Source organism: Leopardus geoffroyi, chromosome B3 (genome assembly GCF_018350155.1).
Source record: "Leopardus geoffroyi isolate Oge1 chromosome B3, O.geoffroyi_Oge1_pat1.0, whole genome shotgun sequence".
NCBI lineage: Eukaryota > Metazoa > Chordata > Mammalia > Carnivora > Felidae > Leopardus > Leopardus geoffroyi.
The window spans coordinates 32159609-32219254 of NC_059337.1; the positions used below are offsets into that span (position 1 = coordinate 32159609).

Sequence of the window (59646 nt, forward strand, 5' to 3'; positions counted from 1 at the left end):
TCCCTTCCACACAAGTTTTGCTACATCTGTGTTCCTTCTGAGATTGTAGTTACCTAATATATGTTCTTAAATTAGACCTTTAAATAATCCCAGTTTAGCGTTATTCTGAGCATCTATATTCCAGAAATCACGGTTTTGATATGCTGGTCGTATTTTTTTCTAATAGCTGTTAACAGAAGCACAACATGGTTAACGTTTTTGAAATGTTTTTCCACGCACCATCCACCTAAAGCTACCTCACGGACCACCGGAAGTGCGGGGGGTGGGGGGCGCTCAGGGAAGGACTGAGCTGCTCGGGGCCCAAGCCCCACGCACCTTCACTCCCCACCCACGTGGAGCCCAGCCTGATTGCGAGGCCCCGCGGGGCTGCAGCGCCCCCTGCCGGCCGAATCTAGGAGCAGCTCTAGCTCGGCTCCCTTCCCTCTGGGCGGGGTTCACGACGTGCTACTTTCTCTGACTTGCCATTTGGTGTCATTAACTGTCGAGTTCCCCTGCGAGGAGTGAAGAAAGGTGAGAGAAGACCCCTCTACTCTAGACTCAGGGGCTGGGGACACCTAGGGTGTGGGGTGCAGACAAGCCTGAAGTCAGAGGATGCAGGAACCTTGCAGGGGCTGGGCCTGCGGGGAGGTGTAGGGTGAAGGGTAAACTCTGAGATAGGGAGAATTGTCAGGGTTGGGACTAGGGGTCAGAGTGAGTGTGGGGGAGGAATAAGGATGAAGTGTGGCAGCCGGGACTGGAGGAGGAGGGAAGGGGGAGGGCGACAGCAGAGCCAGGCACCAGCCGGGTGTTGTGCAGGTAGAAGGAAGAGCAGGCTTGGAGTTAAAGCGGATTTCTGAGGGGCTCCTGGGTGGCTCAGTCGGTTGAGCAACTTACTCTTGGTTTCAGCTCAGGTCATGATCTCACGGTTTGTGAGTGCGAGCCCCTTGTGGGGCTTTGTGCTGATAGTGTGGAGCCTGCCTGGGATTCTCTGTCTCCCTCTCTTTCTGTCTCTTCCTCGTGTGTGTGTGCGATCTCTCTCTCTCTCAAAAATAAATAAACTTAAATATATATAATATATAATATATTATATATTATTATTAAATATATATTATTAAATATATACATAATATATTATATTATATAATTAAATATATACATAATATATATTATATATACATTATACATATATATTATATAATTACATATATAATATATAATACATATATTATATAATGTATAATACATGTATATTATATAATATATAATACATACATAATACATATATATATGTATGTGTGTATATATATACATATATATACATGTATATATGTATACATATATATAACATATGTGTGTGTGTGTGTGTGTGTGTGTGTGTGTGTGTGTATATATACACACAAGCAGATTTCTGAGTGATGATGTTCCTGGGCGTGTGAGCCCTTGGATCTCAGAAGGAGGCCCTGGAGCAGGCAGGACTGGCCATGGCTGAGCTGGTTTCTCTGCTTCAGGTGTGTGTGGTTGAAATCCCCCATTTGGCTGTGTTGGGGACACAGAGCCACCCACTTGTCAGCCACTGCAAGGTGGACTCCCCTGACTACCTTGGACCCTAGGACCCCCCACAATTGTCTGCTCTGTCCCAGATCTTGTTCTGTATTGCCTGAAGCCAAGCCCATGTATACTTTTTTGCTAAGATCTAATATCTGTTCATTTTTATAACTCACGAAGCAGTAAAGCTGTTGTCTTGGTTGTCTGTAAAATAAGATCTTATATTCGTGTGGTTCTTCACATATTACATTGTTTTTGAGGTTTATTTCTTCTTGGGGGGGGGGGAGGGGCAGAGAGAGAGGGAGACGCAGCATCCGAAGCAGGCTCCAGGCTCTGAGCTGTCAGCACAGAGCCCGACGCGGGGCGTGAGCCCATGAACTGTGAGATCATGACCTGAGCCGAAGTCGGACGCTCAACCGACTGAGCCACCCAGGTGTCCCTGTGTGGTTCTTCACATATTAAAAAGCTATTTGCACATTCTCTCATTGGTTCATGCAAGCGCCTGTGAGGTAAAAATGATCTGTATTGTCCCATTGGATAGAGTTGGAGCCCAAGCCTCAGTGAGTTTGACATACCAGACCAGTCAGAGGTTATGGAGTGAGAATTGAAAACTCAGTGCCCTGACTTCCAGCCCAGCAAGTTCATGGTTAGTTGACATGGATGAATCTGAGATAGCATTCAAAGATGAAGCACAGGAAACACATGTGGACTTGCTCTTAGAAGCTAAAACTCCAGGGCTGGAATCTGGTCATCTGGGCCAGGTAGGTGGGGTTACGGGTGATGGCCTGTGCCGTGGGAACCCCTGCAGGTACTAACGTGCATTCCATTTGGGACACCCCAGACAAGACAGCCCGGACAGCGACACATTAATTACACATTGCTAACATCCTGGGCTCCCCTCCCTCTTGTTAAGGGTTTTACCACCTGTGACTCTGGGGACACAAACAGGGGTGTGAGATTACCCGGCAGGGGGCAGAGGTGACGTTCTTACAGATGCTGGTCTCTGGCTCCTGACTCCCTCTAGAGGGTAATTCTTGAAACTGGCGCCTCTTTTCCTCCATGTGCCTCTCCTTTTGGGAGAGGATCCCTGACGGGCCCACCCTGGGTCTTCTCTTTTGGAATAGGGGCGGGGAGGGGCTCACAGATGTGAGCAACAAGGAGCTCTGGGCTCTGCTAAGCCCTGACAGGACTTCACAAAGTGCAACTCCCCCATGTTCGGGAACCGACCCCCCCCCCCCCCCCCCGCAACCCCCGCTCCCCGCCCTGCTTTAACACAGACAAGAAGCTGCTCAGTGGCTCCCGGGTGGGCTGAGCAGAGTTTGGTGCCTCAGACTTTGAGCATTCACATCTTTATTAAAGGCTGCATAAATGGAGAGAGGGCAGAAGAGCCCTTTGTTTTAAAACCTGTGGTCAACTACATCTGCAGATGGCAAGCACAGGAGGGCTGTAAACCAGCGGGCACTGCCTCGTTCGGGGGGAGGCTGAGGGAAGAAAATACGGGTGGTGGCCCAAGGGCTGCCTCGCATTTGCCAGGATGGTCAGCACAGCCAGGCTGGGGCCCAGCCTCCTCTTCCCCTCACCCATCAGCCTGTTCCCACAGCTTTTGAGCCGGCACTCGCTTTACACTCGAATGCTATTTTAAACACGTCAAAGCTCACGGTTAGAGTTGACACCCCCACTGTGGTAGCTGGTTCCCATGTAATCCCTTCGTGGATCTATCTCCAGGGCACCCAGCGGACGGGGGCTGAGGTGTGGGCACACAGACTTCACTCCTGTGAAAGCTCAGGCAATAGGGGCAGGAGGCCCTGGGCTGTGGCCCAGCGGCAGGAGCCAAGGGAGGGGGAAGGGAGAGGAGATGGGGAGGGACAGGGGTCCTGCTAGTCAGAGGGAAGGCCCTGACCTTGCTGTGTTCTGCTGCTGCCGTCTGGTGTGACCACAGATTGAGGACCTTAGCTTAGGTTAGGGCTGAGAGCTAGGGTTTAGGTTGAAAACCATCTTGTCCACTGGCTCGGTGGCTGCCGTCCATGCCTAAAGTCCCAGAATGGAGGAAGTGGAATGGGAGTTCTGAGCCCATCTGGGCCAATTGGCCCATTTTACAGTGGAGACACCAGGGGTCATTTCCTAGGTCACAGTCAACGTGCCCAGTCGGGGCCAGGACTTTCTCTGCTGCTCTTTCGGGAAGCAGTCTATCAGAGCACTGGTTCTTAGCGGGCATCAGAACCAGTTGGAGAACGTGCTAAAACAGCTTGCTGGGCCCGCCTAAGAGATGCTGATCCCAGAGGTCTGGCGTAGCGACTCTCAGGGGATGCCAACGCTGAGGGCTCCTGGTGTGTGTGGCGGGCAGCCCTGGGCTAGAGGACATTCCTAACGGGGCTGAGGGGGGCGGTACAGAGAGAGCAAAAGCCACACTGAGAGGGGCTGATGGCCCGAGGACCAAAGAGAAAAGCCCGACTAAAGGAGAGGCGTCTGGGTGGCCAGAAGGCAAGAAGCAAGCTTGGAAGGGTCAGACTCTGGAAGGTGGGACAGACATGGGGCAGCAGATTCTGTCTCTGCAGACAGAAGGCCCCGTGGGGATGAAAATGCATTTTTATCTCCAAAGGAGAAGTGACCAGGGAGCCGGCCTTCAGACAGGCAGGTGGTGGGAAAACCCAACTCATGATGGCGGTTTGGTTGAGAGGCACTTTGGGTGCCTGTGGGGTGTCGCCGGCAGGCAGTGTCCACGGGGGCTGTTGGCAGGTCCCCCAGGGCAGTGGCCGGGGTCAGGGAGGAACTGCAGGGACACTCGTGGAGGTGGCGAGTTGGGTGGCTGGGGGCCTTCTTCACTCAAAACCTCCCTGGTTTTGGCTCCTGGAGGAGAGGGGCCAGGTGTCTGGTGAACCAACCCACTGGTGCTCCCAAAGCCGGAATGGGGATTTGGTGGCCCCTGGGGGATTAGGACTTGGACTTAGAACCTTCTCTGTGGGGCTTTTCGAGAAGGGGAATTTGGTCCGAGAGAACTGATTCTGGACCAAATGACAACTGCGTACTGGGGCCCAGGGCCTGGAAATGCGGTCATGGGTGGGGCCTGCTCAGGCAGGCCTCATCCCTCTCGGCCCCCCTGAGATTCCAAGCCGGTCATCGCCTCCTCTCAGCTCTGCTGGGGCGCCTTTTCTGCCAAGCTGTGACCAGCGATGTCTTCTGCCTGTGCCACGGCGGCCTCCTCCGACAGGCCTTTGAAGTAGCTGCTCAGAGCCTGCAGGTTGACAGCGCGCTGCATGGGGGGTGACGAGGCGGTCTGCAGGCTCAGGTAGCGGCTGTACTTCTTCAAGCCCCGCTCTGGGTCACGGCGGTGTGCGGTCAGCAGCTCGGTGAAGCTCACGTTGTGGAGGGCCAAGAGGCGGGCCTCGGCCCGGAGCAGGGCGGCCGCCTGCACCAGGGGCTGCAGGGACGCAAAGCACTGCAGGCTGCTGAAGGAGTAGACGTGCTGGGCCAGCTGGGGGCCCGGGGAGACCTCGAGGAGGCGGCACAGGTCTCGCATGGCCAGCACGGCGGCCAGGGCGCTGCGTTCGCTCATGTTTCTCGCCAGGTAGGTCTTGGCCAGACTCTTGAGTTTGAAGCTGCTGGCCCTGGGCACGCGCTCCCGGATGAGGGGCAGAGCGGCCAGGAAGCCCGAGATGACCTCCTGAAACTCCCACAGCCTGTTCATGTCCTCCAGGGCCCGGAAGAAGTTGGGGAGACCGGGCCCCCACAGCTTGTAGCAGGCCAAGATGGGGCGGCGCATGGAGCCCAGGAAGCCAAGGAAGTGCTGCAGCCCTACCTCCAGGGAGACGGCCTTGGAGTAGATGCTGAAGAAGGCCTCGGGCTGGATGAGCACGCGGAACTCACTCTCCCGGTTCACGGCTGCCAGCTGGCTAATCTTCTGGGCTGGGCAGGAGAGAAGGGCAAGGTGAGGCCCCAGGGGCGGGGTGGGGGGCCCAGGGCGGGAGCAGTGGAAGCTCTAGGACCCCACCTCAGGGCCTGCTGGCAGGACCCAAGCGTCAGCCTCCAAATGCAGCTCTATGCTGGCTCCAAAGGGGACAGGGGTCAGAAGGGGAGGGCGGGCTGCTTTCCAAACACCCCCTACTCACCTGGTGGGAGTCCAGCTCCCCCCTGCCCCCCTGTCCCCAGCCCCAGAGTTTGCCAAACAGTTTAGATCCAGGTCCCTCCTGTCCGGCTTCTTGTTAGCCTTACCCGCCTACACTCGGGACCCTTTGTTGTTTCCACCGCATCCTCTCCCCCCTGCCCCAGCCTCCAATCCCATCGTCACTGAGCCGACATTCCCAGCCCAGGCAGACAGCACACCTGCCCAAACTACTCCACTCAGAACATGGCTCACAGCTGCCCTGTGAGGCCTGCGAAGGACTCCCTTGTCCTAGGGAAACCCACTACTTCTGTCCGGCTGGGCTGGCCCCATGCTGGGTCTGTGCCACAGGGCAGGCCGGAGCCTTCTGGTTCGGGGAAGGGCATTGCGAGGCCAGGGTCAGCACCGTGGAGAGTTGAGGGGCTTCTGGGAGAAGGGGTCATCTTTCTCCGTGACCTGGGCTTTGTCGGCCTCCCTGTGGAATGAGCTCTGTACTCAGAATTCTGCAGCCACAGCTTAAGGCCTTGCTTGGATCGCTGGCCTCCTAGCAGTGACTTCCCACATCGTGTTCTGTTTACAAGTGTGTTGCCAAAGGTCTCTAGAGAAGCGCTGGTCAGGGGTGAGCTCACGGATGCACCTGCCTCATGCTTTCAGGCCCTGGAAGTCCTTATTCAGACAACCAAGTGTACACCTGGAGTCCCAGGGGAGGCTGGGACTCAGGGACTGCCTGCTCTCTGGCTGCAGTCATTGGCCAGAGCTCTGGGCTCTCCCGGGCCCAGAACATAGCTCTGCCTGCACCTACTTCGGGGGCTCAGAGACTAAGCTAGAAAGGGGTGGGGGGGGGCCACTGGAGAACCCACTTTCACTGTCAATCTTGAGGTCAAAGAAAACCAGGGGCCTGTCTTCTGCTTGGGGGTCGGCGAGGCTCTCATCCAGGACCCTCAAAGAGCTGGGACCCTCCAGTTGGAGGTCACTGGACTCGCTGCTGCTGTCGTCCAGCTCCCGGGAGGACTGCAACACAGAGAAACCAACAGGTCAGGGGCCCGGAGGGCGAGAGGGGGGCGTGTTGGCAAGGTGAGCATGTGCCCACGGGCCGGTGTGCGTGTGTGATGTGAACGTGGGAACAGGAGCAAGCTGGTATGGTGGGGGGGGGGGGCATCCGCACGCACATGCAGGACAGAGGGGAAGGGGAAGGTGTATATCCGTCTAAGCGAGTGCGTGTGCACGAGGATGTGTGCGTATGAATGGATGTCAGTGTGCATGTGCATGTGCATGTGTGAGGGCCGTGTGGGAACCACACGTTTGTGAGTAGGGGTGAAAGGCTGAGATCACGCAGATGAGTGTGTGTGAAAGCACGAGCATGGGAATGAATGCAAATGCGAAATGTGTGTGTGCACATCGGGTGTGAATTTATGAACCTGTGTTGACAGGTGTGTGGGAATGTGAGCATGTGTGAGTGTGCACATGGGCGCATAGCGCCGGGTCTGGAAGCTCAGGGAAGGGGCCAGTGCTCTGGTGGGCAGGGCCGGAGGGGTCTGCTGCTCCCTTCTCTCTGAACAGACTCAGAAGAAACACTTCTTGGGACGGGAGGAAGGAGCCTCATCTCAAACCTGAGGTTTCTCTGGAAGGGGCCAGGAGCTTGGCTCTTCTTGTCCCCATACCCAGCCAAGGCTCCGGTGTCTTAGGGGGACCGCTCGCCTCAGGAATGCCACATCTGGGTGGACACACGAAGCCTGGAGGCCCTCTGTCATTTAGCATCCAGGAGCCGGCTGCTTAGGGAAGCCTCAGGCCCGGGGCTCCTCTAGCCTGGGCACCCAAGGCCCTGTTCTTACCAGCACCAAGGCAAAAAATTTGAAAGGCCTCAGGGTGGGGGAAGGGCTCTGTCTCCGTGAGCCCCAAGGGGCTGCGGCTACAGAGGTGGTAGAGGCTCATCATCTGCAAAGCTGCCAAAGCCAGCCGATGTCTCGGGAGGCCTGCTCAGAACTTCCTGTGAATGCCACCTGTGGACGTGAGCCAGCGACCAGGGGGAAAGGACATGGCCAACGTCACACGGCCAGCTGGGGGTACTGCTGGGACAGAGTCCAGAGCAGCCCTTGGGTCTTTCCTACTTACAGACTGCCTCACCCGGGGTTATCTGAAGCCTCCAAGGATGAACGCTGGCCTCTGGCTAATGTCCTTGGCTCGGCAGGTAATAAGCATGGGCCTTGGCCCTTTTATTCACCAGGTGAAACATTTTAACAAAACTTCAGCCAAGAGCAAAGTCCTTACTAGCCACAGGTAAAATGTGCTGGTTTTCCCCAGGAGTGGCCGATTTTCACTTCATTGGCTTCTCATAGCCCTACCCCAGGCTCACCAACTTCCTCCCGGTCACTGATAGAGAAAGACATTCACCATGAATCCGTCTACAGCTGGTCTTGCTTAGAGAAGCCTGGAGCTCGGGGATTCTATACATAAGGTCCCAATAAAAGTCTTCGTCAAACGCCTCGCATATCTGGATCCTCGATTGGCCATGCATCAAAGGTTTATTTTGCAAGGGTTGCTCTGCATCTTCTGTCTCACTGTGGCAGCTCCCTTTCCTCCCTGTGAGGAACCTTCTCCAGGAATCTTCCTCGAAGTTGCTAGACCAGATACTCCACCTTCTTTCCTTGAGGGAAAACCCAGCTGGTTTTTATCTTCAACCTTCCAGACAATGCCCTGGCACCTGGGGTGGTGGAAAGAGCTGGGCTCTCCTTGCTGTGTCCTCCCCTGGACCGAAGAGCTGTCCCTTTGGCTGAGGCCTCTCTGTCCCCACCGACACGGCACCCGGAGCTGTCTCATCTTCCTTCCTCTTTTGGCTCCCAGCATGACTGCAAGAGCCCGTGCAGTGGCCCTGAGTTCTTCCGCCTGCCTCCTTCCTTCTGGAATGTCTTCTCAGGCCTTAGAGCCTTGGTCACCTCTTTGGATATCTTCTTTCAAGACTTGAGCTCCCGGGACAGCAACACAGCTGCATCTTTGGGCTAGCTCCATTTCCATACCAGGTTGTTTATTTTTTTAAAGTTTATTTACTTCTTTTGAGAGAGACAGAGTGTGTGAGCGGGGAAGGGGCAGAGAGAGGGAGAGAGAGAATCCCAAGAAGGCTCGACACTCAGTTCAACGTGGAGGCCTATTGTGGGGCTTGATCCTGCAACTGTGAGATCACGACCTGAGCCAAAATCAAGAGTCAGTCGTTCAACCAACTGGGCCACCCAGGAGCCCCAACCAGGGTCATTTATGATGGCCATCAGAATCTCATTTTTACGCCCTCCCATTGCCCTGGGGTCATTTTCTCTTATAGTGGCAGAATGTCTTTTGTCCTGAACTTGCTGAAGAACTTGGTGGCTCCCTTAATAAAAGGACACCCCCTTTCTGCTGAGCTTGTCAATGGAGAGAAGGCTGGAACTTCCAGCTCTGACTCCTCTCCCTTTCTGATCCTTCCTCACCCTTGGGGCTACTGCACGGAGATGATCTTGCCAGCACGCCTTCCACTCAACTCCAGCCAGCTGTACACCCCACTCCCTCTCCCTGCCTTACGTCCCAGCAACGTGGCCAGGAAGTGCCCGCATGCGTAAAAAGGACTTTTCTCAAGACCCAGGTTTAGCAAAAGGGCAATCAGCATGAGAGGCTCTGGGGCAGGAAGGCTTTCTGCCCCCTGCTCACTACCCGAAGCCCTATGTTCCAATGCCCATAGCGCTGCCCGCTGGGCGAGCGTGTGGGCGGAGAGTGTAGACGGAGAGGCACAGAGACCCGGGCCCAAGCCAGGCAAGGGCCTTTTACTGGAAAAGGCTTGAGATGTCCTGGGAAGGGAAAAGGAATGGTGGCAGAAGGCAATGGAGTGGGGAAGACTGGAGCCCGTGTGCTCGGCCTGGAAAGTGAAAAGTGGGGAAAGCTCCAAGGAAGTAGGGAGTGGACACAATGGGAGCTGAAGAAAAGAGGAAGAGGAATTGAAGATGTGCTGCTAAGAGCTGGAGGAGTCGAACTCACTTTAATATTCTTTAAAAGATGCAAGTAAATAATAGGATTCATTTCTCTCTTTTTTTTAAATGTTTATTTTTGAGAGAGAGAGAGAGAGAGAGAGAGAGAGCATGAGCGGGGGTGGGGCAGAGAGGGAGACACGGAATCTGAAGCAGGCTTCAGGCTCTGAGCTGTCAACACAGAGCCCGAGGAGGGGCTTGAACTCACAAACTGTGAGATTGTGACCTGAGCCAAAGTCGTCCGCTTAACCAACCGACTGAGCCCCAGGATTCATTTCTTTATTATACTTGGTTAATGGACTTCTTTGACTGCAAAAGTGTGCTCAGACCGAGCCACAGGGGACCTGGCAGTTTCTCAGGACCCACATGTAACTAGGATACACGTGCAATCTGGCTTGTGAGCTTTAGTTCACTTGGATTCAACACAGATCAACTTAGCAGGGCAAGGGCATTCCACCTCCGCACTCCACGCGGCAGGCTGCATGGCCGTACCAAGCACACCCATACGGCTGGCTTGACATTTTAATCACCTTCCCCAAGTCTAGGTCTCTCTGGGAAGATCCAGCACCCCCTCGCCCCCGCCGGATCATATCCCAGTATGTACAGGGCACCCCCATTCAAGGCTGATACACACAGATGACAGATATACAACTGAGTCCCCCCCATCCGGTGGTTCTCTCTTTTTTGGCTGGGCATTAGCAGCCTCAAAAAATCCAGATGCCCAGGTTGCACCCCAGACCAGTTCGATTACAATCTCTGGGGCAGGGGGAGTGACACCCAGGAATCTGTCGTTGGTAACCCCCCCCCCCCCCCCCCCGCAAGATTCCAGTGCGCAGCCAGGGTAGACAACTACCGTCCTACTGATTAACTCCATGTTTGGGCATCGGCCACTCAGGAGCTGAACTCTGATATTTGGCATCCAGTCGCCTGAAGTTGTCTCTGCAGTGCCCGACATCAATTCTTATCAAGAGTCCCCAAGTTCCCGAGGGACTTCCTAAGCACCCACTCTTAAACAACAGCTGGGGTCAGTTTGGCAACACACACAGATTGCCCTTTTTTGCAGACACAAAATCCCAGCTCTTGCAACGTCTGGAAGCCCCGCGGTACCTCATGCATGTCCGTGAGCCGGACCATCCTGTTAGCTAGCCTATGGCCCCTGCTGCCCCCTGCGCCAGGCCCTCGGGGGACAGGGCTCCCATCTTCTGTTACACACACTCACCAGCATCCCAGCCCCTCCCCTGGATTGGTTGTTTCCCTCGGGCCCCTCCTCCTACTGCTGGTCACCACTGCCACTGCAGTCAGGGACTGTCCCCTCCTGCTTCCTCTTGGTCTTGCTACTGCCGGATAGTGGGGCGAGTCCTCTGTCACAAGAGTAGCTGAGAGCATCTATCTTTTCCTGCCTTGGACCCTAACCCAGGGCCCAGGGCAGAGGCACTGCTGACCCACCCTCATTTCCTAGGATAGTCCTCACCCCAGGCCTCCACCATCAGGCCTGGGTCTTGCCCTGCCACCCAACAGTGGCGCCCCCGCCGCTTCCGGCAGCGGCAGGGGCTCTTACAGACCACTCTCCCCGCACCAGCCGTCTCTCCCGGAGCCTTGCCCACCTTGCCATGTCTGCACCAGAGCCTCCGGGCGTGTCTAGCTGCAGTCTGGGACACTTGGAAAATGTGCTCTTTTCGTAGGCCAACTCCCACACACGGGAGGTGGGATGAAGGCCACGGACAGGAGAGGACATGGGTATGTGGGAGCCCGGAGCACCTCGTGGATGTCGCCCTGCTCCCCACCCAAGCCGCTGCGGGTACTCTGGGAGTGCCAGGGGTCTGGAAGGGAGCACAGAAGGTGGGTGAGAAACGCACGGAGGGGACCTAATTTGTTTTGTTTTTGCATAGATGTTTTTTAAAGCTTGGGACACATGGTGGTTAATTTAAAAAATGTGTGTCTGGAGGCACTTGGGTGGCTCGGTTGGTTAAGCACCTGACTCTTGATCTCGGCTCAGGCCGTGATCTCACGGTTTGTGAGTTCCAGCCCCGCGTCGGGCTCTGCACTGATGGCCTGGAACCTGCTTGGGGTTCTGTCTGCCCTTCTCTGCCCCTCACCTGCTTGTGCTCTCTTTCTCTCTCCAAATAAGTAAACTTAAAAAAAAGAAAGTGTGTCTGAAGAACTGAAGAATACCAACACAAAAGCAGTGGTCCTCTGGCCCTCCCCACATCGGACCTGGTCTCCACAGGTGAGCAGCTGTGCTTCTAATTGTTTTAACTCTTCACCACCTGAAACACACTCCCTCCTTCCTGGAATAATTCAGACATAACCTGGCGACTCTGCTGACTGCTGAGGATCAGACTGACACCCCGCCCCCGCCCCCAGCAGTGCTGGTTTCAGTTTCTGCACCCAACTGTCGTGAAGTCTGGTGAGACTACTGGCATTCCGATCCTTTCTCGAGCTTTCCTTCCCAGACTGCTACCTCCACCCAGGGTCAGTTTTGTTTGATGAAGTTTAGGGGATGGAAAGAAGTGCCCAGATTTCAGAGGAATTTAGAACATGGCTTAAAGGGAAGACTGAAAAATTGACTGGCGGTGAAGAATAATCGAAAGAGGGGCATCCAGGGCGGCTCTGGGGGCCTTGGTTTGTGTAGCCGGGCAGACGGTGTGACTTAACGGAGAGGAGAGGAAGAGAGACGAGTGATCTACGGGACACCCGAGTGCAGACGTCAGAGGGCCACTGGCTATCCTGGTCTGGCAGCAGGAGTGAGCGCTGGGCACCAGCAGCCTGTGGGCGCTAACGAGGCCATGGGCAAGGCTGAGACCATAAAGATGGGCTGCAGCCGGAAGAACAAGGTGGAAAGGAACAGAGACCTGAGAGGAGGGTGAGGAGGGGTGGCTGGAGCTACTACAGGAGCTGGGACAGGGAGGGCAGGGGTCCTCGAAGTACCGGTGAGCTCAAGGGGCAGGAAGCTGTGGCCAGAGTCCCTGCGGGCCAGCTTTCAGTATGGTGAGGTCCAGGGGGTGGCCGTGGGGCTGGCGGCTGCAGTGGGGTGGGGCAAAGACCCCAGACAGGCCAGGGCGCTGGATGTTGAAGTCCCCCAGAAAGAAGGCTGGACCTGGCTAAAGAGAGGCCACCTGGGAGGCGGGTGCTGGAGCCTCCCCTGTGTGGGGGGAGGCAAGAGGAGGTGTGAAATGATCTGGGGAAAGTGGGGTTCACCTCAAGAAAGGCGCAGAGAACCTGACTAGATGGTGGGACCGACACAGTCCAGGAGGCACAGAAGGCCTTGACCCGCCTCCCCACTCTGATGCTCACAGGGCGTTGGAAAGAGCGGACATGGTAACTCCACCAGAGAACCAAGTTTCAGTGCAGGGAGGACACAAAACCGCCTGCAGAGAAGAGCTAAGTCCAGCAGGGAATGTGATGGTCATGGAAGAAGGGGTTGCCAGGGCAATCTTTCAACAAATATTTATTGAGCAGCCATATCTGCCAGGTCCTGGGATCGACACATTCCCTGCCCTCATGGGCTTAGGTCCTGGCAGAGGCCCAGCGGAAAGCCTCGGGGTGGTGGGATGGGGCAGTTGGAGGGGCAAAGGGAGATAAAAGCTTCCTATTTTGGGGCAAAGAGGCCTGGGGATGTGAGGAGCGGGCAGCCTGTATCTCAATCATGCCCTTTCAGGTGACGAGGGCTTACGTCTCCCTGACGGGTCTGTGCAGCCACTCCTTCCTTGGTCCGCTCCTTGACCACGATGCACAGAATGCCTACTGTGTGCAGGGCCTTCAGCGAATGGGCCAGGCTGGGTGGTGGGGTGCAGGAGGGCCGGGGAGCAGGAGCCAAGTGAGCGAGTGGCCACGCGGTTCCAGGAGGACGGTGGCCACCAGCTACAGAAGAGGGAGGTGCTAGGGGTTCTCAGAGGCCTGTCTGAGGGGGGCCAGGCTGGTGGGGGGTAGGGGGAAGAACTCGAGGGCAGGGGGCTGGGAATGCAATTGGAGGTACCTCCGGAGGTCCTGGACGGGGTTCCACGGGGGCGGTGTCAGAATTCCCAGGGGGAGATCCTGCCCTAAGAGTCTGGGGTGCTCTGCCTCCCCCCACCCTTCCTGAGAGAGGTGTCAAGCTGGGAAGCCACAGAGAGAGGAACGGCAAAGAAGCTGTTGAGCCACTGGGCTATGTGGGGGGAACCCCGGAAGGAGCGGCTGAGGGAGCGCACTGCTCCCCGTGCCCGGCCGCGTTGACTGATGGCCCTCTGGAGGTGGCAGGGTCTCTCCTGGGGATCGGCAGGATGGCTGGGAGGCCCTGTGGCAGCAGGGGTGGTGGCCTGGACTGCGGGGGTAGGACACGTCCACATGGGGTTATAATACACTTTGAGGGGCAAGTGGAAGGCGCGGTGAAGACGGGGGGTACTCTGTGCTCTACGCGACAGGAAGCTAGTCCCGCGGCGGCTGCGGACGGCAGTGTCCTCCCGGTGACTGGCGGGCTGGCTGTGAGGATCGGCTTCAGGGACTGCAGGTTGTTCGGCGGGATGTTGGGGAGACCAAGCCGGGGGGCGGCATGCGCCATGGGGCAGGCGGGGGGGCCGGCAGGGGTGGTATGCTCCTGGTGCTCTTGGCAGGGGGTGGGCTGGCGAGGAGTGTTGTGCAGCAGTCTCCATGCGCTCCATGCACTTTCCAATACAGAACCTCAGACTGAGGGCCGGAAGGGACCTCAGAGGCACCCAGTCCAACCTTTCCCTCTGTTCAACCCCCCTTTCCCCACCTCCATTAACCAACCTCCAGGGACAGAAGGGTGCAATCCACAAAGGTACTCGTTCCATTGTGGGATGCCTTTAAAGTTCTTTCTTATTGAGTGAACGCTTGCCTGTTTGGGCCCTGTACGGTGCTGCCCGTGCCCTCACACCCCTGCACTGACCCTCACTGGCTGCAATTAACTGGGGAATGGGTTCTTGCCCCCCCTCCTCATTGAGGACTTAGAGGTCAGAGAAAACATAAGGAAGCTCCAGACAAAGGCATTGGCTAGTTCAGAAGAGAGACAGGGCTCTGGAAGGAAGCACTCTCTCAGCATTTCAGAAGAGTACATATGGTTACTGACGGCTCCTGCCCTGGTATAGAGGGAGGGCTGGGCTGTTTCAGACCCGCAGCTGGCATTTGGAGACTGTCCTCAGGACAGCACAGAACTCACTGCCTCGCTGGAAAACTCCCCAGGCGCAGGGCAAGTCTAAGAGTCACCTGCTGCGGCTGGGTCTCCTGGGACCCGGAATGGGGGGAGGCAGGAGTCCAGGGCTGAACTTCTGGACCACTCACCGAGTTTTCGGCATCTGAGTCTTCCGAGCTGCTGATCACCACGACGCGTTCCTCTGAAACAGGGCAGAGGAGACAGAATTAGGCCCTGCCAAGATGCCCACTCAGTGGGGCCCAGGTGTTCTGTGAGGATCCCTGTGGGCCAGTGGATGGGGTGGGCGATGTGTGCCCTATAGAGGGGGATGTGAACATTCACCAAATGTGCTAGTATGGACCTGTTTATTCAAAGGGACTTTCCGTCACTGCCCACTGTGCCCTGTATGTGAATACTTAATTCAGTTATTGGTCCTGAATTCAGAATCTGTTCCCTATACAGGCAGCTTGGCAAAAAAGCACCTGGTTTGTTTTGCAATCCTAAAGAAGCACATTGGTTTTTTCCAATTCTGTCTCATGAGCTGAGATGTTTGAATTAAAAGCTACTTTATATTTGGTTAATCAAAACCTTTTGATTACCAATAGCATTGTGAGCAAGGAATGTCGGTCAGGGCTCAGTGTGCAAGCAGGATCAGGGCTCAGTCTGAGACCTAGAATGAAAACAAAGGGGGCCTCTGGGTGAAGCAGATCTAGGAAGAACTGTCTTGACCATTCCAGAATTCTATCAGTTGGCCTCAACTGAGGCCCAAGAACTCCCAGTTTGGTGGTGTCCATAAAAGGTATCTAGGACAAATGACGTACTTTAGCCAGGTGGCCTTTGCAGACAAATTTGGGAAGTGATGGGTGTGGACTTGACCCAAGGTCTCTCTGGGAGCATGCCAGGCACTCACCAACAGACACTGCCTGGGGAGACCCACCTTGTGCAGAGGCACAGTGCTGGGCGCTGTATGGGTGCATTCGGGGAAGGGGCTACAGACTGTGGGTTTTAGCCTCTTATGGTCCCCACACTGGAATCCCAGCAAATCACATGGTACACTGTATCCAATCTTATCTCCAGGAAAACCATGGGCTTTCCCTGCCCCATTTGGTGGCAGCTGAGAGCAGGACACACAGGGGATGCTGTTGGCTTTGGGCTCCCTGGGTGGGGTGAGGATTTGGGGGAAGGGTCCCCCCCCACCCAGCCCCTGGAGGACAGCAGGTAGGCCTCAGCCTCCGCTGCCCACCCACTTCCTTACCTGCCTCCCCAGGCTCGTCGGTCGCGTGGTTGCTGTTGGACAGGAAGACCTCGTTTCCGATGATGGGGCTTTCAGGGCTGCAGGGCCCATCCAGGTGGGGTGGCGAGACTGCCTTGGAGGTGCTGGGCCTGGGTTGCTCGGGGGAGCTCCGGGCCAGCCGTGTCTCCTTCTCCTCCTCAGACTCCATCTTGATAGCCTTCCTGGGGCACTCGGTCTGGCAGGACTTCCTCTTCTGGGGAGTGACTGGGCTGCAGACCTCCTATGCGGTGGGGAGTCACAAGGCCGGGTTAGCAGCCTTCAGGGGCGCTGGGGTGGTGGGCAGAGATGCGAACCTGGGTGGCACGGACCTGTGGCCCGCCCCCTTTGCTCCTGCTGTCGCCTCTGCTCTCTGCCATGCAGATCGTGTCTCTCTCCACATAGGAAGACCCCGGGGCTGCCACGCACACTGGCCATCTGCTGACCACTGACTCTGCTGGCCTCTGCCTGCCCTGGAGTGGCTCACGCTTACAGGGGAGCTTCCTGGCAGGGCAGCCAGAAGCAAGGGAGAGAACAGCGTAGGTGCTGACTAAGGCCTGGCTTCTCAGGTGGGAACCTGACTGCCTGGTGGGATCTGGGCCTCCAGGTGCAGAGGCAGGGGGCGGGGAGAACCTTACCTCTCTGCAGGAGGCATCTTTGATGGAGTAGGCATGTATCGGCACCGGGTGTACCCCGGGCACCGACTGTACCAAAGCCATGACTGGGGTCTCAGCTGGCCCTGGGGCCTGTGCCCGGGCCCTCTGCATCTCCTCTGGCTGCGAAGTCTGGAAATAAGAGAGACAGAAATGAGCGGGTGGCAGGCCCAGGGCTGAGACCCCAGGGCTGAGACCCCAGGCCTGGGGTCAGCCCAATCCCCAGGGCCTCAGCCAGCCACAGGTGCAGGCTGTCCAGAGCCCCTCCGGGGACCAGGAGTCCTCCTCACACCCTCCTTCTGACCCTGAGGTGCTGGCATCCAGGGGCACTTCAATTCCTGTGCATCCTAACAGAGCCAGAAGGTGACTGCTGAGATTACACGGGACCAACAGCGCCTAAAGGTTTGCTCGACAGCTAGCTCCGGGTTAACAAAGCACTCGCTCCTGGTGGCAGCAATTCCTCTACAGCTGCAGAGTTGTAACAGTGAGGACACCCTTCCACTGAGCTGAAACCCTTCCAGGGAACCTCCCTGTGACCTTCACTCTGCCCCTGGGCCTTAACTCCCCCTGGGTCAGAACAATTACACACCTTGGCCAAATCCCTTAAAACCCCTCAGCCCTCAGTCCCCCTCTGTGAAATGGGAATAATATTAACATCTGTCTCACAGGATACCGTGGATGAAATGTGTTACCACAAGTAAAGTGCCTAGAAGAGCACCCAGCACTTAGTAAGTGCCACTGATGATAATGATGCTAAATACAGTTTTTATTGCCACTCTGAGCCAGGCATAGTGCTAACTATATATAAACCCACCCCAAAACGGACTTGGGCTGGTTCTTCAAAAAGTTAAACACAGAATTCCCATATGATCCAACAAGTCTTCTCCTAGGCATGTACGCAAAGGACTGAAAACAGATGTTCAAACAGAAACCTGCACACAAATGTTCACACCAGCCCTATTCACGACAGCCAAAAGGTGGACACAACCCAAAGGTCTACCAGCCTCTGAGACATCAGCCAAATGTCTCAACAGCCCAAATGTCGGACAGTCATACAGTGGAATTTTATCCAGCCATAAAAAGGCATGAAGTTGGGGCACCTGGGTGGCTCTGTCGGCTAAGTGTCAGACTTTGTTCAGCTCAGGTCATGATCTCGCAGTTGTGAGTTTGAGCCCCGCGTCGGGCTCTGTGCTGACAGCTCGGAGCCTGGAGCCTGCTTTGGATTCTGTGTCTCCCCCTTTATCTGCCCCTCCCCGGCTCATGCTTTCTCACTCTCTCAAAAATAAATAAACGTTAAAAAAAATTTTTTTTAAAGGCATGAAGTTCCGTACGTCAACATGGATGAACTTTGAACACATTACACTACGTGAAAAGAAGCCGGCCACAAAAGAATACATGTTGTGGGGCTCCATTTATATGAAATATCCACAAGAGCTGAGCGCATAGAGACAGAAAGCAGACTGGAAGCTGGAGTGGGGGTGGGGGCGGGGCAGATATGGAGTGGCCGCGTCATGGGGACAAGGTTTCCTTTCGGGGTAATGGGAATATTTGGGAACTAGATGGGTGGGGTGGCTGTACAAGATTTGGAGGGTGCAATGTCACTGAACTGTATACTCGAAAATAGTTAAAACGGAATTTTCCTAGATGAATTTTACCACAATAAAAACAATAATAGTTAAAATAACGAAATAGGGACCATCCTGTGATTATTGCCAATCTACAGAGAAGGGTAGGAGGCACAGAGGTGAAGTGACTGATTTCCCAAGGTCATATACCTAATGAGGGTCTGGACCAGGGTTTGAGTGTAGTGTCTTTGAACTGGTGGTTCTCTTTCCTGGTCACTGTCTCTCTTACATCCCCCCACACTGCTTTTCTCTATACTGTGTGAAATGGAAGCATCCGCTGGGCAGTTCACTGAAAATAAGTGATGAGTGACCTGGGAAGTGTCCCTCCGAAAGGGGAGGCCCAGACTCTGCCACTCCTGCCTGCAATCCTGACCCCTTGCTGCCTCCAAGTCTGTGTGTGCCCAGGAGATGACCGTGAGCAGGTGCCTGCAGTGGTCTGTGTGGTGAGGAAAAGGAAACAACACCCAGCTGGAGGGGGCGCTTCCTCGAGCACAGCCACGCTGGACAAGTCAGAAGCTGGACTTTAAGATCAGGAAGCCAGGGATAGGCTTTCCTCACAGGGGAACCCCAGGAATTAGCTGGCCAATCCTGGGCTGGGGCAGGTGGGGGAAAGCCCCATGTGGCCCCATCGTGCTGGGACCGGAGCTCGACGTGGGGCCCTTCTTGGTACCGAGCACTTTGATGTGGGCTCCCAAATCAATTGCTATAACGGACTGACTTCCTTTTCCCCTCCCTCTCTGGGTTTCTTTCTCTTAACATCTTTACAGAAAGGGAGGAGAACTGTCTCTCTGGATTAGAGTGTATCTGGGGGAAGTGGAGAGAATGGAGAATCTCCTTAAACTTTTTTAAGTTTATTTATTTATTTGAGACACAGAGAGAGAGAGAGAGGGAGAGAGAAAGAAGGAAAAACACAAGTGGAGGAGAGGCAGAGAGAGAGAGAGAGAGAGAGAGAGAGAGAGAGACTCCCAAGCAGGCTCCACAATGTCAACTCAGAGCCTGATGTGGGGCTTGAACCCAGGGACTGTGAGATCATGACCTGAGCAGAAGTCAGATGCTTATCTGACTGAGCCACCCAGGCGCCCCTACACCAGTGTTTTTCAGACTATAGTCTGTGACCCATTGGTGAATCATGAAAGCAATCCAGTGGGTCATGACCAGCATTTTTTAAATTATGCAGAATAGTATAGAACAGAAAACCCATGTAACAAGGGTAATTTATTTTGCAAAACTTCCATTTTAGCTACAGTTATGCATGTGTACATATATATACCGTAGATATAAAATATATTTCTTTATAATGGGTAGTGGTCAGAAATTTAAACCACATCACACCCATTAGGATGGCTATTATTGAAAAAAGTATGGATGAGAAGGTAAAGAAATTGGAAACCCATGAGGTGCCTGGGTGGCTCAGTCCGTTAAGTGACTGACTTCGGCTTAGGTCATGATCTCATGGTTCGTGGGTTCGAGCCCTGCATTGGGCTCTACGCTGAACACTTGCTCAGAGCCTGGAGCCTGCTTTGGATTCTGGGTCTCCTTCTCTCTCTGCCCCTCCCCAGCTTGTGCTCTGTCTCTCTCTCTCTCTCTCTCTCTCAAATAAATGTAAAAAAAAATTTTTTTTAAAGAAACTGGAAACGCTGTGCACTGTTGGTGGGAACAAAGAAGGGCATGGCCAACTATGGAAATTGCATAGTGACTCCTGAAAAAATTAAAAATAGAATTACCAGATGATCCAGCAATTCCACCTCTATGTAAATTTTATGTTACGTATATTTTATCACCATTAAAAAATCTGTTTAAAAAGTTAAAAAGGTCCTTTCATGTCTGGATGTACAAATCACTGGTATGTGAAAGACCCTCTTTCCACATGGGCAACAAACTCCCTGAAAGTGGGCCTGGGATTCTCTCTCTGCCTCTGTCCCACCCACGATGCCCTCCCTCCCGTGTTAATGAAGCAGGGGACAGACAAGAAGGCTCCCTAAAAAAAAAAAAAAAAAAAAAAAAAAATCATGATGCCCAATTTGTTGTTTGGTAGCTTTAAAATGTTTTATTTTTTTCCATTCAAGTATTATAACGTCATGATGCAAAGAGTCTAGAGGAAATGGAAGAAAGATGGCCCCCAAGCTGGGGAGTTCTAGCTAAGGCTGTTGCTGTGTTTTCTCGTCACCTCTGTGCAGATACATGACTGAAATGAAAGTAAACCAACAGTTTCAAGAGGGATCCAGTGTTGGGGCGGAAAGCCCAGCTCCTGCCTCCTAAGGCAGGGACGTGGGCCTGAGAGTCGCCTTTCTCCTGACATAGCTGAGCGACCGTATTTTCTCCGGCCACGCCTGCCTCCCTAGAGCTGCTACACCAGTCCTTTGCACTCACAGAGTGAGACGACATCCTTCCCCCGGCTCCACTGGCCTGCCTGCCCCCTCCTCCAGCCTACTACCAAAGTGAAAGCAAGAGGCTTTGCAGAAAGAGCATTCTTCTGATGTTCCAAGTTCAAACTACTTAGTAGCGAATGGTGAGAGGTCACATAAAGACAAAGACCCGGAAGAATGCCTAGACCTCATACGAGATAGTACAGGGTCTCTTGCTGTTCATGAACCAGCAACTGGCACGTGGAAGACAGCCGAGCTCTGTGGACCTGGGGCACCTTCCCCAACTATTTATAGGATTTCTTTGGGGGACATTATTCATCCTAGCATTGTGATACCAAAACAACCTAAATATGCATTGACAGGGAACTGGCTAAATAAAACATGCTACATCCATTCACTAGACTGCTACGCAGACACAAAAAGACATCAGGAAGCTACCTACCTACTGAAAATGTAAGAATTCCAGAATACTTTGTGGGGTGAAAAAGCCTGGGGCGTGATACTATGAACATAGGGTAGTATGCTACCTTTGTGCAAAAACAGAATGGAAAATGGAATTACCTGTAATCATATTTGCTTGTAATTACATAAAGAAATTCGGGAAGGATATGTAAGAAACAGAGACAGGTATATGGGCATAAGAAGTGGAAAGATAGGGACCAGAAGGGAGGGAGACATGATATGTTACTTTCTTTCTTTTTTAAGATCCAGATACTGTATGTGCAGGATTTGGGCAGTAAGGTGCCATATGTAGGGTGTTACGTGAAAATATTGGATATGCACAAACACAGTCTTAGTTTGCACAAGAAATCTCTGTGATGCTGAGTAATGGAGAACTCAAATGAGAAACGGGGTGCAGAGAGATGTTGGGGTGTCCCCCCACCTCAAAGCATTGGTTCTCAACTTAGCTACAAATTATCATCACCTGGGGATCTGAAAAAAAATTTTAGGTACAATTTATATACAGTGAAATGTACAAATGGTAAGCGTACAAATCAATGGATTTTAAGAATCTAAGTGTAGTTGACATATTTATCATTCTATGTTTTTACTTCTGACCGTGTGATTGTATTACTTCAAAAATATAATAAAAATGTCCTTTTTTACTTTTCAAGCTACATATGTGGGGATGCAGGACCCAAAGCAGTTAGGAGTCTGCTTCTATCCTATCCTATCCCTATCCCTATCCCTAGCTTGCTGTGTCATGTGGCCTGGGGTTGTCACCCTCTCTCTGGGCCTCAACCTATGCAAAATAGAGGGTTAGACTCCATGCGCTCTCCTAGCTCTAAAACTCTCAGTTCCTAAATCCTGCATTCTCCAGGAAGTCTCTCCAGATTGCCTCTGCCTACAACAATCTCTCTCCCCCAATGGCCATGCATGACAAAGCTAGGCTCGCCACCTGACCGCTACCACCAGAAGACCTGATTTCTGTGGAAATCTGATCAGTCCTGGGCCCACACCTTTGACAGGCAGACATAGGCAGACCCAGATGACCAGGACGTGGAGGAGACCAGACGCCTAGTCCAAGGAAGGATCTCAGGAAGCTTATCCCAGAGGAGCCATGCGTGCAAGCACTTAAGAGGGCAAGCCGAAGGGGTACCACTGCATTTTCTCCCAGGGAAGCAATCTAAGGGCAGTCCAGAGATGGGGGTGGCTGTCTCAAGCATGAGTGAGCTTCCTGTCCTTGGGAGGTGTGTGTGTGTGTATAGACAGCCATAGGTCAAGGGTGCTGTAGAGGGAATGCCGACGTTAGAGGGGGTATGGACACCTCCCAACGCGGAGAAACTATGATTCTTGCATATATGCTGGTCCTGAAATCACACCAATGAAACCCAACCTGCTGGGACTGAGGTCTGCCTCCTGGCCCCATTCTCCTCTCCAAGAACCATGTTGGGGGCGGGGGAGAAGTGGGGAAGGCCTCCGTGTTGATTCCAGGAAAATGCTCACATATCTAGGATGGGGGACAGGGTAAGGGAGATGTCATCTACCACCATCTGTCAGGGCCACCCACCAGTGACCGCTTTCTTCACCTCCTGTCCATCCCTGGTTCTCACCCCTCTCAAATCTATCAAGTGCTACTTTGGCATTTAAGATCTCAGAGCCAGCCAGTTCACCTGCCCTTCCTTTACTCCTTCCCACCGAAAGCTCCAGTCCGGCCACTTGCTGTCCCTCTCGGGCACTCTCCCCTCTCTAATGCCTGCAGACACAGGGGACAACAAGACTCAGGTTCCTTCCTGACACGGGAACTCTGAACCCGTTTGACCTGTGGGACCATACCACCTCCCCTTGAGACCTCAACCCATTTTACCAGGTCAATGTCAGAAGAGTCCCTGGGAGTGCTGGAAGCCTCTGGGCTGGCCCTCCTGTGTAGAGCTGCATCTGGAGAACACAGAAAAGGTCACAGGCAAGTCAGGGACATCCCCGGTGGGAGGCATCTTCGCCTGGGACAGTGACAGAGGAAATGTCTCTGCTGCTTTTCCTAGAGACTCATTCTTCAGGGCCTCTCACAACACTGGGGCAGCTCCATGGAGGGGCTGTCATTTGGAAGGAGAGCTCCCTGATTGCAGTGAGCATGAACCCAGCCAGAAGGGAGAGGGTGGCATTAGAGAGTGCAAACCCCAGGTGCATCTCTGTCCATCTCTTGGCTGCCACCGAGGCACAGTGTGGTGGTATGAGCCCACAGCCATCAGCTCCAAGGGCAGGCATGAGTGACTGAGCCCCCATCACTGGCACTTGCCCGGATGCCTTCAGATTGTTGCCACCCACCTCTTTCCCAGTAAGGGCATCCTCACACCAGCTATTCAGAGCTCAGATGTGAGCCTAGAGATTTCCTCAAAGAGCTGTTAAAGGTTCCTCACCTTGGAGGCCCTTTGGGGCACCCCCCTCCCCTTGGCGTCCCTTGAAAGCCCCGATGACGTCACCAGCTCATACAGAGCTGCTCCAACTCCTGGATCTGGACTGCAGAGCCAAGCACTGCCTCATTCTCCAGCTACGTGATGTGCTCCCATCTTGCCCCAGTTGGACTGGACAACTGCTGAGGTCACAAATTGGTCTGCTCTCCACTTCCCAAGGGCCCACAAAGGTAGGCAGCTGGCCCAGACAGCAGGCCATGCTGGAGGCGAAGCATCTCCTCCACTGAGGCGCAGTATGGTTTCTGGTAAACACCCAACCACTCCAGGGGGTTTTCTCAGTCCCCTTCTGCTCTAACCTCACGTTCCAGTTGACTTCTCTGTTGCTAGACAGGAGGCTTAAGAGAATTTCCTGAAGTGGTTATCCCTTTGGGGCTAAAATGATACTGTGTCTGGTTCTCAGCTTAGTAGTTTCTTAATTCTCCAAGGGTCACAAGATCGCAGCTAATCCACAGGGCCCTGTAAATTAGTAAAACGTGACCCCTCTGGAGGGCTGCAGACGCACATCAGGGCCTCCTCTCCTCCTTATCCTGTGCTCTGGAATGTACGATGTGAGCAAATCTGACTTTAAACAAAAACAAAACTAAAAACAAACCCACGGCTTCCTTTTCTGCCCTGTCTCCCCCAGGAGCGACAGCAAGGCACAGGCCCTTAAATGGTAAACAGGTCGGCTACAAGGGTGGCTCGGGTGCTTACCCGTCGCCTGGGTGATGCAGGAGACGAGTCCCTGCAAGCGCACTTTGAATTCGTCGAAGCCATCGGTGCGCACGGCGGCTTGCAGGTTCTGGGGCTCCTCCTGGCGCAGGCGGCTGAGCGCCTCTCGCAGGAAGCCGTGCATGTCCAGCACCTCCTGGTCAGAGGCGTAGCGCTTCATCCTCTGCACCAGCGTGCCTCCCACGCGGATGCGCTGCAGCACCGCTTCCAGGTGGCCCAGCTGGCCCGCGATCTCATCATAGCTTCGCTGGTACCGCGCGCTCACTCCCTCCAGCAGCTCTTGCTCCTGGGCCAGCACGTGCGCTACCACCTGGCGCACGCGCGCGTGGATCAGCTCCTCGGTGTCTGCGCGCATGCGGCCCAACTGGCTGACAGCCGCGTGCATCTGCGCGTGCGCCGCGCCAAAGGCGCGGTCCTGCTCCTGCAGCGCCTGTGCGATGGCGTCCAGCTCGTCCTGCCGCTGCTGGATCTCCGCGCTGATGTCGCACTTGAGCTCGCTGTGGCCGCTATCCAGGAGCGCGCACGAGCAGCACAGCGGCTTGGAGCAGCCTCGGCAGTAGATGCTGCAGACACACAAGGCCGGCCTCAGTTAGGGCTCTCCTGCTTCTAATCCCTTTATATTTTTGTTATTAAACTCCTTTTCAAAAATTACAAAACTTTGAATCATGGTAGGTCCCTAGGTTCGTGCTTTTCTCCATTCAGTTTGTGGTCTCCAAACTACCCATAGAGCATTAGAACGTAAAAAAGTTACTTAAGTAACAACAGCTAGCCTCCAGTCGTGAAACAAGGCACAGATACACAGATTGTCTCTCCACACCGTTTCTGAATTTCCTTTCCCCGCCTCCGAGGCAACCAGGTGAGCACTGGGGTGCATCCTTCCACAACTGTCTGCTCAAACCACTTTACACAAATATCCAGACTGCTTGCAGGATTTTAAGGACTTGATACATTTCATCCCCTTTCCTTTTAAAGTTTACCGGGTACGTGGTGCATGGTGGTGGATGGCTCAGTAGGTTAAGCCTTGGACTTTTGACTTCGGCTCCGGTCATGATCTTGGGGTTGGTGAGTTCAAGCCAGCAATCGGGCTTTGCCCTGACAGCGTGGAGCCTGCTTGAGGATTCTCTGTCCCCTCTCTCTCTCTACCCCTCCCCCACTCGTGCACACACGCTTGCTCTCTCAAAAATATATACATTTTAAAAAAAGGTATTAAAGTTTATTTATTTTGAGATAGACAGTTGGGGGGGAGGGCAGAGAGGGAGGAAGAGAGAATCCCAAGTAGTTTCCACACTATCAGTGCAGGGCCCAAGGAGGGGCCTGAACTCATGAACTGAGATCATGACTTGAGTCGAAATCCAGAGTCAGAGGCTTTAACCTACAGAGCCACCCAGGTGCTTTTACATTTCATCCCATATAATCCTCACTAGAGTTTCTGAGGGGAGAATTATTGCTGTTCTCATTTCACAGATGAAGAAAGGGAGACAATCAGTGGTTAAATAATTGGCTCAAGTATCTACAACAATTTTGGTGGGTTGATGTTCTTAAAAAGAAAAAAAAGGGGCGCCTGGGTGGCTCAGTCGGTTGGGTGGCCGACTTCAGCTCGGGTCATGATCTCACAGTCCGTGAGTTTGAGCCCCACGTCAGGCTCTGTGCTGGCAGCTCAGAGCCTGGAGCCTGTTTCAGATTCTGTGTCTCCCTCTCTCTCTGACCCTCCCCCGTTCATGCTGTCTCTCCCTGTCTCAAAAATAAATAAACGTTAAAAAAAAGAAAAAAAAGATCATGCTATAAAAGATCATGAGTAATGTCTTTGTAGCTTCCTCCTCTAATTTAACTTTTGTTCAGGACATTCCTCTAGGTCTAATAAGTATAGATCTAATGTATTCTCTTTATAGCCCCCTTAAATTCCACATTGTACCACAACTGATCCAGTCATTCTCCTGTTAATGGACATTCTAGTGATTTCCTATTTGTACTTTGTCAATATGGATAAAGCTTTATGTGGCCTAACACATGGATGCTTTTGTTTCTATGAAATAGGTTACAAAAAATAGGAATGCTAAATCAAAGGGTGTGCATTCTTTTCACTTACTTAATATATTTCAGCTAGCACTTTCACAGCATTTACTATGTGTCAGACAATATTATGAGTATTTGAGAAATATCACTCTTTTAATCCTCCTAACAATCCTACAGAGTAGGAATTATTATATCCCCATTTTAAGGATGAGGAAACTGAACAAGAGGTATAATAACTCGTCCAGGATCACAGTTGGTAAGTGATAGAGTCCAGAGGGCAAACTGTAGGAGGCAGAATAATGTACTAATTCCCAGAACTGGAGTATGTTAACGTCTATGACAAAAAGGACTTTGTATATGTGATTAAGTTAAGGATCTTGGGATGGGAAGATTATCCAGGTGGACCTAGTGTAATTATGAGGGTCCTTATAAGGAAAAGGGGGAGGCAGGCAGGTGTGAGGAGGAAGACGTGATAATGGAAGCAGAGGTCTCGTGCTATCCTGCTGGCTTTAAAGATGGAAGGGGTTATGAACCGAGGAATACAGGCAGCTTCTAGGAACCAGAAAAGGCAAGAAAACAGATTCTCCCCAAGAGCCTCCAGAAGGAACATGGCCCTGCTGACATCTTAATTTTCTCTTAGGGAGACCCATTTCAGACTTCTGACCCTGAGAGGTACATAGTAACAAATGTGTAATGTTTTAAGCTCCTAAATTTGTGGTAATTTGTTACAGCAGCAATAGGAAACTAATATAAAAACCCAGCCAGCCAGGCGCAAGTCCATGCTCTGAAACGCTATAATGCTGCCTCTTCAAATACTACCAGGAAAATATTGTTAGTTACTTCCCCAGAAATATTGCTATCATCTGTTATCAACAGCAATGATAATAAGTCAGCCCACCTGAGGCCAGGAGAGAGGATCTTAGCTGGAGTCACTTTGGCCTCAGTTAAAGATCAACTTGTCCTGGAACTGCCAGCAGAGACTGTGCTGGCCAACCTGACTCCAAAATTGTGGCACGAGGCACTGGTCCTCGGCTTTGTCGGCTCTCAACCTCCCCAGACCACCAAAGAGGGCAAGGCTTCAGAGCTTGAGCCTCTTGATCAAATACAGGAGATTTATGCTAGGCTAGCTGAGGTTTCCTGGAGAGCCCAGAGCGTGAGGGAAGCATGGGAGTTGCCACTGGGTCAAGAGCACTCAGCAACTCCAGCATGGCGAAATCTGATCTAAGTAACAGAGACCCATCACCAAGAGGCAGGGCCAGTGACTGAGGTAAGGGTCAACTGAAGCAGAGGGCAACTGTGGATCTGACCTCAGCTCTGTGCCCTTAGCAAGTCACTTAACCTCTTTTTGCCTCTATCTCCTATCTGTAAAACAGGGATAACCCCCACCTCATATGGGAATTCTATAGAGGATCAAATGAGAGAAGTCCTACATACATGTTCTCAACAAAGACTGCGATCATTATAATTGACTGAGATATTAGCGCTCACCAATGATACCATTAACAAGAAATGCTGAGCAATTATGAAAAGAACTAATGACTCAGGGGCGCCTGGGTGGCGCAGTCGGTTGAGCGTCCGACTTCAGCCAGGTCACGATCTCGCGGTCCGTGAGTTCGAGCCCCGCGTCAGGCTCTGGGCTGATGGCTCAGAGCCTGGAGCCTGTTTCCGATTCTGTGTTTCCCTCTCTCTCTGCCCCTCCCCCGTTCATGCTCTGTCTCTCTCTGTCCCGAAAATAAATAAACGTTGAAAAAAAAAAAAACAAAAAACTAATAACTCTACAGAGGGCAGTTTGGCAATATCCATCAAAATCACAAATGTATTTATCCTCTGACCCAACAGTCCCCCTTCTGCGTATCTATTCTGTAGCTCTACCTCAACATGTACAAAATAACATCTGCACAATGCAACACAGTCCATAATGGCAAGGAATTGAAACACGCTAGGCAAACAGTTGCATAAATTATGATACAAGCATACAATGGAATGCTATCCCAGCAATTCAAATGAAAAGAATTATGGAAAAAATTCCCAAGCTCTCATTCACAAACAACAATTTTCAAATGCTCAAAAAAAAAAAAAAAAAAAAAGTAGACATACTTCTAACAAAAAATATATACATGGGAAAAAAAGAATTCCACTGAGAAAGAATCTAAAAAACAGAAGAGTGTCTCAAGGCCCCAACTGGAAACACTAAATAAATATCACGATATCAATTCTCTTCAAGTTCAGATAAAGGTTTAAAGCAATTTTAATCAAACTACAGATGAGAGTTTGAAACTTCACCAATGGATTCTCAATTTCACAGGACAGAATAAACAGATCAAATAGTTAAGAAATTTTGGGGAAAGGGCACCTGAGTGGCTCAGTCGGTTAAAAGCTACCAACTCTTGGTTTCTGCTCAGGTCATGATCTCAAGGTTCATGAGTTCGAGCCCCATATTGGGTTCTGTGCTGGCAGTGCGGAGCCTGCTTGGAATTCTCTCTCTCCCTCTCTCTCTGTCCCTTCCCTCCCCCTGACCTCGCTCGCGCGCGCTCTCTCTCTACTAAATAAACTTAAAGGGAAAAAAAGGAATTTTGGGGAAATCAGTGTCAGAAAGGGGAATTTTCTCTGCCAGATAACATAGGATAGAACTACCATTATTTTAAGAAGTGTGTGTGGCACTAGTCCAAGAGTAAAAAGGAAGGAAAATCAGCAGAACAGACCAGATATTACTTATCTAGGTCCTGGCATCCGTATAAGAATGTGATATTTTATAGAATAAAGAAAGCATCCCACACTAATGGACATTAAACAATTCCACTCAAAATCAGAATCGAGAAAACCGGCTACTGCAGTGGGGAGAAGCAAATTAGGGCTTGTTTCACACGTGATGCCGCAATACATTTCCGGTGGGTCACAGACTTAACTATGAACCATAACACTAGAGGTGTGATAGTTGACTACTGGTGATGGTAAAGACCTTATAACCACTGAAGAAATGGAAGAAATCATACACTCAACAGATGCGACTACCTAAGAATTCAAAACTATGTATTTTTCGGAAAGACATTCACAATTTCCTATCGTGAGAAAAGCAAGTTACAGAACTATCTGCTTCTGTTCAGTTTGGTTTATGTGATTATAGGGACGGCAGGAAGGAGAGTAAACAGTCTATATTGATGGGAGTTACTTCTTTCTCCCTCCCTCCCCCTTTTCATCTATTTAGATTTTCCCAAAATTTCCATAATCACTTCTAAGTGAAGGAGTTTGGACTTTAAAGAGGAGGCAATGGAGAACCCTCAGAAAACATTCCATCTAGGAATAATAAAAGCTTTTCCTCTTCTTCCCTGACATGTATTGTTTTGCTTGTCCCTTTATGACTGTTCAGTAAATTGACTATGTCGTTAATATTTTAGTTAGAAGCCTCAACATGTTTCCTGGGTTCTCAGTCTCCCTATCTGAAAGCTGCCTATGTCTTAAATTGCCATGCCAGAGGCCATGTGACAGCAGGAAGGATATGGGTCCTGGAGGTGGACAGCCTTGGGCCTGAATCTGAGCCCTTCTGATTCCTAGCTACAAGGCCTGGAGTAAAATACTTTCTCTCGAGTCTTAACTTCCCTGTCTATAAAATGGGGATAAATAAGAATGCCTCTCATAGACTGTTGCAAGGACAAAGATGGGCTGGTGTATGGGAAGTCACCTGCACAGTGCCAGCTACACATTGGACATTCTGGAGCCATGCAAGAAGGGGAGGCATTAACGACACACGTTTGCACGGCAGGGATATTAGCCCTACCGTTGGTAAGTCAACCTCTCAACCTCAGACAGTACGGAAACATCATATTGAGTGTGGTCTCTGGGCTGTCCCCTTCCCACTAGGGTCAGGCCAGCCCAGTGTAGCCACACCTCCTGCTGAGACCAGAGCGGTATGCCACTTCTGCTGTTCTAAGAAACAGGGCTGGGAAATCCAGGAAGCAAAAATCCTATGAAAATGGGACCCGTGGAGGAGAGCTGGCCCCAGAGCAGGACTCCAGGGCAGGGCCTGGCTGGTCTGAATGGGAACTGAAAAACTCTCTACGCTGCCATGCTCACTTCCACGAGAGTGACAGGGAGCTTTCACTTTGAGGGAATAACAAAAGGAACAGCCTCCTTTGGAAACTCAAATTATTGGCTAGAGGGCAGTTAAAGGGATACATGTGTCATTTACATACAAATATGAATGCTTTCAATCAGACTGGTTTCCTGCTCTGCTGGGAAACAGAGTTGAGGAAAGATTTCTGAAGCCAGGAGAAGAGATGGGTAATTGCAGAGCCTGGGATACTTAGAGCAAAAGCATTATTCCTATTGACTTCCCCTCCTCCAACTCTTCATTGGTTGAGAAGGTGGTGACAGAGATCGGAGAACCTAAGGGCTCCGAGAGGAAGACACCAGAAAGGCAGCAGCGAGAAAAGGTAAGAGGAGGAAGCTTTGTCTGTTTCTCACACCCATCTTATGCCAACCCCACAGCCAAGAATGAGGAAGAGAAAGTTTGTGCTTTTCCTTCCCCACTCTTTTCTTTTTTCTTCAGACTGTCATGTAAGTTCTAGTTAGTTAACATACCATGCAATATTGGTTTCAGGAGTAGAATTCAGTGGTTCAGCACTCACATACAACACCCAGTGCCCATCAAGACAACTGCCCTCGTTTAATACCCATCACCCATCTACCTTCCCCATTCTTTTCTAGGCAGGTCCCTGCTCCCAAGACAGAGGGCTGGCGCGTCCATTATGGCCCACTGAAAGGCCACTCAAGCCAGAGACCAAGGGGGAACGTCAGATACGCGCCCCCCCTCCAACCACTTCAACAAATCACTAACTCTTGCTGATTCTACCTTCATTTACCCTCCCCCCACAAATAGTAAATACCAACTATGCACGAGCATGGCACTAGGATGTAAAGACGACCGAGGTAGAATCCTGGTTCCTAAATCTGTCACATGAGTTCCCATTGCTACACACCTTTGTTCTTGCCTCGATCACAACTTATCTCCTTTGGCATATCCCCTAACAGGCTTCCCTGCCTCTGGTCTTTCCAATCAACCCTTCCCAGTACCACCAACACGGTATTTCTAAAATGTGATGATCGTCATACGCTGGGACCATTGCAATGACCCCCCTCAGAAGTATAGTCAAAACAGTATCAAGTGCAAGACATTTTTAAAGCATCACATAAGCTATATGTTAATAAAGGAGATTTGATTTTTGGAACAGAGTTTTAGATAACTTGGAGTTCACTGCATTTTATCATAATGGACTACAATTATACAATATTGAATGTTAGTGAACAGTGATGAAGTAGGGATTTACACGCCAGGAAATGTTGCAAGGCAGCAAGACAAGGTTTATCACATAGATGAGTACAGTGACTACAAACTATTTAAATCTGATCTAATTTCAGTAAATGAGATGGCAAAAGAGATGGAAGTAGCTAAAACAATCAGTTAATTAAAGCCATGAATAAGAAAAACATGATTTGATTAAGTTAACAATAAACACTGTTTATCAGTCAAGTGACACATGGCATAAAAAGGCAGCTCTTCTACTTGGCTATACCAATCTTGAAATGCTTTTCTAACTCTAACAGGTTTGGCAGAATAAATCCAAATTGTAAGAGATGCCAAAGCGGAATGTGTTACAAAATTCAAAGACTAAAGTTAATCATTAAATGTTAATGACTCTGGTAAAATAGAAAACAGGCAGTAAATCCTTACGTGCAACAATTTTGATAGTCTCAAGTACTTTTACTACAATGTGTATAAAATGATTTATCATCATCTTCATTACTCATTCAAGAGTCATTAAACAAATCAGTTCCCCCCAAATCATAGTAATACTGTTACGATTATGAATCAGAAAAACCCAAGAAATAATACTAATACATTATAATACTAATGGCAATAGAGCAAAAAAGAGTACAATGAGGAGGAAAAAGAAGAGGAAAAAAGAGAAGGAGTAAGAAAATTTCCCTGTAATAAGAATTTCTAGATTGAAGAAGTCTGCCAGGTTTCAGAATTGGATACAAAATGCTCAACACCAAGACAGTTTGGTTAAATTAATAAACTTCAAGAATGAAAATACCTTTGGGTATCAAGACAGAAAAAGCAAATAAATTTGGCCTCAGACCTCTCCTCATGAACATTTGATGCCGGAAGACTACGCAGCAAAGTCTACAAAATTCTAAAGGCAACAGTGTAACCCAGGTATATTATACCCAGCCAAGATATCATTCAAACAGAAGAGCAACTGATAGACATTTTCAATACTAAGAGATCCTAGGAATTTAGACTGCTTACTGACAACATCCATCCAATTAAGAGCTGAATTGAAATAAAGAATTTATAGGAACGAATGCTAAAGTACAAGGGCCAGGGCCACGCATGAGAGCCATTTTAACATAGAAGCAAGAGAGATAGATGGGAGTGGGCCATCCTGATCTTTTTCAGCAGAGACCCTAGCTACTATTGTCTAAAATGGAAATGTTTCATTAAAACCAAACTATAATAACTACAACCTCTTAATGTCTTAGTATTTTTTTTTTTTTTTTGCTTAGTCTTAGATATTTTAGGAAACATTTTACAATGAAGAAACATTTCTTTGAAGTTTAGTAAAGTCTAATTTTACTTCAGTAAAATTTTTCTTCAGTATCTTTTTCTTCTGCTAAAGTTAAGGAAAATTAAATTCATCATTTCTTTTTTTTTTTTTTCCATCATTTCTTAAATAGCGCGCTTTCTTTTAATAATCCACTTCTGAGGGGAAAAAAACACTCGAGTTCTAAACAAGCAACTTGCAGAATCCTTTTTTGCAACCCAGCCCAGTTGTTAGTTGAGGACTGCCTGCCTGTAGTGGCCAGCAGTGCCAGGAAACGCACACACGGTTTGCAGTCAGGAAACCCTCTACCCCATTTGGGTCTTGGCTCAGACAAGTTCTCCCAGTTGGGTTAGCTCCCATTAATGCATTGGCCTCTTGCCTCATTTATACAATGGGAACAGTTCTCTCTTCCTCAATAATCTTTCAAGAAGGCATGAGAATTAAGATAACAGCCCAGGAAAAACATCTCAAAAGACAGATAAGTATTAATAAAAGGGATACTCCGACCAGAAGAGCCCATTCTCTGCCCAGGTTGGAAAAGGGAAAACGCCTCCTGCTGGAAAGGGACTGCCCAGGTTCCAAGGAGTTGGGAAGCTTCATCTGAGGCTGGCTTCAAACCTGTCGCCTGCATGGATGGGTGTCTGATCCAATCAGAAACATACTCAGACTAGGCTTAGAATCCGGGAAGGGATTCTTGCTCTCTCCCACTGGATTTGAGAATGAGGGTGTGTACAAGGGCCTCTGGAGCTGCAATCATCTGGCAAGTGACAGGAAGAAACCCTTCTGTGAATGGGGCTGACTTGGAGCAAAGACGGGTCACAAGAAATACAGAGAAAGCAGGTCCTGTTGACATAATATGAATATCTAATCAAGTAGGGTCAGAGGCTGGCCACAACCCTGTTCACTTCTTACATAAGCCATTCATTCATTTTTGCTTAAGAGACTGACTAAAAATTTGTTACTAATTTACACGTTTGTTTTTGTTGTATCTCATACAGACAAACCTCTTCAAGGTACACTTCACATGGCCCTCTTATCTACGCATTCAACCAAATCTACCTTGGGGCTCCATGCCCCCCACCCCCATGAAAGGAAAAGCAGTTGCTTGCTCTTGACTTGGCTCAGAAAACAAGTCCCCTGGGTGAGTTCATAGAAAAACTTGGAAATGGATTCTTTGTGCCCTAACTCCTGGCAGCATCCTTCTGTTTGCTCATGTGGTGCTTCTGGGTCAGCTTTCAACCCTGGTAAGATCATCAATCCCCAAGAAGACGCAATTTACTGATAACTTCACAGAGGGTACCAGGAAGGTCCCCAGACAGGGCTGGGCCAAGGAGGCCAGCCGGACACCGAGGGTGCAAACGAATTTCAGGAGGCACTTGCTTGGTTCATGAGGGCAAGGGGGCTCCTCATAGTTTGCACCTGTGGCATCTGGCCTTCTTCCCCCACCCAGCCCTGAGGGGGAGCCCATGAGGTCCATGAGGATGTCTTTTCCATTTCCTTCTCAGCTAGCAGCCCTTCCCTTCCTTGTCCCCAGCTTTGCCACTGCGACCTGTCTGTCTCTGCCCTGAACCTTCCCCTGGGCTGTCCCGCCTGCTTCTCCCTGTCCTCTTGTGAAATCATTCCAACTTCTGGCCTTGGGAACTCTTTTCCCAGGTTATGGTCTCATCACACCTTTCAAACTGGATTAATAGATCTTTTGTTTTTTCCACTCAACTAATCCAAATGCTTTCTGGCTATAAGCTTTGATGCCTCTGTATTAATTCCCCCACCCCATCCGGCTAAGCTTTGGGATCTGACACCCAGATATGGGAGTCAGTTCCAACTGCTGTCCTCGACTCAATATTACTATTGGGCAAAAGGCACTCCCCAGCAATCCCAAAAATGGAAAGGTTGGCGGTCACCTTTAACTCCAGGTGAGGCAGGCCCTGGTAGTGTGAGATTTGGGCCCCTTCCCCATTCTTCCATCTCCGCATTCTTGCAGACCTCACCCCCATCTGTACCACAGCCTCAGTCTCCTAATGGGGCTCCCTTTCCCCTGGTCCAGGTCCTTTGCTTCAGTTTCTGCTAGGTACGTATGCCCAACAGCACAGTGGTCAATCTCCTCAAATGCTTTATGGAATGGGGTGAAATAGAAATAAGTATGCAGCCAAAGAAACAAATACTGGGTCTCCTGGCTCCCAAACGTACCCACTTCACAGAACCACAGTGCAGGGAGAGAATCTGACCCTCCCACCCTCTGCCTTAACACCCATCAGTGGGCTTCCAGCAGAGCCCCCCCATAGGATCCCTCTCAAAGTGTGTTCTATAGACTGTTCACTGGTAAAACAAGAGTGAAATGCACGAAAAAGGAACAAGCTGAGAATAATCTATGTCCTAAAATTTTAGGATAAAGTTCTAAATCCTCTAAGCCTCCCCAGTTCCCTCTTCCAGCCCCTGCCTTCAGGCATACCCTTTACTTGCAATTTCTGAAACGCAGCCCACTGACTAGTGCCTCTGCCTTTGTACAGGCTTCCTGGTCCACCCTGTCCTGCCCCCAATGCCATTTCTCCTTTCTCACGTGTCAGGCTAAAGGTGACACCTTCTTGGAAGCTGCATACGCCAGTCAATGCCTTTTCAAAGATGACTCACTTTTGGGCCTGCGCTCCTCCTGCTTTCTGTCCTTAACAAATGACTGAGCACACATCCCGATGTCAGCCCAGTGCGCATGGGGATACTGGCAAGGGAACATGTAAGATAGCAAGGTAGAAGACAGTGTGAAAAGGGCAATTATCCAAGCTCAGGGAGAACAGATTTCCTCCTGGCACTTTCTAGCCTTGATGGTTAGTTGCAGATCTGGTTCTTCCACCAGACGGCGACCTCGCAGAGGGCCAGGGCTGTATCTGTTCACATTTATACCCTAGCACCTAGCAGACTGCGTGCCACATAGAAGGAAGTAGGAAATGTACTCCACGCAGGGCGCCTGGGTGGCTCAGTCGGTTGGGCGTCCCGACTTCGGCTCGAGTCATGATCTCACACTTTGTGGGTTCAAGCCCTGCGTCGGGCTATGTGCCGACAGCTGGGAGCCTGGAGCCTGCTTCCGATTCTGTGTCTCCCTCTCTCTGCCCCTCCCCTGCTTGGGCTCTATCTCTCTCTGTCTCTCAAAAATAAATAAACGTTAAAAAAAAAAAAAAAAAAAAAAAAGGACTCCACGCCAGTGGTGGAAGTGGTGATCAAGATCAATGCCAGTGGCCCAGGACAGACATTCCCAAGCTGAGTTCTGAGTTTAAAGCCACCTGTGGTGCTGCTCCCCAACCAGAGTCCTAAATCAGCTCGGTGTCAAAGGACGGAGTGGTTTGTGACCGCACTGGGACCTGAAGAAAGCTGTGGGTTATTTATGGCACTGAAGTTTTGTGCAGAAAAAACAAGTTGAGTGTTCCCAGTAACTGCTAGCAAATCGTGAAACCAGTGTGAATCGTGAGTGTCTGTGTATGATTTTTAAGCAATATGATCAGGTTTTTGAAACCATCCACCTTGCTCAAGGGATGGGAATCCTATGCTCTTGGCTGGACCAGCCCTGCCCATTGTACCTGGACCCACCCCAACCCCTACATCAGAGGTGGGACCACTTGTGAGCCACTAACATCTTATTTAGAAATAAGAAAGGGGGGCATAGTTACAGGTATAAAAGAAATTTTTTAATTATGAAAGAACTTAGGATGAACTGGCAGATTTTCAGAAAATCTGACTCAAGATCCAAAACAGACCAATACCAAGGAAAAAACCTGACTCTTCAAAAAAAGCACCAGTCTCAGATAGTTTCTCAAGAAACTTCTACAAACCCCAAATTGCTTATGTTCTTGAATTGTTCTAAAGCAGAACCGAGACATTATAGGAACAGGATTTTAACGTTGACTGTGTACTTAATATGTGCCAGGCACTGTGCTAAGCAATTTACGTGTGTGTGTATGTGTGTGTATACCATGTTCAAACAAGCTTACAGATTCACTGAAGGAGATTAGTAGAAAATGGATCAAAAAACGTAAAAGAAATCACACATATTCACAAAAATTGATCACATTTATAAATATAGATAATGGCCTAAATAGGACAGTATTAAATGGAATCTCGCTATGAATTAAAATAATAGTATCAGGACCCAATAGGGTTTTTTCTCCTGGGAATTGAAAAAACGGCTCAACATAAAGAAACATACTTCTGTATAATTCATCACACTGAAAGGTAAAAGGACACCTTCACAGAATCAAAGAACACCCATTCCCGAGTTAAAAATAAAACAAAATAGCAGCCACAAAAAACTTTGTAGTAAGAGAGAAGCGGGAGGCAACTTTCTGAATGTGATTTTGTCAAGTTACCCAAGGAAGCCAATAATAAACAGTGTACTAGAATGCATAAACTTTCTCATGAAAGCTAGGAATAAGATAAAGTTGCCTTTCCTGACCACTTCTTCGCAGTATTCAATATTGTTCTGGCAGTTCTAGCTAATGAAACAAAGCTACAAAGAGGAAATATGCATAAATACTGGAGAGAAAAAGGTTTTTATTATTTGCAGATGATATGATTGTTTACCTAGAAAATCCAAAAGAATCAATTAGAAAACCTTACAAAAAGGAAAGAGCTCAATCAGATGGCTAGTCTAATACCAATATACATGAATCAGGAGGCCTAGAGCATGTTAATGATGACCAGCTAGAAATTATAATGGAAAATATTTTATTCACAGGGTTATTAAATATTATAAATTAAACTATAATTTAAAAGTTCAAGAAGTATGTCAATAGCACTATAAAACTCAAAAGATATAAACAGAGATGAAGCCAACTCCCCCCAGATTTAATAAAATCCCAACGAATATGTAGGTTCTGAAACTACATAAACTGTAAGAACAAAAGAAAAGTAAAAATGAGGAAGAATGGGAATTTAATTTGCCTTATCAAACATGAAGCTAGCTACAGCATTCCCTACAGCAGTAAGGATTAGCGAAGGAATAGTCAGATCACTGGCCCAGAACAGATATTTACAAACATACTCATGATTACTTGGTTATTTAGTAGAGCATTAGAGGGCATTTCAGATCAAGGCAAGAGTGGATTATTCAATAAAAGTTGTTGAGAGAACCAGCTTTCCATTTGGAGAGAAAAGCAAAGTGAGAATCCTACTTTATACCATGCAGAAAAATAAATTCCATACAAATTAGAGATTTAATTATAAACACAAAACCATGAGATTATTAAAATAGAATATAAGAAAGTATTTTTAACATTGGAAGGGGGAAAAGGTCTTTCCTAGTATGATTAAAGCCAGACACGGTAAAGGAAGAGACTGATGAACTGTATTCTATAAAACTAAAAACTTAAACACAATACCTCCTAGGAAAAGAAATGACAGAAGTCAACCTGAGAAAAACGCTTGCACAGCTACTGTTTCTTGCAATTAAAGAGACTTATTTCTGGAAGGAAAAACACCAAATAGGTAAAGGACCTAAATAGGCAATTCACAATTGAAGAAAAAACAATGGCCAATAAACATATAAAAAAGTCACTAAACCTGAATCTTAATGACAAAGAAATCCAAATTCAAGTTGATATTATCTGTCTGCTGAGGAACCTGCAGGAAATGCATTCTGGTAGTGCAGGTGGTAAAAGGCCAAGCAGGAAGCAAGCCACCGTGAGTTTTAGGAGGAATGCAGTTCTGAGTGTGTCCCCTATGGGCAAAGAATACCTTCACTTTGCGGATCCCAAGGGATCTACAGAATCTTACAGAAGCAATCTATTGGGAGTGGGGAGAGTTCACGTTCATATGCCACCTTGTTGGCTAAAAGAGGGAAAATAAGAATGTATAAGACTATATACCCCTGTCTATCTGTGCATATACTCCCAAAGAAACCCTGGAAACATTCAAAACTGGTAACAATGGTTAACTGTGGATGGGGGAGGGAGGGAGAGAGAAATGGTAGGAATTAAGCAGACAGGGACAGAGTGGAAAGGAGACTTGCCCCCTCTCTTTATAAATTTTGTGACTTTTTGACGTACAAATGTATTATCAAAAATACTGAATTAAAATCCTGTGCTGTTTAATAAAAATAATTTTAACTGGATTCGATAGGGTTTTTTTGAAATAGACATCCTGAGATAGTACGGTGTTATAGTTTTGCCTTTTCGGACAGAAACGAACTACCTGCATCTCATCTAGAATCCAACTCTATACCCTGACTCCATGGCTGTGATATGGAAAATTCCACTGTAAGACTTTCTAAAGGCAGTTTGGTAACAGGTATCAAAGTATAAAATTTTCACACCCCTTCACCCAGCAATGGCATTTCCAAAATTTATCCTGAAGAAATTATTGGATAAATTTGTAAAGCCGACTCTGCAGCTTTATTGATTACAGGGGGGAACCGGAAACGATGACTACCCATTTGTAGGAGATAACAGAAATTGCGGCCATGGCCACAGCACAAATGCTGCCGGTCTGAGGACCACACTTTGAGTTGCAGGACCCTAGAAGCTCCTCATCTCACGTTCCCAGCTATGTGCCTCTCTGGATCTCTGCTCCCTGCACCTTCTACCAGTATCTTGGATGTGCCACCCCACCCTGGGCCGGCCGGCTCACCTAGTCAGCATAGGGGTGCGGTGGTTGGGGTTGGAGCAGAAGATGTTGTTGGACTTCCGCGTGCCATCTAGGAACTCACGCACCGACTGGCTGCGGAGCTCTGCCAGGGGCCGGGCCTCGTGCTTGAGGAACCACTGGTGCGCCTCGAAGCACTTGGCACAGAGGAGCTGCTCACACTCGAAACACCAGAAGTCGGCAGTTTCTTTGCAACGGGTGCACAGTGCCTGCGCGTCCACGATCTGCCGGTACACCGACAGGCGCCGCTGCAGACTCTCGAAGAAGACGTTATCCAGGGCCAGCGAGTCAGAGCCTGCGGGCCCGGGCGCCTGGCAGATGGGGCACTGCGTGCCCAGCGCCCCCAGGCATCCCGAGCACAGCGTGTGCAGACAAGGCAGCAGTTTGGGGCACTTGGCTTCTACCTGGCAGCCCTGGCAGCGCAGGAACTCGAACTCCTCCTCCACGGCTTTCTGGGGGACCAGAGAGGTGGGGGTGAGGCCTGAAATCCAGGAGTCCCCACCCACCGCACCCACTCCTGTGGCTGCACAGAGTCCCATTCCAGGCAGGATGATACAAAACCGAGGCTTACCAGTACCCCACTCCCCCACTCACTCACACCTTCCAGCTCTCCCTCCACAGTTTACTGAGCATCCCCTAGGCCCTGAGATACCCGGATGGATGGGATAAATCCCTGCCTTCAAGGAACTCAGTTTAGAAAGGAGATACATTAAAGCGTATCTCATATGACATCGTATAAAGTGTTTAATATGGTTTGGCGGCTCCTCAAAAAGGTAAACGTAGAACTACCATACAAACTCAGAAACATCATTCCTAGATGTATTTCCCCAAAGAACTGAAAACAAGTACCTGAACAGATACTTACGTGCACACCCATGTTCCCAGCATCATTAGGCACTTTATGCACAATAGCCAAAAGGCAGAAATACCCCAAGTGTCCATTGATAGATGAATGGATAAACAAAAGTGTCTACATGTGCAATGGAATATTATTCAGCTTTAAAAAGGAAGGAAGGGGGTGCCTGGCTGGCTCAGTTGGTAGAGCATGTGACTCTTGATCCTAGGGTTGTGAGTTTGAGCCCCATGCTCGGTGTAGAAGTTGCTTAAATATAAAATCTTAAAAATTAAATAAAATAAAAAGGAAGAAAATTCTCATACATGCGATGAGAACCTTGAAGACATTACGCTAAGCAAAGTAAGCCAAACACAAAGGGACAAATATTGCATGGTTCCACTTTCTAAACTAGGCAAAGTCATAGCAACAGAAAGTAGATTGGTGGTTTACCAGGAACTGGGAAAAGGGGGCAATAAGGAGCTATTGCTTAAAGAGTACAGTTTCTGTTGGGGGTGATGAAAGAATTCTGGAAATAGAGGGTGGTGATAGTAACACAACATTGTGAATATACTTAATACCACTGAAAGGTACACTTAAAAATGGTTAAATTTTTGGAGCAGCTGGCTGGCTCGGTTGGTGGAGCATGTAACTCTTGATCTCAGGGTTGTAAATTCAAGCCCCACGTCAGGTGTAGAGATTACTCACAAAAATAAAATCCTTAAGGGGCGCCTGGGTGGCTCAGTCGTTAAGCATCCGACTTCGGCTCAGGTCATGATCTCGCAGTTTGTGAGTTCAAGCCCTGCATTGGGCTCTGTGCTGACAGCTCAGAGCCTGGAGCCTGCTTTGGATTCCGTGTCTCCCTCTCTCTCTCTGCCCTTCCCCTGCTCTCTCTCTCTCAAAAATAAACATTTAAAAAATTAAAAAAAAAAATCCTTAAAAACATGGTAAGTTTTATGTTATGGATAGTTTACAGCAAAAAAAAAAAAAAAAAAAAAAAGTGCTTAAAACAGTACCTGGCACGTGAGGAGTGTTCATAAGTAAGTAGTATTACTCCTAGTTTTAATAATGCAAATAATAAAAGTTACCGCAAGAAGGTGCTTTCATGAAAGGGAGCCAAAGGGCCTGGAAGAACATAGAGCAAGTGATGTAAGTAGCTCCTTTGGGGGAGGAGGGGAGCTGGGGCATTTGTCCGGGAGAAGACTGAGGCAAGCTTCCAGGAGGAGGACCTTGTGGACGGGGGCTGTGCTCGAGGGGTGTTCCAAGAAAAGGATCCTGGAGGTATCCTAGCGGAGAAACCACCACAGGAGCTGTGAGGCCTTAGCCAAGACACTTCTCTCATCCGGGCCAGTTTCCCACTTTCTGATCTGGGAACTTGGGTTTTGGTTTTCCCACACCTGGGACATGTTCCTGGCTCCAGAGGCCTGCACAGTAGGGCTGCTCCTGCCATTCTCCCTAACCTGTGGACCTTCATCTGAGGCAGGAGCTTAGGAGGCAAAGCGCCAGCGTGGTCATTTTGCCCCCTGCTCCTGGAGAATCACAGCCTGGAGAGGCTCCCCTAACTCATCCTGGTCTCACTTACCCCTACCCCAGCCAAGAGGGTCAGGACCCAGTGCCTGCTTTTCTCTCTGTGTCACTCTTTGAGGTGCTTGGCCAAGTTGCCCTCTCCCTTCCCACCTCTCCCCGCAACTGACCAAATCAACAAAGCCTAAACCCCATCTCCCCAAACCCAGTAGTACCTCCGTGGGGCTGTGGCTGGGGCTGGGCTGGTGGTCTTCGGAGACGGACTCCGGGGGAGGCATGGTGGGTGTGGGGGGCAGTGCGGGGTCTTGCTGGGGACCCGGAGATTGGGCGAGTGCAGGCTCCCGCTGCATGGATCACAGCACAGTTTCGATTCTGGGTTTTGAGCTTGAGGGGCGGGAGGAGAAGCGGAACGAGAAGCAGGCGCCAGAGGGCCAAGTCTCCCGAACCCGTCTGAGTCTATCCGTAAGGGGCGGCGCCCGCTGAGAGCCCGCCTCCCGAGAGGAAGTGAGACAGAGCGGAGGGGCGGTTCTAGGGGCGGAGGGGCGGCTCTAGGGGCGGAGAGGCCGACTTGGGGGATTTGAAGACACGCCCAGAGCCGGAGGACGGTTGGAGGAGGAGAGGAGAAGACGGTTGGCTGACGTGGGGGTAAGGGAATGTAGCAGATCTGAGCTGGAAAGGAGGCAGCGCCCTCCCTCGGCTTTGAGGGAGGGCCAAGGGGTGGGGACAGAGATGAGCCACAGGTGGCCCTGCTTCGGGAGAACCCCAGGTCTAGTGGAAGAGCAGTTACCCAAACAGAGGTTTTCATACACTAGTGGGACTGGCTGGAAAGGAGATCCTCGGCTGGCACTTGAAGGAACGGGGAAGGAGGGTGGGTGGTCGCCAGGACTTAGGGGCTGGGGGAACACTTGAACAGCACGTGCAAAGGCATGGAAGTTTGACACAGGAGAGCCTGTTTGAGTCATGTTAAGATTTAAGAGGGGACCCATGGGCAGCATCAGAGCCAAGGAGATGGACCAGTTCTGTGAGCAACAAGAGAGTGAGTTTAGAACCCAGGAACATGACCCAACATGGATGCTGGGACGGGCACTCTGACAACCGGGACAGGTGGCCTGATCTAGGACAATGGCTGTGGGATGCAAAGGAGGGATCTGAGTTAGAGACACTGGGAGGACACTGAGTGGAGATGAGGGGGGACAGGATGATGCCTTGGGTGGCAGTTGGAAAGGCTGGTGAGTCTGAGGCAGTGGTGGCAGGCTGGCAAGGGGGAGAGCTGGTGAGCAGATATGAAGACAGCGAGGAGAGAGCAAATCAGCTCTTGGCCAAAGGAGAAGCGTGCCAGCTCCCAGCTGGTGAGGGGAGAAAGCACAACTCCTCACTGGGTCAAGGGCCCTGGCTTTCAAACATCAAACCATCCCAACCACTGTGCCACCTGCTGTGTACAATTCTGTGCTCAGTTCCAGCTTGGAGCAGACTAGGGATGGTGATGGGATCTTGCTCTTGTAAAGCTTATCATCTGGGGTGTGTGGGGGAAAGGGAATGGCGGGGAGACCCAACTTCCTAGGGACTATGTGAGAGGCCTCAGGGGCCTACCCTAACCTTCAGCCTGATCAGTACCCACCAGGGCTTTAGAATCAGGCCATCAAACCAGGACAAGCCAAAGATGGTGAAGCAGCATCTGCAGAAGGGACATGGCTATGGCTGGGGTGTGAAGGGCCTGAGGAGGCAGGATTGGCATGTGGCTGAGACAAAGAAAGTTGTATTAATTTTTTTGCTTACTCTTTTTTTTAATGTTTATTTATTTTTGAGAGAGAGAGAGAGAGAGAGAGAGAGTGGGGGAGGGGTCCAGGGAGACACATGCACAGAATCTGAAGCAGTCTCTGGGCTCTGAGCTGTCAGCGCAGAGCCCAGTGTGGGGCCGGAACCCATGAACCTCAAGATCATGACCTGAGCTGAAGCCGGATGCTTACTCAACTGAGCCCCCTCTTTGCTCACTTTGAAAGACACCCTGCCCCAACACCAAGTTGAAAATCAGTGCTTCTCAGAGTAAATTCACCATTTGCATTTGGATTTTCTTGAGCCATGGAGTGGCAAGTTACCTCTGGATCAAGGGGTGTGCCATTTCTGGACCTCTGTGATGCTCTCTCTGGAGGGCCTGCCCCAGGATGGTTTATGCTCTCCCCTTCTTCCTCACTCTGCTGTACTCCCTGAGGTCTGCACATGAAATTTCTTTTTGTGCCAAAGTTCAGGCCCTCCTGCCACACCTGGACCACAACAAGCTGGTTACGGCTTCATTCAACAAGTCTGAGATCCATTCTGTGCCGAGCACTGCTTGCTGGGCTGTGGGGACACAAGGAGAAATAATTTGCTCACCAGACCCTTAAGAAACCCTAATTCTAGATAAGACACCCCCACACCCACACGCACCGCCACCTCAGTATGTGAGTTTGCAGCGGGAGTGCTGAGAAGGCTGGTAGCATTTCCTTGATTCTGGAGTTTTAAACTTCGGCTTCTGAAAACCCACTCACAGAGTTCACCTTGCCTTCCTGCTCCTTTTCCAAGGCCGGGCGAGAGCAGAGGCAGGGCTCCAGCGGGTTCGGTCCTCCCGGCGCAGGGGGCGCTGTGCGACGGCGGGAACGCGGCCGAGCTAGCCGCCTCCTCCTGCGTCGCGGCCCGTGAAACCGGAAGCGGCGGCCTTCCTGGGGGCGGGCTTGGGGAGCGGCTGGCAGCGCTTGCTGGGCACCGCGCGGGGGCGCGGGGCGTGCCCCAGTCAGGAGCCATGCTCGGCAGGTCCGGGTATCGGGCGCTGCCCTTGGGGGACTTTGACCGTTTCCAGCAGTCGAGCTTCGGCTTCCTGGGCTCGCAGAAGGGCTGCTTGTCCCCGGAGCGGGGCGGCGTGGGGCCGGGGGCCGGTGAGTGGCCGCCCAGCACAGCGGACCCGGGGCGGGGACCGGCCGGCACCCTCTGGAGTCAGCCGGTCTGGTGCCCTCGCACCCTAAGAGGAGGCACAGAGTGGCCACGATGTGGAGAAGGGCCTGGACCGGGCGTTGGGATGCTAGCGCTCCTCCGCCCCCCACGTAGGGCTGCTGGGCTGTTGCCCTGGAGCCGTCTTATTTTCTAACAGGCCTCACCCCCTGATTTCTCCTCTCGGCTCTTATCAGCCCTTTAAGCCTGGGAAGGGATTTCACATCCCCATTTTGACCAGAAAGAACCCGGGGTCTAGGCATAGGAGGTCACCAGCTCACTAAGGGCACTTGGTGGCAGAGAAATGGCAGAATCTTCATCCCAGTGACTACTTCTGGATGCCCTGAGCTTTAAGCATCTACCTGTTTCCTGATGGATAGGAGAAAAAGGCAGGCCTTCAGCTGCCTGTTGTGTCAGCTTTGGTCCTCTTTTGCTCCAGAGCCTTGAGTGTTTCCCTTAGCCCCCCTGGGGTCAGATCCCACATGCCTCAGTCTGAAAACCGAACCCTCCTGTAATGATAGCTGACCCTATCCCAGGGTTTCTTTCCTGCAGTAGCCACAGGGGTCAGAGCCAGGCAGTATCCTGGGGCCTGGAGAGCCCAGAGGACATGGTGTTCCTGGGAGGTCTGAGCAGAGGCTCCTGTCTGCCTCTTGTCCAGTCTTGGCATGGGGAGGAGAGCAGAGGATAATCATCCTAGATTCTGGGGCTTTCTCAGCTCCACTTTTCATTCTGGGCTCTTGGTTCTCCAGGGGCCAGGGCCTCTGTCTCAGATGAGCCTGTCTTCCTAGTTCCCACACCCCATCCGAAGCTGCTTCAAGTGAAGCATTCAGTAGTCCTTAGGGCATTAAAGGGGGTGCATGGTGAGCCTGAGAAGAGAGAACATCTTCCCTGTCATCCATGGCTCCTGTTGAGCCATTAGTGCTTTATCCCTTTAGGCTAAGGTATTATCTGCAAAAGGAGGCCCTGAAAGCATGCTTCTGGGGCTGATGGTAGAGGAGGAATGTTTTATACCACCAGCATTCAGTTCAACCCAGCATAGTGTGTACAGATGCCCAGGTGCCCCTGGCTCTGTGCTACACATGGATGGCAGGCTATATCAGACAAGGGAATTGGTCCAGGTACCCAGAGAGGAGAGCGTCACATGGATGGCTTCTCACATCTAATGGCTGTTGCCTAGCAGAGACTAGGCCTTGTGGGAGCGGGACTCAGACAGATTAGTTTTGATGTGTGGGAGGAGGGAACATCCTTAACTAGCATCTGGTTAAAGATACAGGAGTATTAGGCAACGGAGAGCCCTGAAAAGGAAAGAGCTGGTGAAGGGGGGGTGGTTGGAGGTGGGCAAAAGGTGCCCTTGACCAAGTTCATTCAGCCTGCCGCTATCCTGCCAGAACCAGTTGGCGTTCCTTGACCGCCTCTGCTCTCTTGTCCCCAGATGCGCCCCAGAGCTGGCCTTCCTACCTCTGCCATGGCCTCATCAGTTTCCTGGGGTTCTTGCTGCTGCTGATTACCTTCCCTGTTTCCGGCTGGTTTGCCTTGAAGGTAAGGCTGGCCGGGTTACCCTCAGGGTGGTTGGGCTGCACTGAAACCTTTGGCGTTGTTAGATGAATTCCCCATCCTCTGTCCGCTTCCTCTAAATATTACATTATCACACCCCGATGAAATGGGCTAGTCAAGGATGGTTCATTTGCATCTTTCAGATGAGGAAAGTGAGGCTCAGACTTGCCCAAAGTCATACTGGGCGCCAGTAAATGGTCAACAAGCCTTCCCAACTTCCCAAGTCCTGGGGTCTGGACACTGGCTTTATGGTACACACAGATATCTTTGTCATACTTTCCTTTCTTTGGGTCAGGCTAAAATCTGAAATGAAAAACACTCAACTTGGCCCAGCAGGTAATGAGTGGTAGGAATTCAGGCCTGGTTCTCAACAGGGCTGGTGTAGAGGGGAAAAAGATGAACTATAGTTAAGGATCACATCTGAGAGCTGCAGTGAAGGTGGAAGCCCAGGAAGGCCTTGCTCTTTGTGTGACCCTAGGCAATAATAGTCAACTTTTCTGGAAAGCCTTTGGGTTTGGTGTGGTCTGGAAGGAAGCCTTAGAAGGTCCTAAATCCTGGTCCTAAAACTGCCACTGAAACAACTACTGTGTGACCTTGGGCAAGTCACTTTGCCTCTCTGGGCCTTCATTTCTCAATTTGGACATATTTACTTCTGAAATTGGGAAAGCCCTTTGCTTGGGGTTGGAGTCATTCAGAACTACATCCAAATCCTGCCTGTTTCACTCGGGGGCCCCGAGATTTTTGAGTAAGGCATTTAACCTCTCAGAGCCTTGGTTTTCTCTTCTAAAAAGATCTAAGGATAACTGACACCAGCCAAAGCAAGGGAAGAGAGAGGCGAGGGAGGGACCCTGCCGGACGTTGTTGCCTGCCTACACTCAGCATTTTCACCCCTTTCCCTCGTTCTCGTGAACAGATTGTGCCCACCTATGAGCGGATGATAGTGTTTCGACTGGGCAGGATCCGCACCCCTCAAGGGCCTGGCATGGTTCTGCTCCTGCCCTTCATTGACTCTTTTCAGCGGGTGGACTTGAGGACACGAGCTTTCAATGTCCCTCCCTGCAAGGTGAGGGGCTTCTCGGCTCCCCTGGACAAAGGGAGTGGGGGCTTGTGCAGAATGTATTGTGGGAGCGGCACCTTGGTGTATGAGTAGCCATCAGGGGTGGGGTCGGGGGAGTGACCAGAAAGTCGAGGATGGAGGTTGGAAGGATATCCTTGCTTCGTGTACCTAACACCATGCACTTGGGGACATGATTTTCCCCTTCAGGAGCTAGGTCCCATGCGGGTGGGTCAAGCTGGGTGGTCTCAGTGGGCCTGACCTGCCTGCAGCCCCAGCCCTTTGAGTGTCCCCTGTCTCACGTCCTCCCCCAATAGTTGGCCTCTAAGGATGGGGCTGTGCTGTCTGTGGGGGCCGACGTCCAGTTCCGCATCTGGGACCCGGTACTATCTGTGATGACTGTGAAGGACCTGAACGCAGCCACGCGCATGACAGCCCAGAATGCCATGACCAAGGCCCTGCTCAAGAGGCCTCTGCGGGAGATTCAGATGGAGAAGCTCAAGATCAGCGACCAGCTCCTGGTAGGCAGCTCTCACACGGTAGAGGTCAGTGGTGGGCACGTGGGCCTGGCTCTGCCTGCCAGGGCACTTTGAGCAAAGCACCGGATCGCTCTGGGCCTCAGTTTACCATATGTCCTAACTTTTGAAGAGCCAGTGGTCTGGGTGGGACTGTGAGTTGAGGAACAGAAGACGGGTGCAGACCAGAGTGGTCTTGGGCGAGCCCATCTTAAAGAGGCAAAGGGGCCCTGGAGGGGAGTGGCCTGCCAGAGATTTCTGGGTCCTGCCTCACTGCTGGGGTTTTACCCTGCCGTGCCCTGTGGGCACTGCCATGACCACACTGCGCCTCACAGGCAGGCGGGAAGGTGAAAGGAGCAGGCCTCCTGCCAGTCACCTTTTGGGGACTTCTGTGCTCGTGTGCAGCATGTGCATTTTGGGGGCCTTGTGTTCCTTGTTCAGGACAGAACAAAGGGACGTCGGGACCTGGGGACCTTTTTCCTGCCTCTTCTCCATGTGTGAGTAATTATCTATACTATACTCCATGTGTGAGTAAATATCTATACTATACTTCTATGGCAAGATGGGGTGGAAGTGAATACACATGTGGCAGCACGTCCCCTGCTCCCCATGCTTACCTTGTGCTTTGTCCCGTGTCCCAGTGGACCGTGGATGAGGTTTCCCCTTGTTCCCCTTGGCTCTGTTTTACCCCGGGGACTTGGGGTGAGAGGACAGGAGGGGTGGGGTAATGCCAGTCCCTTCAGGAAGTGAATCAACCACGTGAGTGAAACTCCTCAGGAAATCCTACTGTGATGGTGACTGCAGCTGTCACATGCAGGGCATTTTCTAGTTTACAAGCCCCTTTGCCCAAGCGTAGCTCTGCTTTACATTTTGCTGCGAGAGGGCCTATTATTACTGTTTCATTTTGGAGGGAGGAAACTAAAGGCTCAGAAACTTTTTTTTTTTTTTTTTCTTGATGTTTATTTTTGAGAGAGAGAGCATGAGCATGGGAGGGACAGAGAGAGGGAAGACACAGAAACCGAAGCAGGCTGCAGGCTCTGAGCTGTCAGCACAGAGCCCAATGTGCGGCTTGAACTCACAGACCCCGAGATCACGACCTGAGCCAAAGTCAGACGCTTAAGTGACTGGGCCACCCAGACGCCCAGGGCTCAGAAACAATTTGAGATGCCTTCTAAGAGTCACAGTCAAGGGCAGAGCTGGCCTAGAGCCAGATCACCTGCCCTCTCACCCCCCACACCTCCATCTTCTACAATTGATAACAATTTTTATTTATGAAACCACATGCCATTTTAACGTGCTTTTCAGAGGAGCAAACTGATCTCAGTCATTGCTGTCAGGAGCAGGGTAGGGGAAGAAGCCAGAAAGCCAGGCATGTTGTGCAACAAAGCCAAAGAGAGGCAGTTTGGGGGAGTCAGTCCCACACCAGGATGTTAGTCATTTAGGGCCTGTTGCCCAGACTGAGTTGGCGCCTGGTAGAGTAGGGTCAGGGCCTGTGGTTAAAACGAAATCCCGAGAAACCCAGCATGCCTCCCCAAAGCCCTGGGTCAGGCATAAATGTCTCATTCCCACTCGCCTTTTTGCCTACTTCTCCCCTGGAGGGGTGCACGCTCCCCACTGTCCGTTGCCAGGCCCTCCCTTAGCTGCTTGCTCACTCTTCCTGCAGGCTGATTGCTTCCCCTTCACCGCCCACCCACCCCTTGTCCCTCTGCCACAGCCTCGCCTCTTGCTCCTGGGGCCGGGGGCGGGGAGGGGCAGATGCTCCAGGACAAGAGCCCTTTCAGCACCTCCAGCGTCACCCCTTCTACCTCCTCTTCATAGGTGCTATTTTCCCTGCTTCACTGCCAGCTTCCTCAGAGACTCCGCCCTGCCAGGGCAGTGCTCTGGGCCCAGGGCTCAGCTCCTGCCTCCGCTAGTCCTCCCTCGTCTCCTTTCTGTGTGGGCAAAGGCTCATCCACCATCCCAGCCCTTACTGGCTCCCACCTGCCTCTCCCCTGCCCTTCAGCAGCCGGTCCTCAGTTTAGGCTTCCTCCAGGCCCCTAAAAGAGATAGCCCCTTCTGCTAGCTCTGGGGGCGTTTCTCAGTCCTGTGCTCGCTTCACCTGGCAGCAGCCTTTCACTCTGTGGACCCTCCTCCTCTCACTCTCAGACCCTCTGCTTCCCTCGGCTTCCACTATTCCACAGTCTGCTTGTCCTCCTTGCTTCCAGCTCACTGCGTTACTCCTTGTTCTCCTGCCCTTCAGTTTCCAAGTTTCTGGCGTTGGCCTCCTCTTGTCTGGGACGGCCTGGGAGAGCTCGTCCACCCGGGCTTTGTGCTACCTCTGGACACTATTTACAATCCTCTGCTCTAGCCCTACTCCTGTGCCCAGGACCCTATTTATCCCCAGTTTATCCCCTGTTGGACACTTGGCTCTTCCATAGTTGTCATCCCTCCCCTAGCCACCTCCAAATCTGTGTCTCCCTCTGTGCTTGCTGTCTAGGTGAACACCTACACTCACGATCCACACGGGAGCCCACACCAGAAATCTGACTCCTCACTGCCTTCCCTCATTGCACATCCAGGCAGCCACCAAGCTTACTGGTTGTTTCTCTAGTGTCTTGCTGTAGCTTTGTATAGTTTCCAGAGTTGTGCTCTGTCCTCTGTGTACCTTGGCTGCACAGCCACATCTCTGCCTGACAGCAGATCCGAATCACTTCTGCCTGCAATTTGAAACAATGTCTTACCTGGACTCCATGCCTCCACCTTCAGCCCCCTTCAATCCAGTGTCCACACAGCAGCCAGGAGGATCTTCCCAACAAGCAAGTCTATGACCTCCCTGCTAAACTCCTCTCTGGGGTTCCTTGCGCGTCAGAATAAATCCAAGTGAACCGGAGCAATCCACCCTGAGCCCTCAGCTATCTCCAGTCTCCCAGCCCACACCTGATGGTCCAGTCTAATGCACCTATGGTTACTCACACTTCCTCAGACATTCCAGGTTCTCCAGTCTGGGCTTTTGTACATCCTGTTCCCATTGCCTGGAAGAGTCCTTTTGGGGTTCCCGGACCCATTTCCAATGTGGGGGAAGGGGGTTCCCCCCACACAACACCAAGCAATTTTTAGACACCAGTAGAATGTCCAAGAATTCAGCTCAATTCTGACACTATCTACTGGGAGACAGCATCATCAGACCCCATGGGTTGAGGGCTCAGTCCCACAAGACTGCCCCCCACTCCCCACTAAAGATGCCAGTCATAAGCCCCAGGCCGTTACGGTGCTTATGACCAACCAGATACAGACTGGAGGTTCCAGTGACCTTCCTGGGTTCTTCTGCCAGAGTGGCTCCCAGAACTCTGGGAAACACTTAATGTTTGCCAGTTTATTAAAAGATACGATAAGATATATGAATCAACAGCCAAAGAGATACACGGAGTGAGGTCTGGGGAAGGGGCATGGAGCCTCCACGGCCTCCCCAGACACACCATTCTTACCACCCTCCTGGTGTTCACCAGCCTGGGAGCTCTGGAACCCAGTCCTCTTCGGGATTTTATGGAGGCTTCTGAGGACTGAAAGTTCCAATTTCTCCAGTCACATAGTTGGTCCTCCTGGCAGCCAGCCCCCACCTTTGGGTGGGGTCCAAAATCACCTTTGCTATCAGAACCAAAGACACCTTTATCACTTTTCTCACAGGCAATTCCCAGGGTTGTAGGAGCTGTGAGCCAGGAACAGGCCAAATGTATAGAAATATTTTGATGATTTAAATGATCAAATGTATATTTCTTACAAATCATAACATTGCAGTCCTCCTTTCCCTTAGGCCCTTTCACCGGTTTGACTCCCCTCCAACCGGCACCCATGCTCCCTCCCTGGACCTCCAGGGCTTCAGGCCCTCTCCAGGTCGCTCACCACCAGCTGCGCACTGCTGGGTTGTAACGGCTCTCAGCCCGTGTCCCCTGGAGGAGCTTGATCCATAGGGAGTTGTCCCGGGAGGCTGTGGGGCCTCCGGGCCAAAAAAAAAGGTGCTCCCGGAAAGGCTTGTTGATTTAATTCCATTTCTCCCCACACTTTTTTCCAGCTGGAAATCAACGATGTGACCAGGGCCTGGGGGCTGGAGGTGGACCGAGTGGAACTGGCAGTGGAGGCTGTGCTCCAGCCACCCCAGGACAGCCCAGCAGGGTCCAGCCTAGACAGCGCCCTCCAGCAGCTGGCCCTCCACTTCCTGGGAGGAGGCCTGTCCTCGGGGGCAGGAGGTGCCCCACCCCCAGGGCCAGGTGAGGAGCCCCGGGGGAGGAACTGGGCGGCGCTCAGCCAGGCTCCCAGCTTGGTGTCCTGCCCGGGCGCGGCTTTGCTACTTGTTCCCTTACGGAGTTCGGCACCTGTGTGCAGTGCACCCCTGCCCAGCTGCTCAGCCAGCCGCACTGGTGAAGCGGACCGAGCTAAGCAGCAAGAAGAGCCCAGGGACCGGAGTGTGTAGAGGCCTTCGGGAGCCTCTGTGGCAGGAAGTGACCGCACCTGGGAAAGAATTTGACTTTCAGGGCTGGAGTAGCTGAGAAACAGGCTCTGGGGATTAAGGCTGAGAACGTAAGGGCTACTTCTTAGAGGAGGAAGCTGAACTCAGGCCTGAAGGGCATACAAGAGGAAACTGCCACTAGAGGTACAGAGGTGACACTGGTCCTGACCTTGGCAGCACACTGACTTTTTCTCTCTGCCTCCTTCCCCAACCCTGTTGGCCACGCCCAGCGGACACCTTGGAGATGGTGAGCGAAGTCGAGCTGCCTGCCCCTCACGGCGGCGCCGGGCCCAGCCCGAAGCAGCCTGTGGCCGAGGGGCTGCTGACGGCCCTGCAGCCCTTCCTGTCGGAGGCCCTGGTCAGCCAGGTCGGGGCCTGCTACCAGTTCAACGTCCTCCTGTCCAGCGGGACCCAGAGCATCTACTTCCTCGACCTCACTACAGGTGCCACCGCCTTCCCCGCCCTCTCCTTCACACCCACCTCCCACCCCGGTGGTCCTTTTTTAAATTGCCCCCTGCTCCTGCCAACAGTTTAGTCGGGGGCTCAGACACCATGCGCAGACAGCGATTATCTGGGCCTTTGTCTCCCTGCCCTGTCCTGGCCAGCAGGACAACCTAGACAGCCGAGCTTCCTACACCAAGAGCCCCACACATAGTGCAGGCCCACTGCACGCCAGGCTCTCTGCTGAGCATTGCGGTGTGTGAGCTCAGCTACTTCTCACCATGAGCCTCTGATTTCGGGATGATCAGCATCCCTATTTCACCAGTTTAGAGGCTAAAGCCCTGAGTGGTCACACCCGCTTAGAACCCACACACTTTACTACTTTCCACTCCCCCCAGCGGGACATGCTAACCCCGTCTTCCCCCTGCTGCATAGCTGTCCCTCTACTAATACTCAGTTTTCTTTCCCTGCACAGGGCACGGGAGGGTAGGACACGGGGTGCCTGACGGCATCCCTGATGTGGTGGTGGAGATGGCTGAAGCAGACCTGCGGGCACTTCTGTGCAGGGAGCTGCGGCCCCTGGGGGCCTACATGAGTGGGCGGCTAAAGGTGAAGGGCGACCTGGCCGTGGCCATGAAGCTGGAGGCTGTCCTCAGAGCCCTGAAGTAGCAGCCTTGGCTGACTGTCCATAGCCCAGCCCCAAGTCTGGCATCAAGCCAGGGGGGGCATCTGGGAGGAGGAGGCACCGGTGCTGTACCTTGGATTGTTGAAGCCTTGAGAAGTTTCAGCCCCAGCCAGGAGCCAATGAATGGAGGCTGGCAGACACCAGACTCTGGGAGAGACTAAGTCAGGCTGCCCTGCCTTGCTCACCTACAGCGGTCTTCTGAACAAGCCTTTGCCCGTCCTGGTACCCTGCTGAGTGCCCAGCCCCGAGCTGAGTACACAGTGTGATGACAAGAGAGCCAGGCCTGCTTCGCTCTGCTGGCTACCTGAGTGGAGAGGCAGGGCCCATAGAAACAGTTTGACCATAACTGGTTTGGTCCCAGTGTGAAGGAGCAAAGCATGTGGCTCAGGTCCAGCTCCAGAGTGGGGATCAGAGACGTGGAGTCGGGGAGAAGGAAGGCAGCCATCAAGAGGTCACTGCATGGCGGGGATTTGGGGGTTGGGCTGGGCCTGCCTTCCTGGTTGCAGCCTAGGCCCAGGCTGCTGGGTGGTGGGGATGGAAAAGCATGGGGCCTGCTCTGCCGCCGGCCCTGCTCCTGAAGATGTCTTGACTAATCCGCCAGCTCCGTCTTGCATGCTTGACGGGCTGGGGCCCAGGGCAGCATGTTGGAGAGCCCTGCTGTTCTGTGCTTTATACCAGAGGTTTGCAAACCACCAATAAATGTGCTGTTTACAATGTATTGGAGAGAAGTGGGGGCACGGGGGTGGGCTAGGGGGCTCCCAGAGGCCATTTCCCTGCTGCCCCCCTGGGCAAGGACAAGGGTTTGGAGGCTGACACACCCTCAAGGTACACTTGAACCACCCACAGTTCCCCTTCCTGCCAAGGGTTTCAAAGACCCTGGGGCAGGTGCTGGGCACTCTGTTCCTCTTTAGGGTAGAAGTTTGCCAGGAAAGAGAGGGAATGGGTGTGTCAGAGCTGGTGCCGCAAACAACCTCCTGAGGGGCAGGGTGGGGGTTCTGATCACATTCAGGAGCCCCTGTCAGCTCCCCTTCTTGTTACACCGGGTCACTGTTCTCCACCAGCACAAAGGAAGGAAACAGAAGGAACTGGGCCTGGAGGCCTGGCCTGGGCTTTCGCCCCGGGAGCCCAGCCCGGCTTTCTGCTCCAGTGGTCCAGCCCAAACCCCAGGGACCCCAGAGAAGGGGCCTTTTACTTCTTCAGCCCTAAGAAATGAATCTCACTTCCTGGAAAGGCTTATGAAAAAAAAAAAAAAAAAACCCCAAAAAACAAAAAACCACAGAAATCCGGACCTCCCCTTTTGAGAGCAGCCTCAGGCTTGTCCTCTGGCACCAGGCCTTTCCCCTTGGGGCCCTACCCAGCTCCCCTGGCACCAGGCTCCATCCAGTTTTCCCCTCGGTTCCTGCCAGTGCCTGCCTTTCCCTCCTCCTGTAAGTCCTCCCAGCATAGACTGCGTGGCCTTCGGGTTCAGGTTTTAGCTCCAGGGCCCCAATCTGGAGAGCCAGAGCCCCTGCTGGCTGCCCCTGCTCTGCCGCTGCCCCTCACCTGGAGGCCACCCCGCTAGCCAGGGCTCTCTGTTAGAAGCCTTCCCTCGAATCCTTCCTCTCCCGGTCAGCCACCCTTCTGGCACCCCCGAGGCCTAGTGGGGCATGGGCCTCTGCTCTCGACTGGGCCCCCTCTCCACTTTGGGGCCGTCATTGTGGCCCTTCCCCACTGTGTCACTGTCCCTTGCATAAGTGGCTGCTCTCCTTGCCGGACCTTGAGCTTCATGAGTGAGCTATTTACCTATTCCTTCCACCACTGCTGCACACAGTGCACAAGAGTTTATGGGAAAGCCCAGGCATCTTCCTCAGGAAAGCTTAGAGGAGAAACTGAAACTCAGGTGTTCTTTGTGGGTGTGTGAGGATCAACAAAACATTTACAGGAAATAGAAACTTTTGGGCGTCTAGATAGGTGGGGGGTAAGGCCTGCCATTCATCCCCCCTATTGAGGGGAATTCATTCCTTGGCCAGGGTAGCACGCCAGGAAAGCGAGCCCATGGATTCAAGGACCCTGGGCTTCAGAGGGCTGACATGACCTTGCAGTCCCCAGTCCCCAGGGGAAAACAAGGGGCACTTAGGTGAGGGAGGAGGATGTGAGGAGGGGGGGGAGAAGGCGTCGTCAGAGGAAGTTTCCCTGAGGAGGTGATGCCCTTGCAGCCACAGGGCAGGGGTGAGAGAAGACAAGAGATGGGGGCAAAGCATTCCACAGAGGAGAAAGCCCCCTCGAGGACTCAGATGGTGGAGGCAGCTGAGCGCCTCTGATTTGGGGAACTGGAACCTAAAGTATGGGGCGGGTGGGTGCAGAGATTTGGGGGCAGGGGGAATAAAAATAGTAACACTGTACCAAATATGTCCCTGCACTGAACTAGACACTTGCCATATATCATTTTTCCCCTCAAGATAACCTTGTGGATAATAATTAAAATAACTTATGTTGACGTATTATTTTGATGTCATTTAAAAAATAAGTTAATTTTGAATAGCTAGTACCGTCACGTTCAAAAAACGTTTTAACTTTAAAAATTTTTTTTTTCAACGTTTATTTATTTTTTTGGGGACAGAGAGAGACAGAGCATGAACGGGGGAGGGGCAGAGAGAGAGGGAGACACAGAATCGGAAACAGGCTCCAGGCTCTGAGCCACCAGCCCAGAGCCCGACGCGGGGCTCGAACTCACGGACCGCGAGATCGTGACCTGGCTGAAGTCGGATGCTTAACCGACTGCGCCACCCAGGCGCCCCATTTTTTTTTTTTTTTTTTTTTTTTAAGCGAGAGATCGTGAGCAGGGCAGAGGGGCAGAGGGAGAGAGAAAATCTTAAGATCCCAAGCAGGCTCCACGCTCAGCGCAGAGCCTGACGCGGGGCTCGAACCAACGACTCAGGGATCATGACCTGAGCTGAAATTGAGAGACGCTCAACCGACTGAGCCACCCAGTCACCCCCCCAAATTTTTTTAAGGATTAAAAAGGTACACTATTAAAATTGTCCCTCACACTCCTGACTCCATCCATGTATGTCCCACACCTTCCTCCAAACAGGTATCCCCTGATGCTAGTTTCTTGGTTATTTTTCTAGAAGTTTTTAGCCTCTAGATTTATTTATTTATTTCAGAGAGAGAATTCAAGTGGGGGAGAAGAGAGAGAGAGAGAGAGAGAGAGAGAAAGAGACTCTCAAGCAGGCTCCACGCTGAGCGTGGAACCCAGTGCAGGGCTCTATCCCACAACCCTGTGATCATGACCTGAGCTGAAATCAAGAGTCAGACACTCAACCGGCTGAGCCACTCAGGCACCCCTCTGGCTTTTTAAAATACAAATGGCAACATCAAATATAATGTTGCTTTATTCACTTAACATTACACCTTAAGGATCTTTTCATAATAGCACACACAGACTTTTCCCACTGGGTTTTGTAGTTACATATGATTCCGTAATATGGGATGTATCATAATTTATTTAATCTGCATTGATGGACATTTAGATTATTTTGTGTGTTTTTCTATTCCAAACAACGTTGTGATAATAATCTTTAACATACACTATTTTGCGTGTGGTTGAGTTTATCTGTAGGATAAAATTCCAGAAGGGAAATTCCTAGGTCAAAGCATTTGTAGTTTAATAAAAATTACCCAAATGCCCTTGCTAGGGGTTGTTCCAATTTACTTTCATCATTAGTGAGTAAGAGTGTGCTTTTCCTCATAGTCATGCCAACACAGTGTGTTATTAAATTTTTGGATTTTTTAACAATCTGGTTGGGTGAAATATTGCATCTCAGTGTGGAGTTTTTATTATTGTTCAATTGTTTACTGCTCTTTAACTTGGATTTTCAGTCCCAGAAAAAATACAGGATTTTTGTTGTCTTCCTCCAGCAATTACTTAAAAAAAAAAAGTATAATATAATGGAATGCGCCCATTTTAAATGTAGTGCTTGATATGTTTCGACAAATGTGAACACCGTGTAACCATCAGCCAACACAATCAAGATCTAGAACATTTCCATCAACTCACAAATTCCCCCATGCCCCTTTCCCCCATCCCTTTCCCAGGCCACCACTGATCTGCTTTTCTTTTCTTTTTTTTTTTTTAATTATTTTTTTTTTTTATTATTTTTTTTAACGTTTATTTATTTTTGGGACAGAGAGAGACAGAGCATGAACGGGGGAGGGGCAGAGAGAGAGGGAGACACAGAATCGGAAACAGGCTCCAGGCTCTGAGCCATCAGCCCAGAGCCCGACGCGGGGCTCGAACTCACGGACCGCGAGATCGTGACCTGGCTGAAGTCGGACGCTTAACCGACTGCGCCACCCAGGCGCCCCTGATCTGCTTTTCTATTGCAATGGATTAAATTCCACTTTTCTAGGGGACCCTGGGTGGCTCAGTCCATTGAGCATCTGACTTTGGCTCAGGTCATGATCTCGTGGTTCCTGAGTTCAAGCCCCGCATCGGGCTCTGTGCTGACAGCTCAGAGCCTAGAGCCTGGAGCCTGCTTCGGATTCTCTCTCCCTCTCTCTCTGCCCCTCCCCTGCTTGCACTCTGCCTCTCTCTCTCTCTCTCAAAAATAATAAACATTAAAAGAAAATAATAGTAAATTCCACTTTTCTAGAACTTCATACAAAATGGAATCACACAGCACGTTCCCCTCTTGTGTCTAGCTTCTTTCTCTCCCTGTAGTGTTGCTGAGAGTCATTTGTATTATGTCTATCTGTGGGTGGCACCTTTTTCCTGTGTGCTCCTTCCACTGTGTGGATAGCTGCACAATTTACTTATTTGTAGTTTTCCATTTTTGATGATCAAACAAAGCTCCTTTGAACATCTATATACAAGCCTCTGTATGGACATATGTTTCACTTGGGTAAACACTTAGGAGTAGAATTTCTGGGTCAAGAAACTGCCAAACCAACTCCGCCAACACTTGGTGTTGTCCATCTTTTTAATGTTAGCCATTCTAGTGGGTGTGACTGATGATGTCGAGCCTCTTTTTTAATTTTTTTTTTTTCAGCGTTTATTTATTTTTGGGACAGAGAGAGACAGAGCATGAACGGGGGAGGGGCAGAGAGAGAGGGAGACACAGAATCGGAAACAGGCTCCAGGCTCTGAGCCATCTCAGCCCAGAGCCCGACGCGGGGCCCGAACTCCCGGACCGCGAGATCGTGACCTGGCTGAAGTCGGACGCCCAACCGACTGCGCCACCCAGGCGCCCCCAACTCCAGAGTGATCATGCCAACACTTGGTGTTGTCCATCTTTTTAATGTTAGCCATTCTAGTGGGTGTGACTGATGATGTCGAGCCTCTTTTTATATGCTTATTGGGCACATGTCTTCTTTTGTTGATATCTTTATTGGAATTGCATTAAATGTGTGAAGAAACGCATCAAAAATCACAATCTTTGTGATATTGAGCCTACTGCCCCATGACCGCAGCATGTTTTTAGGTCTTCTTCTGTGTTCTTCAGGAATTTTACAATGTTCTTCATATTGGTCTTGAGCATTTCTTAAGTCTATCCCAAAGTACTTTATCTTTTCTGATACTACTATAAACAAGGTCTTTCCTTCCATTTTAATATCCGATCAGGATGCAATTTACTCTGTAGGAATCTGGTGCCTCATTGACTTAACTGTATTTCTATTTAGATCACTTCATCTTCAGCACCCAGTCACCTACAAGTGTTAACTTTATCTCCTCCTTTCAAGGCTTTGAGATGCTTTCTGTTGTCTAATTGCATTGGCTGGCATGGAGGTGAGTACTTTGAAGATGGGAGTGAGAGATTATTACACTGAGAGGAAAGATCCAGTAAGAAGAGAGAAAGAGGGAGGGGCGGGAGGTCCTAGAGGAAGAGAGGGAATGGGACCTGAGCCTGATGAGGGGATTAGCAGTGGACAAACAGAGTGACCACTTACCCTGAAGAAAGAAGGAGAAAGTAAGGATGGGGTAATTATCTGGGTGAAGGTGAAAAAGAATCTCTAGTTGGCCCCACGTGCAGCCTGGGCCTAACACGTGGGTAGGAGTGGCTGGTGGTAAGATCTCAGTCGCTGAAACATCAAGGCCCT

At 51.0% G+C, this 59646-nt stretch overlaps 2 protein-coding genes across 13 annotated transcripts; one reads left to right on the forward strand and one right to left on the reverse strand.

The window, feature by feature from the left end:
• Window positions 1-2857: 2857 nt before the first annotated feature.
• On the reverse strand, window positions 2858-42366 carry PML (PML nuclear body scaffold). 10 transcript variants are annotated; one of them, XM_045449115.1, is made up of 9 exons: window positions 42091-42363; window positions 39505-39971; window positions 24260-24840; window positions 22963-23033; window positions 16649-16786; window positions 15996-16254; window positions 14890-14942; window positions 6484-6634; window positions 2858-5427 (listed from the first exon to the last, which is right to left on the reverse strand). In XM_045449115.1, the coding sequence occupies exons 1-9, from the start codon at window positions 42223-42225 to the stop codon at window positions 4652-4654; spliced, it is 2631 nt and encodes an 876-aa protein (XP_045305071.1). In that variant the 5' UTR covers window positions 42226-42363; the 3' UTR covers window positions 2858-4651. The 10 variants fall into 10 exon arrangements, with proteins under 10 accessions (XP_045305071.1, XP_045305079.1, XP_045305074.1 ...); XM_045449118.1 differs by having other exon boundaries at window positions 5305-5422; window positions 42091-42360; XM_045449122.1 differs by lacking the exon at window positions 6484-6634 and adding an exon at window positions 15340-15410 and having other exon boundaries at window positions 5315-5427; window positions 42091-42360.
• Window positions 42367-42393: 27 nt separating this feature from the next.
• STOML1 (stomatin like 1) lies at window positions 42394-54286 on the forward strand. Of its 3 annotated transcripts, none has more exons than XM_045449127.1 (7): window positions 42394-42520; window positions 46269-46375; window positions 47304-47453; window positions 47762-47989; window positions 52008-52203; window positions 52673-52885; window positions 53359-54286. In XM_045449127.1, the coding sequence occupies exons 3-7, from the start codon at window positions 47325-47327 to the stop codon at window positions 53550-53552; spliced, it is 960 nt and encodes a 319-aa protein (XP_045305083.1). In that variant the 5' UTR covers window positions 42394-42520; window positions 46269-46375; window positions 47304-47324; the 3' UTR covers window positions 53553-54286. The 3 variants fall into 3 exon arrangements, with proteins under 3 accessions (XP_045305083.1, XP_045305082.1, XP_045305081.1); XM_045449126.1 differs by lacking the exon at window positions 42394-42520 and adding an exon at window positions 44554-44784 and having other exon boundaries at window positions 47762-47965; XM_045449125.1 differs by lacking the exon at window positions 42394-42520 and adding an exon at window positions 44559-44784.
• The last annotated feature ends 5360 nt before the right edge of the window (window positions 54287-59646 follow it).

Bases quoted from the DNA above. Each gene is read 5' to 3' on its own strand.
- PML (XM_045449115.1), bottom strand. From the start codon at position 42,225: ATGCAGCGGGAGCCTGCACTCGCCCAATCTCCGGGTCCCCAGCAAGAC. The intron at 39,972-42,090 runs GTACTACTGGGT...CTGGTCCCCCAG, and splicing joins CCAGCCACAGCCCCACGGAG to AAAGCCGTGGAGGAGGAGTT. The intron at 16,787-22,962 runs GTAAAATGGGTT...CAGACTTCGCAG, and splicing joins ACTCTTCTGACATTGACCTG to CCAGAGGAGATGCAGAGGGC.
- STOML1 (XM_045449125.1), top strand. From the start codon at position 44,652: ATGCTCGGCAGGTCCGGGTATCGGGCGCTGCCCTTGGGGGACTTTGAC. The intron at 44,785-46,268 runs GTGAGTGGCCGC...TCTTGTCCCCAG, and splicing joins CGGCGTGGGGCCGGGGGCCG to ATGCGCCCCAGAGCTGGCCT. The intron at 46,376-47,303 runs GTAAGGCTGGCC...TCTCGTGAACAG, and splicing joins CCGGCTGGTTTGCCTTGAAG to ATTGTGCCCACCTATGAGCG.